This window comes from Mesocricetus auratus, unplaced genomic scaffold (assembly GCF_017639785.1).
Source record: "Mesocricetus auratus isolate SY011 unplaced genomic scaffold, BCM_Maur_2.0 Super-Scaffold_4256, whole genome shotgun sequence".
Taxonomy (NCBI): Eukaryota; Metazoa; Chordata; class Mammalia; order Rodentia; family Cricetidae; genus Mesocricetus; species Mesocricetus auratus.
Window position 1 is genome coordinate 39,106,905 of NW_024429182.1, and position 72,089 is coordinate 39,178,993.

The 72,089-nt window shown below is 40.3% G+C and overlaps 1 long non-coding RNA gene across 1 annotated transcript; it reads left to right on the plus strand.

Annotated features, from left to right (window-relative positions):
- The first annotated feature begins 5,360 nt into the window (after window positions 1-5,360).
- Window positions 5,361-22,383, plus strand: LOC121134319. The gene is made up of 2 exons (XR_005871400.1): window positions 5,361-6,055; window positions 21,721-22,383. It is a non-coding gene; the product is annotated as an uncharacterized LOC121134319 (long non-coding RNA).
- The last annotated feature ends 49,706 nt before the right edge of the window (window positions 22,384-72,089 follow it).

Sequence of the window (72,089 nt, forward strand, 5' to 3'; positions counted from 1 at the left end):
GCAGACTGAGGGAGCTTCTAACATTCTGCATAGTCATGCTTCTGTTTCACTCCCTTTGTGTACTTTTGGGAAAGGTCATTATATGTGCTTCATACTTTAGATGGGAGTTATGTTTCACCTCTTTGAAGGCAGAGAGCTCTGTAAATTATTTAAAATTCTTCTTCATGATGTGTCTTTGTCTTCTCTCTTAGTCATTTGCCCAGTTATTATCTATGGTCATATAGGCACATATTTATTTTACACTTTGTCTTTAATCAGATATGACTTTATTTTGTTCCTGGATTTCTTTCAGCTTTGATTACTTAGGACATCTTTCATTTGGCTTCTTTTTTTCCTTTGACATGCCTCCAATATTATGGGTTTGGGATTTTTCAGTAATTCTTGTGCACCTTCTTAGTGTCTGGCGTCATAACATATAGAAGACTCATTTTGAGTCTTACCTAGATTCTTCAATTAGACCCTTCTTGATGAATTTCTGAGCCTATTATTAAGAAATATTAGAGACCAAGAACTGAATTCTGTTTGTGTTTGTTGCTATTAATGCTTTTGCTTCTTAGTTCTCTCAGTGGACAGAGAGTGAGGGAATCAGGTATATAATTTATCAACCAGTATCTAGCAATGAGTTATTTATAAATGTAACATCTATGTTAGCTCAAGATGAGTTCATAATGTTATCTCCAATTCTAATCTATGATCACATGGATTATTCTAGCTGGTTCTTTTTTTTAACCTATGAACTCTCAGTCAGATAGGGAGAATTCTAGCTCACACCATCCCCCGACATTTCCTTGGTTCTTCTAGTCCAGCTGAGTTATATCATATCAAAATCATTAACTGATATCCTCATGGGAAAGGACCCTATCAGTTAGAGTTCAACTAAAGTTCAGTTCATGTCTTACAAGCTCCATTCATTTCCAGTATGGCTTAGTTAAGTGACCATCCACCTTCCAGTGAGGTTGTTTCCTACATTTATAATATAGATAGATTGTCCTGTCACCTTCTAAATTCATACTGGGACCCTCAACATCGGAATTTCTTAGTGATTTTTTTAAAACATTTTCTTTCAAAATTTCTGTTGATCTTTCTTTTCTGCTATCAGATTTCGTTAGAGTTCATTTTTCTCTGAGTTTATTTTTTTTACCATCTTACCCTTTCTAATAGATTATATTAACTGTTTACGATCTGTATCTATGGAAATTATCTTTCTCTTGCCTGTAATCCTAGAACTTGAGAAAAACAAGGGGACAGATTATGAATTCAAAGCCAGCCTGGAAAATATAATGAGAAAAAAATGGTTTAAAAGATGCAATTGGATCCCTCTGGCTAGGATCTCATAACTACTAAATGCTGCAGAATCACTTTTCTCCTCACACAATGGCAAAGGCTTGAGGAGAAGGGGGAGGCTCTGCTTTGGAGGAAGGCATGCACAGCTGCGGGTGTGGATACAGGTTGCACTTCAAGAATATGAAGACAAACCAAAGTAAAACTCAAACCAACCAATCACAAAATTCCTCTTTCTGGGGACTATACATATGCATATATATATATATATATATATATATATATATATATATTCCTTTTGTCCATCTTAGCCTCTTTTCTTCACATTTTCTTGGCTTAACACTGCTCAAAATGAGACATTCTCGCATTTCTGGTCATCTTTGTCTCCTATTCAAAAGTTAGGGACACAGAATACAACTTTAGGCTGGCAGCTCCGAGGACAAGAACAAGTCATGCTGCTGCTGAGTTTCCTTAGAGGGCAGTTTGGAACCATGGTTGGGGAAGGCCTTCTATCCTGTTAAAGCTCTTTTGGGCTGATTCCCTGTTGAAGTGTCTTCCTGTTAGATTCCTAAAGCGTAAGCAAGAATATATGTTAGCAACTTAGCAGCCATGACTTTACCTGTTTGCCCTTCTTTCAGACCAGAGACTCTTCTGCTGTTTTCCCACCAGCACAGAAGCTGCATCTGAATCTACTGTAGTGATATATTGCTTATGATTTATTAACGCTTGCCTGAGGATTCAGAAAGCAAAGTCACTCAGCCTGGACACATGGGTCCCGATGATATGACAGATTCTGGAGATCCCCCATGGAGAGCCTCACCCTCCCGGGGAGCCGAGTGGGGTTTGGGTGGGGGCCTGGGGGTGTTGGGGCGGGGGAGGAGGGGGAGGTTAAGGATCTGGGATTGATATTTGAAGCAAGCACAGCATATCAAGTTGCAGTAAGACTAAGTACCTACTGCACGATGTTGTGATAACACTACCCAAGGTAACCAGATATGAGGAATAGGGTCCCAACAACCTGAAGAAGAGTCAGAGTCAGCCCCTGCTCGCACTGTTAGTCCCACAAAGACACCAAGCTACATAACTGTAACTAGGGCAGTCCAATGCAGGCTCTCTGGTTGTCAGTGTCTGTGAGCCCCTTTGAGCCCAGGCTAGTTGATTCTGTGGGTTTTCTTGTAGTGTCCTTGACCCCTCTGACTCCTTGCCTCTTCTGCAGGATCCCCTGAGCTCTGCCTAATGTTTGGCTGTGAGTCTCTGCATCTGTTTCCATCAGTTGCTGGATGAAAGCTTCTTGGATGACAACTGGGCTAGACACCAATCATGTTTGTCTTTCTGGGTCTGGGGTTACCTCACATAGAATGATTTTTTTTCTAGTTCCATCCATTTGCCTTTAAATTTCATGATGTCAATGTTTTTAACAGCTCTATTGTGTAAATGTACTACATTTTCTTTATCCATTCTTTGGTTGAGGGGCATCTAGTTGAGCAAGTGTCCTTGTGGTATGATAGAGTATCTTTTGGGTGTACCCATGAGTGATATAGCTGTGTCTTAAAGTAGATTGATTCCCAGTTTTCTGAGAAACCCCTGTATTTACTCCCAAAGTGGCTGTACAAGTTTGCACTCCCACCAGCAATGGAGGAGTATTCTGCTTGCTCCATATCCTCTCCAGCATGAACTGTCACTTGTGTTTTTGATCTTAGCCATTCTGATAGGTATAAGATGTAATCTTAGAGTGGTTTTGATTTGAATTTCCCTGATGGAGAGGGTGTTGAACATTTCTTTAAGTGTTCTCGGCCATTTGAGATTCTTCTGTTGAGAATTCTGTGTTTATATCTGAACCCTATTTTTAAATTGGATTAGCTCATTTAATGATGTTGGTGTGAAGACAAATGAAAATAGATCCATATATATTGATCTACACAAAATTCAAGTCCAAGTGGATCAAAAACCTCAACATAAATCCAGTTACACTGAACCTGATAGAATAGAAAGAGGGAAGTAGCCTTGAACACATTGGCACAGTAGACAACTTCCTGAATAGCACAGACATTGAGATGAACAATTAATAAATGGAACCTCATGAAACTGAAACGTTTCTATAAGCAAAGGACATAGTCAATAGGACAAAATGGCAGTCGACAGAATGGGAAAAGATCTTCACCAATCCCACATCTGCCAGAGGGCTAATTTTCAAAATACATAAAAAACTCAAGAAACTAGACATTAAAAAACTAATTGCAATTTTTTTAAAGCAGTAAGTTAAGTTGGTTTTTTGCTTGTCATGTAGGTGTTTATTTACAGCAGCAATTTATCGTTAGCTGTGTTAGCGAAGGAAGTATCTTCCTCTCCTCTTTCTGTTTCATGCTGGCCAAATACTTTTTAAAAATGGTATTATCTGGCTGGAGAGGTGGCTGAGTGGCTCAAAGCACTTGTTGCTCTTGCAAATGACCCAGGATTGATTCCCAGAACCCACATGGTGGTTCACAAGCATCTGTAACTCCAGTTCCAGGGTATCCAGTACCCTCCTCTGACCTCTTTGGGCACCAAGCACACATGTGGTACATATAATATGTGCAGACAAAACACTCATATGTAAAATGAATAAATCTAATAAAATTTAAAAGATAATTCCATCATCTGTCTGTCATCTTTTTTTGTCATGATTTTTCTCAGGATCATGGTGGCAGCAAAGATAGATTATTATGTGCATTTTTACTGTTGATCTTTCCCCAAATCTATCTTAAAGCATTTTTTATGCTTTTATTGTTTTATGAGGCCTGGGATAAAGAAGGCATACATGTTAGTCTGAACTAGGGTAACACATTAATACTTTTTAATGTTTCTTGTTACCTATCACTGCAGATATTTAGTATTAGTATTAAAGTACACAGAAATTTTATAATTTCCCCCGTGCTGAGCAATGAATTTGGTAAAATGCTAACAGTTCACGGAAGGTGTTCTGTGCCAGGCCACAACTGTCACATTCTGGTTTTTCAACTTAATCAAAAACAAAGACATTGTGACTAGTCCCTCTGCTTTTACTTTTGAATAAGCCCCAAGAATAAGAAGTCAAACACATTTATTGAGCCTTGTAAATCAGTGATATTAAAAGCAACGCCATCTATTACCATTCAAGGTGTTGGGAGGATGGGATTCAGCTGAAGTTCTTGCCTCTGCCTGTATGGTTCTGGGTTAAAATCCTTGAAGTTGTTAAAAATGAACTTCCCCAATGGTGCTCATCCATGCAGCATTGCTCCTACACACTAAATGCCTTGAACCGAACATTCCTGGATTCATGTTTTTGCTATGGTATAAGATAAGCTAAAGCCGATTAAAATTTCCTGTTTGCCTCTTTACAAAATGCAGCTGTCTATGCTATTTAAATAAAATTTGCTCATATGATGACATAATGCTGGGTGAAAACTGGCTTTAGTTTTGGCACTACTGCTTCTGGGTGTGTGATACTCTGGTTTTCCCGAGGCACTGCATTTTCATATTCAGTGGGTCTCACACTTCCTCACTAACAGTGGGGATAACACCTACATGGGAGGGAGTGACAATAAGTTAATGAGGAACAAATTCTGGCATGCCTCTCTGCTTGGTACAATACTGTGCAAATTTAAACAGCACTTCTACAAATAGTGTTTCAGTTCATTAAAAAGGTGCCTACCGGGCTGAAGTATTTAGTGAGGGCAAAGCACTTCTTTGAACAAACAGCAGCCATGGAGACTCATGCTCTCTGCCTCTCACACAGATCAGAAGGAAGGCACTTAGATCTTTCGTGCACACTTCTGGCTTGGAGATGGTTAAGATTTTGGCCCAATATAGATTCTAATCTTTTCAAAGCCCCCACTGACTCGTTTCCTGATCTCCAAGTTCAGTGTAAGCGAGCTGCTGCATCTGACTGCTCATCTTGTGAGGTTACTGCATTTGGGAGGTTGTTGACATGTGTCTGCCTAAACAGTTGCGTCTCTCAAGGGTGCCGGCAATTTTTTCTTCGAAAATTTTAATTTTCTGTGACGTCAAGGGTCTCAGGCATCTTAATGGATGTTATTCCTGGCCTCTCAGAAGGCAATCCCTCCAAGCTTTCCTTGTCTGTTCTGGGTTTGGATGTCTGACACTGAAGAGATTTAACACTCAACGTCAGTGACAGCTCTTTGGAGGACAAACAGACTCAAAGCCATTCTCAAGGATTCTTCTTTTATTTCTAAAACATCTTTTGACCACTGGAAAGGCTGCTGAACTTGCCTTTTGTTTCTTTCAGTGTGTTCACAGAAGAACTGGACAGGGAAAGGGTATCACAGCCCTAGCTTTTTCTTTTCTTTCTTCTTTTCCTTCTACTTGAAAGACTCCTTTGTTCCACTTCCAGTTTCTGGTCTGGAGAAAGTTACAAAAGATCAAGGGGGAAAGAAAAGACTGGTTACTTCTGTGTTCTCAGCCTGGCAGGCTGTGGCTACACAGGCATTTACAGATTGGGAAAAGCAGATACCAGCCTTATTCCTGTAGCCTAATGGCTTTATCGTGACTACATTAGTGTTGCCAGTGAGTTCTCATGTCAACTGGGAGTGAAGGTTTCACTTGACTTGAGCTGACGCTAGAAACACACAATCCCACAGTTGGCTGGCAGCTGTGGTTGGGTTTAATTAGAGTAAGTGGAAAATGGATCAGCTGTTTTCACTTCTTTTGCTACACAATCTCCAACCTGCTTTTTTATTTATGGAATGTTTTCTCTGGGAGATAAAACTGCAAATCAAGTGAAATGAAGTGAGATGAGGTACGTAGATGCTCAGATTTTATTTATTTATTGATATTGCTTAGTTTTAGGGTTCTTAAGTCTTTTGGTCTTAATTAAAAACTACTCTTTTTCATTTTAATTAATTAACTTATTATGAGGGGGCACACATGTGCCACAGTGTGCACATGAAGACTAGGGGACAGCTTTGGGAGTCACTTTTCTCCTTCTGCCTTGATTACAAATGATTATAGCTTGACCTCCTTGGCTACTTCTGTATTATACAGTCCAGGCTCTGACTGCTTTTGTAGCTGCATGTTGATAAGTATCCCAAACGTAGAAACTAAAATACAGGATCAAGGTGTTCAGTCTGCAAATAACTCTAGTTAAGAGAAAGGACAAGGCAAGTGGGAGACTAGTAGCTAGTAGCTAGGGAAAGCTATTACTGAAGTATTTCACTAATATTCTATGTGAGGTATAATAACTTACTAATATAAATAATACTGGCTTTAATTTAACCCTACAATTCCACATTACACATAGTAAAATTACAAAGTGAGTAGTTTAGATTCATTTACGTTTTTGGTTTGTTTTTAGCTGTTTCCAGAGTGGGTGATTGGTCTTAGGTAAAAGAATGAGCACAATGAGATCAAGAGATTTAGGTCAAGAGATCAGGTGTTCAGCTTTGACAAGATGACTCTAAGTGTCCATGGTCCATTGACTAGACCTGTTCAATGAGAATCTGACATGGCTTTCATTTATTGATGATAAGCCTCTGTTAGATAGGTGAAGGAATCCGTGGGGGGATGATAATGAAGACTCTGGCAAAGAATGAAGCTAGTTAGAAGGGTGGGACTAGGATGAACAGTGAGTGATCTAGAACTCTGAAGAATCTAAACACTGCATTTAATGGTAAACTCTAGGAAAAATACCCTTAAGAAAAAGGAAAGAAGTATTAGATACATCGGCTAACACAAATGCCCAACTGACTTTAAAGACAGTGTCAGCTTGATCCTTTGAAGTGTGAGGATTTCCTGAAGGAGGGGATCATGATGCTCCCCACTTGGGACTTTTGACTCTCAGTACTTCTCAGTAAGAGAAGCCATCACACCGCACGAAGGTTAACACAGATCATTTTTACCAGGGGTGCCAAGTCCCGTGTTTAGTGTTTATAGATACTTTCCTAGAAGAAAGAGAAGTAATTTAAGAGAATGTGGGATCTGGTTCTAATTCCTCAGTTCAATTTTGAGAGTTTATCATGTTATGACCCACTTCTATAAATATGTATGAGGGCACCTCATACAAAGTTTGTACTTTCTGCAAAGTGGAAATCACAATTTCTGACCCATTTTATGGTTAATATTTTGATAGTATTGTCCTCAAACTGGGTGGTAATTATCAATTATCTTAGGCTGCAAGATTGGCTTCTCATTTATTTATTTTTAAAACATTTTTAGTATTTCATGCATCCCTTTTATCTTGCAAATATTTTCTAGTTTCTGACCATCAACCAAATCTGAGTCAACATGAACAGGCCACAAAGAGGGGAAAAGTTTGGTCCCAAAATTCCATGTTTTGCAAGATACTGAAATACCAACTTGCCATAATCTCTGGTGCATTAAAAAAAGAAAAACTAATTAATTTTCATCTGAAAGCCTTGAAGTAAAATGTCTGTTTTTACAGGTGAGAAAGGCCCTCCCCTGTAAGGCATTTATAGAAGGCCTAGAGAAAAGTAGGTGATTCAGTTTACTTTATCAGTGCAGACAAATGATTGATCTAGTGTCAGGAGATGAGAACATCGCATGTGTTCCTCTTCCTCCTAATGAAGTAATCTCGGGGCTGGGTTTTCTTTCTTTTTTTACATTTGTTTTGCTTTGTTGTCATTCCTGACAACTGCTTTGCTTTGCAATTCCAACTCATCTTCCATGACTTCATTCCTTATGCACATCATAGATGATCAGTTAACCAACACTCATTCATTACTATAGTGATGCAACTACCTCCTTCCCCTGAAAAGGATATTGATGATGCTTGTTACAGGTAATTAGCAATCAGCTTGTGTTTCATATTTACCAAGCCATTTGACAGTTTTCCATTATTATATTAACATGCCAGAGGCTAGTTCCTTTATATATAAAAAATGGAGATATATTTAGCTCACAATTTGGGAGTGCAAGGCCATGGTACTGGCCCTGGTAAAGCTTCATGGGAGATGGCATCATGCTGGCATGATGCACTTTAGAAGCAATGGTCACATGACAAAACAGGAAGACATAGTGTGACTCAGAGGTCAGCCATGTTTCTTGTAGTAAGTTCATGTTACTAATTCACTCCACAAACTCCAAATAAATCTTTCAAGGACACAATCCCAAATGCCCCAAGTTCTGCCATCATTTCTTTAGCATCATCATATTGTTGGATATGTTTTTCAAAACACGAACCTTATTGAATATGCTCAAGCTGTGTCTCGACTATAGTATTAAAGGTTAGAGGCAAATAGCTCAATGGTTAAGAAATCTTGCAGAGGTTTCGAGTTCAGTTCCCAGATACCAAGTAGCTCAGAACTGCCTCTGACTCCTCCTCTAGGGGATCTAATCCCCTCGCCCTCCAGGGCAGCTGAATACACACACACACACACACACACACACACACACACACACACACACACACACAGAGAGAGAAACAAAAATAAAGTAAGCAAACAAGAGTCAGAAAGTTTTTCCCCAAGTCTGTTTATGACTGTTGTATTTTCTATGTAATATATAGATCATTAAATAGTACGAAAGCTGAAGAAATATAAATACAAAAAGAAAAAGTCCTATTTTTATGTTAATTAATAAATTTTCGGGTAGAATCTATAAAAGAGAGTACTGTGTAATAAAGCACAAGGAAGACACCATAAAATTAGGAGATATCAAAATATACAGAGCAGTTTATCACCATGTTTCTCACAGCTGACCCTACCTTCTTGTTCCATTAAAAAAAAAAAAGAAAGGAAAAGAAAATTGGAGGCCAGTGGTGATTCTTTATGTGGGAAAGCAGCAGAGTAGAAAGACTCTGGAAGGGATGCCCTGCTACCAAGATGGACTAATGCATTCACAAGGAAGTGATGATGCAAAAATAAGTTTTCTAGATGTACGTTTATAATTTTCCTCACTTTCCCTCTTTGTGAACCGACTCATTCCCAGGCTTCATTGCATCTGCTCATGGGAATTTTGTTCTGAATTGCCAGAGAGTTCAGGACTGGACTTCTCTTAATATCAGCAGGGCTCACTATACTCATGCATACTGTGACTAAGATCCTGAGAACTTCACTTAGCCACGTGTTTGAGGCATTAATATTTGTTAAAGGACAATAGCATTAGTTTCTGGGTTTGAATCCTGTTTCTATTTCTGACTGACACCTCACTGTCACACAACTTTTAATGGTGAAACTTACAATAATAATGATGCTGGCTTCTTAGGCTAAGAAGATCAACTGTTCATTAAAAAAAAAGTGTAGCAACCAGTTATATAGCAGAAATGACAGGTAGGGTATTTTTGTTTTTCTTTTAAAGTATTTTTTAAGGAATTCTATTTCCTCAGTGACTTAATATAATGCTGGACTCTGGAAATTGTTGGATGAAAGAGGTTGAACTTTGTGCCCCTTCTGGAGGTAGCTAAGGCAAATTGGCGAGGACCCAGGAACAATAGGATCCTGTAATTAGATTACACGGTGGCCAGAGGTCAAAATGCAGAAGCAAGCAGAACTTTCAGTCAAGGGTCAATGATCAAGCACAGGCTGAGTTCAGTGCTATTCTCTGGGAAGCCTCCGAGTAATCCTAGGAGAAAAGCAGAATGCTGGAGACCACGAGCCCTGCTCCTGAATCACAGCTGGCCAGAACGGCTCTGTTATCTGCAGCTTACTCTGCACAGCTTGGAGAATGAGCCTCTAAAGCCGAAATCACATCTGTCACTCCTGTCTTCAAACCCCTAGAGAGGCTTAGGCTCCAAACTTCGAGCAAAGGGCCCAGGAATCTTTGCAGTTATCAGAGCCCTCACTGACTCTCCTCCAGTTACCACTGGCCCTCTTGGTACTCTTTTAAAAAATTATTATTATTATTATTATTATAGTTTTGCAATTATTTATTCAAGGGCATGCTACATGTGTGGAGGTTGCAGGACAACTCATGGGAATGAGTTTTCTCTTTCTCCATGTGGGTTCTGGAAGTCAAACTCAGATTGTTAGCCTTGGTTGTGGGTGCCTTTCCCCAACTTGGTCATCTCTCTAACTCCTTATTCTCTCTTCCTTTCTCTTTATGTAAAGATTTATTTTATGGGTGTGGGTGTTTTTGTCTGCATGTATGTCTGTGCACCATGTACGCAGTCCCTGTGGAGGTGGGAGGAGGTCATTGGATCCCTTGGAGCTGGAGTTACTGACGGTTGTGAGCTGCCATGTGGGTTCTGGGAACTGTATTGGGTACTGGGTCTTCTGCAAGAGTAGCAACCAGTCTTAAGGGCTGAGCCATCTTCTGCCCTCTCACTGGTATTTAAAGAAAAAGAGACTTTTACCTTCCTGTCCTGTGTTTCTAGAAGGTCATAACGCCCATAGCTACTTGCCCTTGTCTTAAACTCTTGGTGCCAATCTCACTTCCCCAGTAAAGACCACCTCAGTCCCCACCCACCTCCATTCTCTGCTCAGCTTTCTCCTCTTTTTTATGATATGTGAATTGGTAATTTAGTTTTCTTATCTGCCTATTTGCTAGACAGTAAGTTTTCCGAGGGCAAAGAACCTTAACTATTTTGTTCATTAGTGTGTCTAGGAGTCCGAGACAGTTCTTGGCACATGAATTCATTGAATGACAGAAGGAACAAATGAGCTGAAGAACCAGGATCAGCCCGGACCAAAGACAGCCCGAAGCATTTGTGGCCACTTGTTGAGCACTTGGCAACGGAGGGCAATGAACTGTTCACAACAGCACAGCTTCCGACTTCAGCTAGATTGGCAGTCTCTTCTTTTCCTAAGTTATAGTATTTTCCCAGTGCTTATTGCCTTAGACTTGGGCTTACTCAGGCAAAGAAAGCCAGGGAGCCATGGCTAAGACCTATATGATCCAGATAATAAAAATGTCTTCGCTTCAGTTTTGTGACAAATAGGCAAACACTATTGAAGCCCCTTGCTCCTCCCTCGTTGCTTGTCTCTAGATTGGTTTAATGATTACCTCATGATTCAGCAGTCATTACTTTTCTTTGATTCTTTCAACTCTTGTAATTTCTGACCTTCTACTAGGTAGATTCATTTTTGTTTTTAAATATTCACTGCCACTTCTCTCCTCATGCCCCCAACCCCCAGATTTAAATGCTTCCAGTTTTCATAAAGTGCTAGTGTTCTTTACACATAAATACTAACCATAAAATTATTTAGATTGTTTTGGGGGCCCATACGATCTACCTAGGTCTGACTTACTAGTGTCTAATATAGTTCCACTAACCTTCACTTCCACCTTGAAGCAGGATTTCAAACTCAGTAAATTTATTACAATATGTTCAGCATGCATGTAATCATTGGAGCAGCCCCTCAAAAATCATGGGAAGTAAGTGGTGATAGATTCCTGAATCACGCTTCAGGTCACCTAAAAATTATCAGTATTTTATTAACTGTTGACTCAAGTTCAGAATGCCAGCTATTAACCCCAGCATGCCTTGGAGTCTATGTAGTAGTGAACCCATGTTTCCAGGAGCATGTTGTAACCTTCGCCAGGCAGCTTTACTGCAGAAACTCATCAGTTTCTATAGCATTTGACACACGTGCTATCACCCACAAAACAAGCAAGCTCTACCTGCAGTATCTTCCATGCATAGCAGATATTTAGACACTGTTCAAGGAGACCTTTGTTCTTTTATAAGTGGTATTATTAAGTCATCTTTTGGCTCTATGCCAGAATTTTTTTTTTTGGACAGAGTTTTTCTGTGAAGCTTTGGCTGTCCCGGAACTCATGGTGTAAAGCTGGCTGGCCTTGAACTCAGAGATCCACCTGCCTGCTGGGATTAAAAGGCAAGCACCACTATGACTGTCTCAGATTAATTTTTAAAGGAATAAGAGACAACTCATTTGGTCAGTATTTCTAAGAACTAAGTATAAAAAGGGCATCTGAAAGACTAAAGGCAAATGTCTGATAATGTATCAACAACATTTTTAGCTTTCCTTTATTTTTTTTCACTTCCTTCAAGAAAAGAAAATAGTATGAAGTAAAAGTTCACAGAGTCAAGTTCTTATAGTCAAATCAAATGGAAATGTCCATTGTTTTGACGAGGGTTTGACAAACTATGGCCCTTGGACAAAACCTTTTTACTTACTACCTTTGAGTACCTCTACACAAGGACAGTGGTGAGCAATCTCAGTGGAACTAGAGATAACAATACCGAAGAATTTACTACTGGCTCTTTATGGGAAAATGCCTTGACTGCCAGCTGGATTCCCAGCAAGTTATTCTAAATTATTCTAATTAATTTTATATGAAATGAAGAAGTGATACAACCATGTGATCTTACTATCTGTGAAATACATAAGGGATATTTCTCAGTTGGACTGTTCGCAAAATAAATCCAGGAACCCAATGCTATGAGAAGCACCAAGTCATTGTTAGCCTGTAAACCTGCATGCAGAATTATTAAATGGGCCTGAATGTATAGTTACCATCTCTGTAGGGACAGAGGAGGTAGATAGCCATAGGAAGAACTCTTTTTTTTACTAATGTATTTTTATTTCTTGAGAGTATAATTTTTTTGTCTGCATATGTGTCTGTGTACCACATGAGCGCCTGTGTCCCTGGAAGCCAGAAGAGAACATTGCGCCCCTGTGGGACTTGAGTTAAAGGTGGTTGTGAGCTGCCATGTGGATGTTGGGAATCAAACCTTAATCACTGAGCAATCTCTCCAGCCCAGAGAAGTCTTCTCAAAGGATGCGTTCATCAGACAGTGGGCAAGACATCTACCAAGATGCAGAAATGATGGTATAACTTCAGGTTTTATACTAAAGTCTTAGTTAGGGTTGCTGTTGCTGTGATGAAACACCATGAACAAGAAGCAAGTTGGAAAAAAAAGGTTTATCGAGCTTATACTTCCACAATGTAGTCTATCACTGGAGGAAGCCAGGACAGGAACTCAAACAGGGCAGGACCCTGGAGGCAGGAGCTGATGCAGAGGTCATGCTGCTTACTGGCTTACCCCAAGTGGCTTGCTTAGCCTTATTTTTTGGGAACCACCTACAATGGGTTGGGCTCTCTCCCATGAATCACTAATTAAGAAAATGCTCGATCCTATGGTAGACTGATTCCCGTTGTCCTGAGGAATCTCCATACTGATTTCTAAAGTGGCTGTATGAGTTGACACTCTCACCAGCAATAGAGGAGTGTTCCCCTTTCTCCACATCCTCTCCAGCATAAACTGTCATTGGTGTTTTTGATTTTAGCCGTTCTGACAGGAGTAAGATGGTATCTCAGAGTTGTTTTGATTTGCATTTCCTGGATGGCTAAGGGAGTTGAGCACTTTCTTAAGTGTCTATCAGCCATTTTAGACTCCTTTATTGAGAATTCTCTATTTAGTCCTGTATCCCACTTTTTAATTGGATCCTTTGGTGCTTTGGAGACTTGCTTCTTGAGTTCTTTGTAAATTTTGGAGATCAGCCCTCTGTCAGATGTGGGGTTAGTGAATATCTTTTCCCATTCTGTGGGCTGTCTTTTTGTCTTGTTGACTGTGTCTTTTGCCTTACAGAAGCTTCTCAGTTTCAGAAGATCCCATTTATTAATTGTCGATCTTAGTGTCTATGCTACCAGTGTTATGTTCAGGAAGCAGTCTCCCGTACAAATTCATTCAAGAGTACCTCCCACTTTCTCTTCTAAGAGGTTCAGTGTGGCTGGATTTATGTTGAGGTCTTTGATGCATTTGAACTTAACTTTTGTACATAGAGATAGACATGGATCTATCTGCATTCTTCTACATGCCAGCATCTAGTTATGCCAGCACCATTTGTGGAATATGCTTTCAAAAAAGAAAGCATTCTATAATTTTAGCTTCTTTGTCAAAACTCAGGTGTTCGTAGGTATGTGGGTTAATATCAGGGTTTTCAATTTGATTCCCTTGATCAACCTGTCTATTTTTGTGCCAATACCAAACTGTTTTCAGGATTACAGCTCTATAAAAAAGCTTGAAGTCAGGGAAGGTGATGCTTCCAGAAGTTCCTTTATTGTACAGGGATGTTTTTGCTATCCTGGGTCTTTTTTTCATATAAAGTTGATTATTGTTCTTTCAAGGTCTTTGAAGAATTGTGGCATATATACAAAAGATGTGCATTCATACAACAGTGATATCTGTTCCACTTTGTTCATAGCAGCATTATTTGTAATAGCCAGAACCTGGAAGCAACCTAGATGCCACTCAACTGAAGAATGGATAGAGAAAATGTGGTACATTTACACAATGGAATACTGCTCAGTTAAAAAAAACAAAAAACAAAAAACAAAGGAATCTTGAAATTTGCAGGCAAATGGATGGCACTAGAAGAAATCATCCTGAGGGAGGTAACCCAGTCACAAAAAGTCACACAAAGACCATGTTTTGGTATGTAGTCACTCATAGATGCATTTTAGACTTGAAGCAGGGAGTGCCAGCCTACAATCCCACTGCCAGTGAGTCTGGGAAACAGAGAGGACTCTAAGAGAGATATGCATGCTACCCCAGAGAAGGGAAATGGGACAGGATCTCCTGAGCAGATTGGGAGCATGGGGGGAGGTGAGAGGGAGCTGGGAGAAAGACAGGGGGGGAAGGGGAGGGGAGAGGAGGACATGGGGGAGCTGGAAGATTGAGTTGGGGGAAGAATAGAGGAGAGCAGGATGAGAGGTACCATAATAGAGGGAGTCATTATAGGTTTGAGGAGAGATCTGGCATTAGTGAGATTTCCAGAGATCTACAAGGATGACACCAACTGGCAATCTAACTTACCTTATATGACGACTACCTTATATGCCATCCTAGAGCCTTCATCCAGTAGCTGATGGAAGCAGAGGCAGACACCCACAGCTAAACACTGAGCTAAACTTCTGGAACCTAGTTGCAGAGAGGGAGGAGTGATGGACAAGGGGGTCAAGACCAGGTTGGTGAAACCTACAGAAACAGCTGACCTGAACAAGGGCAGCTCATGGATCCCAGACTGATAGCTGAGAGGCCAGCATGGGACTGATTCAGACCCCCTGAACGTGCATGCCAGTGATGAAGCCTCGACAATCTGTGGGGCCTCAGATAGTAATTTATCCCTGGTTTATGGGCTTTGGAGATTCCCCCATGGAGGGCCTTACCATCCCTGGGAGCGGAGTGGGGATTGGGGGAGGGTTGGGGGGCTAGTGGGGGATAGGGACAGAGGGAAAGGAGAGGGAGCTAGGATTGACATGTGAAGTAAGCTTGTTTCTAATTTAAATAAAAAGAAACAAAAATGAACCCCCTCCCCAAAAACAAACAAACAAAAAAAGAAATGCTCTATAGGCTTGCCTGAAGCCCAACCTTTTGGAGTCATTTTCTCAATCGAGATTTCCTCCTCTCAGATGACTATAGTTTGTGTCAAGTGGTCATCAGTCTAGCCAGCACAACTATTATACAGAGGAGAAGTCAGCTTCATTAATATTTAATGTACAAATTGACACTAGTTTCTGCACAAATGTACTATCAGGCAAGTTATTTGAAAAACCTCAAAGAAAGAGCAGAAATCATATAGTTTCCAATTATCAGGTGTGGAATTCTTTTTTTTTTTTTTTTTTTTTTTTTTTTTGGTTTTTATCAAGACAGGGTTTCTCTGTGTTGTTTTTGGAGGCTGTCCTGGAATTCCCTCTGTAGACCAGCCTGGCCTCGGACTCACAGAGATCCGCCTGCCTTTGCCTCAGGAGTGCTGGGATAAAGGCGTGAGCCACCAATGCCCGGCTGGTGTGGAATTCGTACTGTCTTGATTTCAGTGTGTTGACTGTTGGAACTCCCGCATTATGCTGACCCCGCACCCCTGACGAAGGGTGAGGTATGCACAGTGGCTTGGCCGTGTCATCACTGCATCACTCTCGGGGGACTCAGTGCACATGCTCGGCTCCCCCTTTTAAACTCCGCGCCATCTTTCCTTTCTTCTCTCTGTCCTCCTGCTCTGCTCTTACCCCCCATTGTCTCTCTTGTGTCTCTTTCTCCCCCTCTCGATCTTCCGCCGCTGGAAGAAACTGTGGTTAAGATGCTCTCCGTGGCTTGTGCTCCATCCATCCCACCAGTCCCAGTTTCCATCTCTCGAGGCCTTTTTGCCTTTTCCTTGTTTTCTAATTATTCAACTTTTACAAAAGAACAACATTGACTCTCACTGAAGTTTGCATGTACTTAGTTACATGGTTTGGGGAATTCATTGTCTACTTCACTGAATGCACTACAAACACTCCCCTAAACTATCTCAGGTTAAATAGTTTATGCACTGCTTAATCATAAAAAAAAGGGTGGAGGCAGTATTTCTTATCACTCTTTGGTTCTCAGCTGTGAAGGAAGGCTAAAACATAGAGTATAAATTTTAGTGAATTGTTGAATGGTCACAATAATTATCCGTGAAATGGATTCACATCTTCTGTTATTGTAGACTTTGCCCTGGTTGGATATTTTGTTTAATTTCAGTAATTTTTGCATAATTAGAAAGATTTCAAAAGAGCACCATTGTTTGCAGATAAATCCCTTTCTGTTCACATTCCTGTATCATCAGGAACTTTTTAGCTGTGACAATTGTTAAAGTTAAGAACAGAAATAATGAGCTTAATGGCAGACTGAATCACAAGGATTTAAATATATAACTAAATATAATAAATATATAGTGTTTGCATAAGTTTTAATAATGCTAATGAACTTTGAAAGTAAAAATAGTGAATGTCTATTTTTGGGGGGCTAGTAAAGGAGCTTGCCACCAAGTCTTACTATCTGAGGGTCTCAGATGGTGAAAGAGACAACAGATCCTGTAGTTGTCATCTACCTCCATATGCACTATGACAAGCCCATGCACGCACATGTACACTATTATGCATGACTTTATTTTCTGAGGTTTTAGCCATTCACAGTGAATTCATTCTGAAAACACTAAATAAAAATGTTCCTGTGTGTTAGTTTTGTGGCCTTCTGAGTATCACAGAAGGATCTCATGCCATTCCATTTGCACTGCCAAGCTTGCCCATCACCTCCAGCCTAGCGGATTGCTGTTCGTATGCCACCAGCCTGTTTCTTCCATAGTAGCCGTCCCAGGCACCAGATCATCTGGCATCACAGTTCTCCTGCCTAAGGAGCCATTGTGCAGTAGCCAAACACGGTGGCATGTTGCCTGTGTCATTCTCCTCTTGTCATCTTGTCCCAAAGGCTCAAGCCACTCATCATTACAGGGGATGATAAAATAGTACAGTATAATAAGATGTTTTTAAGATGTGGACTACATTCGTGTGAACTTTTGAATAATCTTCCCTTATATTTGTTCTGTAAGTTGTGAATTTCTCATTGTGCCTCATTTATAAATTAAACTTTATGATAGTCATGCTATATCATCAGAAAAACATATCCTATATGTTTTGGAATTATTGTGGTCTCAGGAGCCCTTCCAACAAGGGAACCTATTGTATTTCATATTTTCAACTCTAAAAAGTCATTATTATTCAGATATTTTCTCTAATCCGGTAGCAATCATGATCTCCCACGGCACAACTGGTGACCAGTGCTTTCTTTCATCCTTCGACAGCTCGAGTTAGTACTTGACATCAGGGAATTTTTGTTTTTTTCTCTGTCGATTTTTGCCTTTTTTCCCCCCTCTGTCAATTTTTGCCTAACCACAGAGATTTTTCCCTTTGAACTGGTTTAAGAAGAAAATCTCTGAGGCAATCTTTGCTACTGGATTGTCCAGAAAGCCTGGCTTCTTATAAGCTTTCTCTTGACTCCGGGAAGCCAGTCTCAAACGCAAACTTCACAGACTTTACGGGGTTCCACAAATGTCAAAATGCCTTTCACTCCCTCTTGTCCAGCAGCAAACTGGTGCCAATGATCATTAGAGTTCATGAAGACAGGCTGCCACTTGAGACATGCTTGGGGGCAATGGGGGGGCGCAGAGGAGAAGGGCTGTACCTCTCATGCTTGCACTGTCTGTAGTCCTGTAAGGGTTCAGGGTTCGAAGGAAACTGGCTTGGAGTCCTCATACGCTGAGAATGCATATTTTATAGAGGAATTCATAAAAACTGCTTCTGATGTGGGCTGAACTCTGATGCAGTCTCATGACTAAGGACGCATTTTTCCCTTTAAGCAAAAGTTTAATCATGTCAGTTTTATACAGACAATTAATAGCTCAAGGGAATTTAGAGTAAAAAGTTTTTTAGGCTTTTTTGAGATGGCTTAGATTTGGAACAATTTTAGAAATAAGAAATCATTAATTTGTGTCATAATACATTTTGCGTGGGGATGAAGAGGATGGGAGCCTTAAATGTACAAATCTGGTACAATGTACATGGAATTTCATTATATTAGTCAGTAAATATCAGGCAGTCAAGAGTAGCTACAAAATCACACATATTCTATTTGTATTTCAGCTATGTAAAAGAGTTATTTTATTTATGCTTATAGTGTGCCAGGCATATACTAAGTCTTTGCATAATCCTCTGAATAGTTCTCAAAAAAACTTGTTTTAATCTGTACACATCTGAGGACTCTTCCAATCCTCATTAGTAGCTGTCCTTCTTGAGTTGGAAGGTGTCCCTTGAAGAAAAACCTACAAGAATCTCATGGTTTAATTTAAAATTAAACCTGATATCGCAGTTATTTTTCTCATATTGTACAAAATTGACGAGAGCAATTTATGGAGGGAATAATTGATTTTGACTCGTGGTTTGTGAGGATGCAGGCAGAGGTACACGGCAGCTGGATGATGAGTTGGCTGACAACATTGTATCTGCAGTCATAAAGCAGAGAAATGCATCCTGATGCTCAACTCACTTGTTTTCTCCTTTGTATCCAGATTGGGACCCCCACCCTTAGAGGCATGTTTCTGCGGTGATTCTAAATGAAGGTTAAATTGACAAGGTTAACCATTATACCTGGCTTCATAGCCATGCTGCAAGCCTTTATACTCATGTTTGTCATCTTTTCCTGCTCCAATTATAGGCAAATATTTTTCAATGACTATAGGTTGCTGTGGAACAATCTTTTCGTACACTATAAATACATATTACTCTCTTTGACTAATAAAGAGGTGACTGGCCTATAGTTGGGCAGGAGGAGGATAGTTGGGAAAACCAGATTAATAAGATGCTTGGAAGAAGAAGGGTGGAGTCATGGGAGTGAGAGGAGTTGCCAGCCGAATGCATGAGGAGCAGGAGATGAATGTGCCATGCTATTAAAGGTACTGCCATGTGGCAAAGGGTAAATAAGGAGTATGGGTTAATTAAAAATGTAAGAGCTAGATAGTAATAAGCCTGAGCTATTGGCCAAACATTTGTGATTAATATTAAGCCACTGAGTGGCTATTTGAAAGCTGTTGGCACGGGAAAACTCTGCCTACAATAGATTGAGTTAAATTATGACCTGTTCAGTGGTAATAAGAGATGAATGTGATAAACTGATCAGTGCTTCCTACTAGATCTCTTTCTCCACCTAGCAAGTCTTGATGTCCTGCTTTGATCAAATTACAGAGTAACACTGTCTGACAAGCTCTACAGGGGTAGCATCCCCTGGTATTGGACAGTGATAGGAAGATGAAGGGAAGTTATGGGATTGCTGTGTAAATGAGACATCCAGTACAAGCTGGAACTCTTATCTTAGAGGGACACTGAAAATAGAGTCCACTGGATGTTGGAGAGCTAGGAAGGATGAAGATGAGATACTGCTCTCTTGAATAAGGGAAAGAAGGAAGTTCACACATATTCTGGTAGGGTGACTGGAGAAAACAGGAAAATCATTCCTATGCAATAAAACCATGCCAAGTTCTTTATGGAATTCCTGGGTTAGTCCTATGGTGTTCTGTGTTCCCACAGCTCACAGTTAATATAAGCCTTTTTTTTTAACATTGCATTCCTTGGGCAGTAGAACTCAGGTAGCTTGTGAAAGTGCAGAAGTGTCAGATTTGTGGGTTTCCCTTATTAGCTAATGATTCAATAATGGATTAAGTATCAACTTATTTATGAAGCCCCTAATATGAACATAATGGCCTATGTGATGTAAAGTACCACTCTTGGTGACAGACACCATTTCATGTCCCTTTACTTTTTCCTATGGAAATAAGACTTGCATAGCATCATCAGTCACCACACTTCTGCTTTCCCACACTCTTCTTTTGGATCATCATCATTGTCTATGGGTGAATATAGCAAAACATGTCAGAATTCCAGCCTCGAGGCCCTAGTCATGGGAAATCTAGGTTTACTGCTGCCTTTCCACTTTGGATCTTCTGCAGTCACTGGTTTTCTCCTGTTGGCTCTGTCCTCTCTGCTGTTTTCTGTTGAGTAGCACAGACTTTGAAGGAAAGCATAAGAGAGGGTAAAGCAGCCTGTTCTCTGATGAGGAAGAATGCTTTGTTCAGTACTCAAAGCTACCATGACTCATCCACTCAAGCCTGCTCAGCCATGGTTCCAGAGGGCAATGGTTCTCAGCCTGTGGATCACAACCCCTTTGGAGGGCAAATGACCATTTAAGGGGAGTCACCTAAGACCATTGTAAAACACAGATATTTACATTATGATTTATAGCAGTAGCAACATAGTTAGGAAGTAGCAACAAAAATAATTTTATGGTTGGGAATCACCACAACATGAGGAACTGTATTAAAGTTCATAGCATTAGGAAAGTTGAGAACCACTGTTATAGGGCAATTGCCAAACCAGAATATATCCAGGTATTTTCCATTTTTCTGTATCATTCCCTCTTGTAAAGAAAAAGTTTGTTTTCTCCAGTAGGGTCTCATGGGTCATATTAACCACACTTCAGGGGAGGCCCCATGCCCAATAGTAGATGGCCAATATAGACAACTCTCAAGTGTATTTTTGTGTCTCACACAGTCTTTTTTGGGTATTTTTGTCTCATTAGCTTCTTGATTATATAATGTGGTTTCAGAATTTGTGTTTCTGTATATATCTGTATGAGTTTCTTCCTTCCTTTCTTTTTGTTTTCTTACCATTTTTTTAAAAGACAGAGATCAAAAAGAGCACAGAGTTGTAGAGTAGGAGAGTTGGGGAGGATCTGGGAAGAGATAAGGGAGGGGAAACATAAGAATATGTTGTATGAAAAACTTTTAATTAAAATTTAATGAACAAATAAATAAAGAAGTGAGTCTTCTTAACTTGGCTATATTTCAACAAGACCCACCTACACATGGTTAGGAGAAAGGATTTTTATTTTCTTGGGTATAAAAGACATGAAAGTCTAAAATAATGAGCGTCTTTCCACTTTTCCTTTCTTAGGGCATGGGGTAGAATGTCTTATATTCCTCCTTGATATGTTATCTACTTCACACCTAGGAGAAATTCTAATATAGGATAAAAATTTCAACACCCAAGGACTTACCAGCTCCAGGCTGGTCTGCTACATTAAAGATGCATAGAATGAGACTTGGGGTTTATTAATTGTTCTGTAACAAAGCAAAGAGTGCCCTTTTATATTATAATCTAAATATAAAATCCCATGTTTTATTATTTACTTTTCAGCTTTTAAATGTCCAGAAAGGTTGTCTAGAGGAAGCACTGCCAAGGACCTCATTAGGTGACACCGGAGGAAGCCAAACCCACTGTTCTCCATTGAAAGCAGGCAGCCTTTCGCAACTCTTTGATATCCTGTCACTGTGGTGATTTGGCAGTAATCTTGGCAGGATGAATGGAGTGGAGGTGGAAAAAAAATCTCCTTTGTGTGGTGACACTTGGCTGGAATTGCTCCACAGAATTTTATGCCTGGAACTAAATGAAATTGTCCACCATTATGCTAATAGGCATGGCCACTCAGTAAAGCATTTCTGGAGAACCTTGGGCTGATCTCACTTTTGCCCTGTGTCCAGAAGTCTTCCAGGAATAACAGGTAATGATTGCTCTGGAATGATCTGAGGCCCTTCTCTGCCTACTGGTCTCAGTTGGGAGTGTCAAATAACGGTGATGCTCATTAGTCACGATCTGAATATTCTCCTTTCAGGGACATTGCCTGTAGATGGGTAAGTTCATTTCCTCTCTGCTTCCTTTGAGTCTAGCATTACAAAGGGTGTGGTGTTCCCTGTCAAGTTCCAACACCTGCTTTGCAACAACACTCCCCATGCTATTGTCTGCTGTGATTCAAGCCTCAATGTTAACACTAATTTACTGAATAAAACTATTTCATCTCCACATTGTCAACTGAAACTCACTGAAACATGTATGTCATATAGACTACCTCAACCCAAAGTTCTTAGTCTGAAGTTGACCTTTAAAACAAGCAAGCAAGCAAACAGCATGCAGTTCTAGATCCATGCCTCAGCCTCAGAAAATTAGGACTGAAAATCTGCCAGTGCTCATGGATTGTTGTTTTTGAAGAGGCCTGGGGTTTGGTACCCAGCACTCACATGACAGACCACAGCCTTATTTAACTCTGGTTCCGGAGGATTTGATACCCTCTTTCGACCTCCACAGGGCACTGTATGCAGGTGATGTGCATACATACATGTGTTGGGACATGTCCTTCTGTAGGCTGTGAATATATGTTTTTCTTACTGGTTGATGAATAAAGCTGTTTTGGCCAATGGGCAGGCAGAATTTAGCTAGGCAGGAATTCCAAACAAAGAGTCAGGGAAAGAAAGATGAAAAAGAGACGCCATGAGGAGCTGGAGAGTCAAGAGACCCAGGCATCACTGCTAAGCAAAGACAACATGAAGATATACAGGTTAACAGAATGGGTTATAATCAAGAGAGAGCTAGCCAGTAAGAAGTCTACACCATTAACAAAACAATTGTAATTGATATTAAGTCTCAGAGTGGTTATTACATTATGTGGCTGCGGGACCCAATGGATGGAGAGAAAACTGGTTCAGTGGGACTGAGATAGATGGAGAAAATCTCTTTTTACATATGTGCAAGTAAAACACTCAACCACATAAAATAAAAATAAATAAATGAAAGAAAACTGTGTCTTCATAGTGTTCCATGTACTTTTTTTTTTGTGATGATGTTCTGACTTTTACCTGGTTATCAGGCATTAATTGTTTATACAAACAAAACAAAATAGAACACCTTCATACACACACACACACACACACACACACACACACACACTCCTGTTGGTTTTTTCCTTAACATACTTTTAAAGTAAGCTATGTTTTCATGGTGGGGGGCTGGTGTCTGAGAGATAACTTAATGAGCACTCACACACTGTTCTTCCAGACGATGTGAGTGCAGTTTCCAGTATTCTCTGCCTGCGGCTTTCAACCTGCCATGACTACAGCACCAGGGAAACTGATGGATCCTTCTGGCTTCTGTGGGTATTCCCACACATGTGGCAGACTCTTAAACACACACACACACATACACAAACACACACACACACATGCCACATACATACGTGCACCTGTACACATACACATGAATAAGCAAAATAATAAACCATAGAAACAAAACAACAACAACAACAACAATGAAACCCTTTGTGTTAGAAGGAACCTAATGCGAAAAACAGGATGGGTGTGAGTCGACACATACGATACATGCTCTGCCCTAAAGGAATTCATTTACAACACATTTAAGGTTCATTGATGTTTCTGGATTCCACAGAGCACAGGTGCTAGTGCGTGCTGAGTACACATGGCTGGAGCTGAACAGGAAGCAGTTCAATCTCAGGTGGGAGGGGGAAGCAGGAGGCGGGGGGGAGCAGGAAAGCACATAAGCAACCTAGGAGCTTGGTTAGATCATGACAGGTGGCTGTTGATTAGGACAGGCGTATAACTCACCTGGGTGCCATAGTGGAAATGTCATGCCTTATTTTAGAAGGAAATTAGATTCAGGCTGGCAGACATACTTTCAGGACAAAATGATATTCTAGTAACATATTTCAATTGTGCCCCTTACTAACCAGAGCAATTTTTCCGGTTTTCTTTTGACAAAGATTAAGATAAAAATAAAATGATACCAAAACAAAGAAGGTTAGTGAAAAATTGTATAAACCATGGGACATGTGTCCTCCCATAAATTTTGTAAAATGCTATTTAAGAAAATAAGTTAAAATTTTAATTAGGGATAGACAAACCTATAAATCCCCGATGGTGGCAGTGAGGACTCAGTAAAGTCACAGAGAGATGTATCTGGATCTTAGTGATAGTTGCATAACTGCATAAGCTAATGAAGATCATGGACTGAACACTCACAATGTGTGAGCTTTATAATATAAGCTTTACCTCACAAAGTTCATTTTGAAAATTAGTCAGCTACAGCTTCATGCCATTGAATTTATAAATAAGTGCTTAGAAATGGCTCAGAAGCATAGCCAAAAACAATAGATCATCATTGGACTACATTAGGAATAAGAATTTCTTATTTCTTAAAACACGATTGACACAGTGAAACCCATAGAGTGGGAAAATTTATGAAAATCATGTATCCAATAAGGTTTTATTACACACACACACACACACACACACACACTTTGGTAGTGAGCCTAGCCTTTCCATCTTTCCATTTCAATATAAACATATATAAAGAACATCTATGAGTCAATAACAACAGAAAATCCAATTGAAAGTTGAACAAAGGATGTAAATAGGTATTTCTTCAATTATAACTACAGAAATGTTCCAAGTCTAAAAACTGTAGCAGTTTTCATTTGTAAATTGAATTTTCCCTCCCTCTAGTAGGAGTAATATGTAGTGTTCAAAGGGTATTTCCAGTTGACTCAAAGAAAGAGTAATTTCCAACTGAGTGAAGCAGAAGAACGGGAGAAATGACTTCTTTCTTGCTCGACTGTAACTTAAGTTGTTGTGGTCCTTGGTTTCTTCATCTGTGACATTAAAGACTTGTAACTTCAAATTCTTAAAATATGATTAAGCTCCAAAACTCTTTAAAATCACATATATTGAGAAAGTTGCTTTTACAAGGTGGAATTTGATGTACTTTTTAGAGTCATAATTATGAAAGAAAATAGAGTCCTAAGACAAGGCTATTTCCACTTACAAGTGTTGTCCTTTGGCTGTATCTGTATTGTAATTGGCATGACTTTACATTATGATCTATAGTCATATGCTGATAAGTTTTACCTCCTTGTTAATTACTACAGCTTCAATTTGGGGGAATACTGGGGACACTTTACCATAGGGCCATACTACTGGCCCTAAAGTTTAAATTCTTTAAGGAAATGATTCCATTTTCCAAATGCCTCCTCTCTTAGTTCCTTTTCTTCTGTCCTTCCTTGCTCAGTGGTTTTCTCCTTGAAACAAGGCAGTTGGAAACAACTTCGCAGGTGAATGGAAGTCACCAACTCTAAGGACCCACACTTGCCCCCTGACTTCACTTCTTATATAGACTTCTCTCAAGAGCTGTTTTGGTGATTTGCATTTCCTACAGTCGTAAAATATTACACTTCTGCTACTGTGCTTGACTTATAAGTACTTTCTCAACTCTCATAGCAATTTTTTAAATGTCAGTATTAATGTTATTTTCAAGACTGAGAGATGAAGAGGGATTGAGAGATTGACCCAAGGCCACTCATCTCCTAAGGAGGCAATGAGAGTCCATCCCAAAGTCCAATTCCACATGGTAGAGATGTTTAGTTAGAAACAACTAAGAACCGCTTCATCATCAAGTAAACTGATTTATGGTTTGCATAGAACATAACAGCAATAATTTGGAAATAAAACCACATTTCCCATAGCCAGTTTGAATGGACCCTGGCTTTTAGCAACCGTTTTGTGATAGCACACAACAATGAGGTCTAGCCTTGAGTTCATCATCTTGGTGCCCACGTGGAGTCATAAGCAGTTGTAGATGTGATTACTCTGTTCTTAAGCAACAGATAGTTTCAGTGAGAAAAAAGGAAGCTGTCTTTAGTATGAGGATCTAGCAGAAAAGCTGATTGACCTGGTCCCAGTAGGATGATTCTAATAGAAATAACAGCCCTTGGCTTTCAGCTTATTCTGAATGAGCAGCTATTTTCAATGTGCATCCCATAATGACTCCCAATTCTCAGAACACGGAAAAACCTTTCAACAGGCTACATGGCAAACTTAAGTGTGTTGCTTGGGAGACAGAAAAGTGACACAGGCATAGCACACTGTCTTATTTGTGCCTGTGGAGTGTCTCTGCTATATCCTGCACATTCTGAACCCACAGTAACCATGCATTTGAACATTATATGTATCTTGTTCTTTGAAGACCAATTTTCTGTTGCCCTTTGCATCTCATTACAGGTCAGAACAGAAGCTGTGGGACTGATCTAGGAAGCTCCTGTCTACACATATGTTCTCCCCATGTTCAAGTTTATAGTGATTTTAGTAGAATGCTCAATTTACTCTGCCATGAGTGCTGATATTGTGGAATAAGGAAGTATGCTATACAGTATCAGAATCAATCCATTTACTCTTCTCCCATGTAAATGTAGTGGGCTGGGTGAGGGAGAGAAGAATTGTAAAAAATACACATTAGGAGGTTGTTATTGTAGACATACCCTGCTTACCCCTTGCTACAGAGTGACTGCTTGCCCCACACAGGTGAGGGAACTCACCTCTCTCTGAGCTATTTTATTTCTGCCCCTATGACTCAAATCTCTGATTCTAGTATTTATGGAGAACGAACTTTCGCATTATAGAACATTAATTCCTTACTTATCAGTAAATATATGTAAGCTTTTGGTTTAGAGAAAGTTTTTAGTGTTTAAAAATTTCCCTTGTAGACTTCATATTTGATAAGTTCATAAAAATTTTATTTAAAAATCCTTATCATGTACAGTGAGTTTCTTTCTAATGTCATTCCATTTTTTTTCTGAGACATAGTATCACCTGTAGCCCAGGCTGACCTGGAGATCACTATGTAGCCATCCCAGCGTCTGTTTGAACTTTTGGTGATTCCTTTGCCAAATGCTATGGTTCATCATACCATCAATCATTACAGTGAATGATATTGAAATTATTATAGTCTAAACATGCAAAATAATAAATAGCTAGAGGATCCAAGTCAAGAATTTTTCATGTTATTTCCAAGGGAAATTGGACCAATTCCATTTCCAGACCTCTCACTGTGGAGAATGAGGACAGCCAATGTACTAATCAGTTTGCAGCAGCACGTGTGTGTCTGCATGTCCACAGATAAAACTGTAGAGCCCAGATCCTGAGTGGCTGGTTATTTTCATATCTGTGATTTCATTTCTTAGCATGGTGTTTTATAAAAGTTAACTTGCTGCAAATATTTGTAAGTTGGCAAATGACATTTCCCTGTGGAATTTTTATAATCTCTTAAAATGAGAAAATGTTAGCACTAGGCTTGTAAACTCAATGTGAAAAATGACGGGAGTTAAGGAGAGAGGGCAGAAGCGAGAGGCGCCCAGACTTCCCAGTTGCCCTGCTTTCCTGTATACGACTTGCCTGCTCCATGTAGATAATTAGGTTTGAAGAAAACTCTCTGGGAGGAGCTTTTAATGTGGTTGATTATGGTTTGTGGATGGTGGCTCCTTGTAAAGAAATATTGATGATCTCATGCAGGTTCTACATACTAATATATAGAAGATGGGTGATTTGAGGGCTCCAGTAGTCTGGATCTTTGAGGAACAGGTTCTCAAGTCCTGACAGTGATGAAAACATCGGGTGTGGGGGGTGGAGGGGGGAGGGGGCATTTCATGAACACACAGGAAGGAACTTGTAAGAGTTCTATTTTCCTGGAAAGCAGCTTGAAATCATCCATTCTTAATTTTCATTTGTTTTATCTACTCATTTTTAATTGATGTTCATAAGTAATGAAGCTCTGTTGTTTTGATTATAATTTAGGGGAACTGTAAAAATGGGCACAATGGGTTCATAGATATTAGCTAAAGTTTTCATTCATTTTACATAAAATTTACTCCTTGGACGCAGAATATAGCCTTTGTTTGCCTTCTTTCCCGTCTTTACCTCTGAGAACAAAATTTATGAATATAAATGTCCTCAGATGACATTTGTTTATTCACAAGGCTATATATATATACATAAAAGTGCATGTCAGTCAGCAGGCTCAGATACTTTGCTTGGCTTTCATGAAAAACAAACAAACAAAAAACAACTAAGAGAATGTCTAGCAACTACCCTGGCCTTGACTGACTGGCAGACCTGCTTTCATTTAGCAATGAGTATTGAGTTTTCAAATATTCCTTCAGTTATTACAATGCCTGAATCAACTAATCAAGCAATCTTGAATGTTGGAAAAGCGTCTTCTTCGAGATGTGACTATCCGAGCCTGTACTTCCATTGCTATGGAGCTGTGAGACAGATTCATTTCAGAAAGTTGAGCTTTCTGGCTCTTCTTGCCCTATTGACCTTCTGAAAAACTTGACTTCAGATGTGTAAAGGATGCTACCACTTCAAAGAAGTATAATCCTGTCTTTGATCCCCTCCTCCAGCCTCTAGGAGGAAGTGTGTAAGAGAGTAGGGGCATCGGGCATGGAGAAATTAGCATTTGGGAAGGTGAACTGGCCCAAGGGAGGGCTTGTCTCTTTAATTAAATTCTCAGCTTTCCCTCGACTCCTCCACCTTTGGTTTGTAAGTTTCAGGGTATGGAGAGGGCAAATGTGGGTGACTCAGGATTTAAGGGAGCCAACCCCACGAACTGATAGTGTTTTCTGACTCTGCCAAAGCCATTCTGATCTTGGGTCATGACCTCAAACGAGAAGTGCCTCTAAGTTCCTCCAAATATGGTATGTGAATGAGGGGGTGGAGTTTAGCACACACCAGCCCAGCTGCCAGTCTTTCATGTTTACAAGGGATCAAGAATTGGTCACTTAAGGTCAGGAATATATCCTTTCTTCTGCCCCCAAGGTGCACACAGTATAGTATTACAGACCAGGAGAAATGTCCACTGCAACTCCAGAGTTCTAGTTTTGCTTTAATGATGCCCAAATCTACTCTGTAACTTACGAGTTTCAAAGAACTCCATAGAGTGCCTTGCACTCAGCTCTGATGTCTTACACTCAACTCAGTGTCTGATGAGCATTTTAGACGGAAATTTAAAGCTGCTTCAAACATACCGTTTGTTTCTGAGATATCATTAATATTTGAGAAGAAATAGGTGTTTGAACAGAGTAGGAGGAAAATCCTGGGAAAAGGCAGGGGCAGGGTGTTTACGAGAGCACATCTGGCCTTCCTTCTACAGGTACCAGCTTGCCCTGAGTCCTTCTTTCTGACCTGATTAATTTCTCTCCTTCGGAGGTTTTTCTGCTTCAGGAAACCACATGTATGGCCAGTATCTCCTTACCAGAGCTGGTTTCCTTGGTTGTCAGTGGTCACAGTATCTGGTATAAAAGTCGCCTCACATTGTCAGGAAACGCTGTCCCCAGCTCACTGTCGGGGACATGTACAACAGTGCTGCTGTCTATCGTGTCCCAGTTGGCATCCATCAGCCTAGCTCTCTGCACATCTAGGGATGCTGATGATGTTTCTTTAGCAAGGAGACTCGGAGAAGGAACGCAGGGGGATGCTCTCTCCATCCTCCTTTCCATCAATTTCAGCAAGTGTTGATTCCGTAAATCATTTATGTGAGCAGTGGGCGCTGCCTCCCCAGGTGCACCTGTTTGAGGTTTGCTATCAAACTGCTATCACACTGCTAAATGGGGGAGGAGTCAACACATAATAGGAGTTATATATGATGTTTAGAAATAGGAGTCTTATGTTTATGTATGGAAATGAGCTCTTGCTGAAATATACTGGAAACAGAAAGAGGAAACCTGGTTTCACAATCATATAATTCAAGTAGAAAAGAATAAAAGAAACTGGTGGTCAGACTAGAGATTTGAAGTGGACCGTTGAGGTTGAGACGGGCTCCAATTGTCTATTTGCCACAGTCTTCTGAGTGGGCAGAGGAGGGTAAGGAAGGGAAAGGAAAGATATACTTTGCTGTGGTAATGTACAGGCGGAGTGTAGCTTCCAGGGACAGGCAGGTATGCCAATAAATATGTTTCCCACATAAATTCAATGCTCACATCAAATTCATAAGAGAAGAACCATCATTTGCCTTATTCTACAGTGAAGAAAACTGAGAAAGAATCAGCCTAAGTGATGTGGTAAAGTTGTGGAGCTTGCCAGAGAGAAGAGCTAAGACTTGTACCCAGGTGATATCGTTGGCTATAGACGGTGTTCTCTTGGCACACACCGACTTCTGAAAGATTGAGTTCTGCGTTTCACAGCCTAATATTCAGTTCGCCTGCATCACACCTGCCTGGGATGCTTCTTACCATGAAGTTGGCAGCTGGTGTCTCAGGATCTCTAGGAATGTGCCCTGAAAATTCATGTCCAGCAACTCTGTTTTACAAACTGAGGTTGGAGAATTGCTGACCTAGAGAGTGGGAAGAAAGATGGACAGAAATGCCTTTTGTTTTCAGGGCACAGTTAAGCTCTCTCTCTCTCTCTCTCTCTCTCTCTCTCTCTCTCCCTCCTCTCTCTCTCACACACACACACACACACACACAGGATTATGTCATTTACAGTCATACTTTTGCTTCTTCATTTCCACATGGGTGATGTCTTTTATTTATTTTCATATGTAGTTGCCTTAGCTGGAACATTTAGGTCAATGTTGAAATGGAATGAAACTGAACATTCCCGCCCTGTTTCTGGTCTTCTGTCTTTTGAAGAGAAAATCTGAGATGACCATGGTTAACATGCTGGAGATTCTCTTTTGAAAGCCACAGTTTGGCATCTTCTTTTGCTAACCTAGATTCTATTGAGAAAGATTTATATACTAGAAACAGGAGATTCACTTCTAATTCTTTTAGATTGTACATTTGGTCTTCCCAATACCACGTATAAGGGGTTCCTTTGAACCCCAAATGAATGAAGGTGAGTCTTCATCTATTGAAACTGAATGTGAGGACTAGTAAGTCAGTGTTCTTCTCCCCATGGAGGCCTAATGAAATTACATGAGGAACATTTCCTAATTATACATCATAATGAGTACTGAGTCAGGATATGGATATTTTTAAAAATTCCCTGGCCATAGCAATCTACTGCCTGGCTAAGAAGAGCTGTAGTATAGAAGCCCAGATCAAGAGATAATGGTGATTCCCGAGTTTTGTCAAGATCCCCACAAATAGCAACTCATCCTGATGAAAAAAAAAGGCTACAATTGCTTAAACTACTCCTAAACTAGTTGCTGAAAACCAAACATCAACAATGCTCACAGAGTCTGAGGTTAGGAGTTTAAGCATAGCTTGGGGTGGTAACTTTCTCTGCACCATGATGATGGAAGCTGAAGTTGGGGATTACCTGACATTTCACTCAGTGATAGATTGAGTTGATTCTGGTCATCAGCTAGAATACTGGCTAAAGCTGCTAGTTCAGCCACCTCTATGGAGTCTCTGTATGTGTTCCAGATAGTATTTTGGTTCTAAGGTAAAGAATCTCAACAAATCAGAAGACATATTACCCTCTGGTATTTACTTTTGAGATTCAGTTATGTGGCACTTTTTTTTGGTATTATACTCATTAGAAGCAAGTAGGAAATGTGGGGAATACTCAGGTGAGAGTTATTTGTGTGGACATGCTGGAATTGTACAACCTCATCTAAAGTGCTGTATGACAGTAGTAATTGAGTACTTATCTGCCTAAGTCCCTTTTAAATGCTTCAAGTGAACTACTTCAGATCCTCTCACACCTGTGTCAGCTGCTATGATCAATTCTATGTCATAGACAAGGAATTTTTAAACTTATATCTTTTCTAGAGCACAATTTACTAGAAAATACTGGTCATGGATTAAAACTTAGGCTTCCTAGTCTCAGAATGATATTCTCACTCACTAATATACTAGGATGTGGAGACGTGGATTCCAATTCAGAGTACTAATGTGGAAGGCAACGCACCATGCTCCAAGTAGTTTCCTTGTCTAAGGCCCCATTAGACAGTGATAATTGCTCATTTCATCCCACCTCTCCTCCTGGTTGCTAGGATGGATACCTCCTGGAATAGCCCCAGCCTCTGAAATAACCCTCAGGTCATGTCCCAGAGCTCTGAAACCCACTGCAGGCTTGCTGTGTGAACATCAGACCTCCAGTTCCAGACAAGACTCCAAAGACAGAAGGGCAGAATAAAAGAGAAAATAAAGTAGGAACCTGATTCTGCAAAGAGAAGCCCAGTTAAGAGTTGGTTTTTTTTAACTGAGAGAGATAAGAGTTTATATAAATAGGAGTGAAGGCAGCGAGGATGGAGGTCTAGAGAAGAGAGATCAGAGGAGTTTGGGTCAGCTTCGAGCAGGCTGACTAGATGTGCTTTTTAGGGACCACAGTGTTTATTTAGTTCTTGGTGGGGTTTATCTCTGCTGCCACTGAAATGCTCAATTCATGTGCCCTTTAATGTCTCATTCTGTGAAGCACTATAGCTTCCTTTCTGCTCCTTATGACATTGCTACCAATTTTGCTATCTGTTGAGTCCTGTGGTCTTTGATGGGTCACCCTCCTCATCTGCCTTATTTCCTTATGATGAATTTTGGATCTTTTGATGTCCAAGGTCACTTCCTGCTCCACTGTTTATTATTTTAAACCTTAGCATGAGGGAATCACAGGAAATTTCCTTACATTCTTTATTATCAATCCGCCTCTCCAACCACAGTTGGCTGGCTGATTTGCTTCTCTGATCTACAGTTTGAAGCTTGAGCCCCAATATCTGTCTCTGGGTCTTTTATTTTTCATGCTACAGAGAGATGGAAATAAGTCATGGGAAGCTACAAACCCTGTGGGGAGCTGAGGTAAACAGGGAAAAATCGGTTTGGATGTGGTCAGGAGTGACCGAAGTTCACTGTTCAGGAAGGAAGACAGGAAGTGAGAGATTTACAGATGCTGCATAGAGTTCTGTTTCATCCGAGCAGGAATTACAGTAGAACAGATCACCACTTACATTTCAGTGACATGAGAGGGATGCAGACATATATTGTCTGTGTGTTCAGGACCTCTGCCCACCGAAATCCATCTTCCCATTCTCTATGAAATCCTATGAGATTTGTTTCTTTTCTTTTCTTTTGTTTCTCAAGTCGGGGTTTCTCCATGTATTCTTGGCTGTCCTAGAACTCTCTTTGTAGATCAGGCCAATCCTGAATTATAGGGATTCAACTGCCTTTGCCTCCTCAGTGCTGGAATTAAAGCAGTGGACAACTACCACCAGGCTATGAGTTTGGTTTTTTAAGGAAGCCATAGGCAGAACTTCAGGTAAAACATTTGGAGACATGAGAGCACTTCTGCCTCTAGACTAGCTTGTTTTATGACTATGAGCCAAACCTTACAGGTCTGCTTATGTCACTAAAGTTCTGTGTCAGTTAATGGAGACCCTGGACTCTACCATCTCAGTTTCTCAGCCCATCCCCTGCCCTAAGCCAGAAATTTAGAGAGGTATCCAGGTTAACTCTTTTAGGTCTCCAGGGAACAGTCTCATGTGTCACAAATGTATTAAACTAAGTAACATCCTTGAATTATGCTTAGAGTGCAGTACCAGAAAGGCTTTGAATGGTATGAATGGTACCCTGGAGACCTGAAAGAGTTAATGGACCTGCTTGGGGTAGGGTTGACTGGATGCTAAGATATAAGATAAGACTTGAAAAGAGAGGGCTGCAATGGCTTTACCTTGGGAATTCTCTAAGTGATCCATTAGTGTATACACAGACACACAGAGACACATATACACTTAGACACATACAGACACATATACACATAGAGATTCACAGTACCCCCCTCTCCCCTGACACACACACAGGTATACCTTGGTATTATGCTACTTTCTGGACTGGGAGAAACAAATTGCATGGAGAAGGAGTTTTGAGGTACCAAGTATAGAAATAAACACACCTTCACTCCTCACCCCATCCCTTCCTCCTTCCTCTAATCTCTTTTTTGGTCTCTCTGATGATGGAGATGGACTTAGGGCTTTGTACAATCTACTCTACAACTGAGCTCAACCCACCACCCTGCCTGGGTCTGTTGTGTTCTAGGTCTAGGAATTCATTGGATGTTAGAATCATATCATTCCCCACACCCTTCCTAGAAGTTCCCTTACTAACCTGTTTGGGAATGAATAATCTGAAACCCAAGATCCAATGAAGAAACATCCTCTATGAATGTATTAAGAAACCTAGAACAATCCAGATTGCCCACTAATCAGCAGATAGGGTCAAGGTTTCTAGCTTGAGAGTCAAGGAGCTGTCCTATCTGATTTTAACCAGTTTTTCCCTCTAGAATGGGATCTTTCCAGGAGCGGCTATGGCATTATGGCATTTTGTGCTGTCAGTTTGACCCTGTGGATGTGGTGAGCCCAAGGACAATCTGATGTCCTGGTAAATTTGAGGACTTTTCAGTTAAAGAGGTAGAACAGCTGCAGCCACTTGTTATAGCCTACAGGGTTTTCATGTCCTCATTCTTTGTGCTCCCTTCCATTGCCCCATCCTCTGAGACTCACTCAGTGAGGACTGTTGTGTAAAATATTTTTCAGATAAAACATAATGGTGATATATAATGATTTACATGACTGCATTAAAATCCTTTCGAGATAAAGCATGTACTATCCACGAGAAACTGAATAGCACTGAACATGTTGCCACATGCCTGCAATCCCAGCATGTGGGAGGCTGAAGCAGGGGGATTGTGAGTTCAAAAATCCAGCCTGGGGCTGGAGAGATAGCTCAGCTGTTAAAGGCTAGGCTCACAACCAAGCTACTTGATGAGATCCTGTCTTAAAACAAAACAAAACAAACAAACAAAAAACTGGAGAGTATACTTTTGTCTGCCAACATGTAACAAAGTCCATGATAGATTATTAAGATTCAATAAAGATGAATATTTACAGAATGAGTAAAGAAATATTATTCCTCATTTCTTTCTATCTAGCTCTCCCGTCAGTCCCTTCTCTCTTATCTCTCTTTGGCAACAGTTACTTGTCCAGAAGAGAAGGAGAGGTAAAGTCACAATCCAAAAAGTCCTGAATCTTATACTGTGTGTCCCAATTTGCTTTTTGCCACTGTGGTTTACCATGACTAGAAGCAACATGAGGAGAAAAGGGATTGTTTATTTGGTTCACAGTTTACAGTCTATCATCAAGGGAGGCTGTTGTGGGATATTTGTACATTGTGTGAAGATATATCACTGTGATCAGTTTCATAAAGAGTTAAATAGCCAATAACTAGGCAGGAAGAGGCTAGGTGGGATTTCTGAGGACAGAGAGGACTCTGGGAAGAGGAAAGGAAGAGTTGCCAGCCAGACATAGAGAGGAAACAGGAGGTACAAGAAGGAAGAGAGGTAACACCACGTGGCAGAATGCAAATTAATATAAATGAGGTAATTTAAGTCATAAGAACTAGTTGAGACAAGACTAAGCTAAAGGCTGAGCTTTCATAATTGATAGGAAGTCTCCACGTCAGTATTTGGGAGCTGGCAGTACAAAGAAAGACTTGATATAGGGAGCCAAAGCAGGAACTGAAGCAGAGACCTTGGCGGAACTTCGTTGACTGTCTTGCTCATTCATTGTAGCTCCTCCATCCTGTTTTCTTATTGCACCCGGGGCCACCTGGCCAGTGGTGGCATCATCCACAGTGTTCTGTGCCCACCCACCCTACCCCAATTACTAATAAAGAAAATGACCACAGGCAATGTGATGGAGGCAATTCCTCAGTTGGGGCTCCCTTTTCCAAGTTGGTTGTTGTGGTAGAGATGGTGATGTTGACGATCAGTGCCATAGGAGTGGTGGGGAGCTTCTACCCTCTGACGTCCTGTTGTGGGGGTGGTGGGACACATCATTCATTGCTCTCCTGGGTGGTGGGTGGTGGGAAGTTTCCATCTATTGCTGTCCTTCCACAGGGGTGGTGGGAAGCTCTAGTGTAGTTATGTTTTGCAGAGGTATGGGTACAGTTCATGCCATCTGTCCTGGCTCCCAGTGAGCCGATGTGGAGTCATCACTATTTTCACACCCTAGGCTTTTGCCCATGCTCTTTATCTGCATTTCTTCCTTTCCCCTCCACCATTCCACCATACAAAGCACTGTAAGCCTGGCCCCTGCGCTCTTAGCAGTTTTAATCTGTGTTGCTCATTTGGATTTCACCTTGGGATTATGTTTTAGTTTGGTTTTATTATGCACCTCATATCACCTCAGAGTAGTTCCCTGATCCCTATATTCTAGTCTAGTCCAGGGACAGTGTCAAACATGGTAAGTGCCGCTTGTAAACATGATGCTAGACGCAGAGTGTTTAATAGTCCACTATCCCATAGTCAGTTGATTCTTCTTTTCTCCTTTAGTATTAAGATGAAGCACTCCTTCTCCAAATGAATGGTATAGTGGCCAAGGGTTTAAGGAACCTCAATTGCTCGTGTGCACATGTCATACATAGTGTTGCTGAAGTCACTGATTCCTGTGGACCTCAGTCTGCTTTTCTGGAATGCAGCATTAACTAGAGAGCTGACAGCAGTATATGTGTGTGTAAAACAACATCAGAGTGTACTGGAAATTCTAACTGAAATAGACAATGTATTTAGAACCGTGACTGACATGTAGAATGCAGGCATGTAGAATACTGTCTAGTGAAACAAAGGGGGATGCTAACATCTGTATTTTGCCAGTGCCTCTCATGCCCATCCTCCAGAGAGACTGTTAGTCCATGAACTATGATAGACCCAGGTCCCGTTAGCTAGCTTGACTGTGTGATTTGTGAGGGCTTGGCCCATGCTTCCTGATTCTCCAAAGCATATCTCATGAGTAGCTATGAGCTGTATTCATAAGTACTTATTTGTGTCTAAGCCCCGATCTGTTGGTACTTCATTTAAATGTATAACCAATTTATACATCTATATTTCACAAAAAGAAAAGTGCCATGTTTTGTAAATATTAAATATTAGGCTTCTCAAATTTTGAAACTTCACCATAAATTTTATCTTTTTTGCAAGATACCGTCTTCAGCAAATTATTCAGTCCTGCTATAACAATAATAACCAAAGAACAAACTGGGCAAAATCCCCCCTGAGGCTCAGACAATCTGCCGTCTTTTGGTATAATTGACTTAGGGCTAAGAAGATCTTAGGAAAATGCACAATTCAGAATAGACATTAAACACTCAGAAAACAGGGAATTAGACCAGCTGCAACCTTCCTAGCACTGAAGTGATGGCTGTTGAAACATCTCTGTCACTGACAACCAGCTGGGGAGAGGAGGCAGCAGCGACCATCTGTGGGGTAAGTATCTAAATTTCAAGCCAACAGAGTGGAAGCTGAGAAGGATGCCCTGTCCCTTTCCACACAGTTCTAGAGAAAATTCAGGGCGTGGGAGATGGAGGGAAAGGAATTCAGGTTGTAGATTTAAGATATTTTTGGAGTAAATGAAGACATTCCCTTCTCATCGTTATTGTTAAGATCCCCAGTTTTGTTTTTATTTTGTTAATGCTTGCTTTCTATGTTCAACTATATATAAGACGCCCCTGGGTTATACTGTTTCAGGAAAACTGATTTTTCTGACAGACTTTTGCTTCAGCCACCATTATTCGTCGTATTGACTTAATGTGAAGATGCTGAATTTCCTAGGACCAATCACATGGCAGAATCTTAAGCGTGGCTTATACAAAATTTACATTGTGTAAGGTGGTGAGAAGAAGTGTGGGGGAAATGGGGATGGTCTTGAATTTTATTAGACTGGCAGAGGCACAGGTGCATAGCGTAATCACTGTAGCCACATTCAGTTTCATTGCCAAGTGGGGCCAGTTGGTGTTTCTAAGGACTCCATGTGATTGACAGCTTACAGAAACTTATGCACTGAGGCATGAGGCATCACACAGGGGGGCTGCTCATGCTTCCAGTGTGCGAAGAAATCCCTCAAAATTCAAGGGGGCAGGAGGACTGGCGACACCAGGTTCAAATACTCCCCTAACATTGTTCTTCAGACTCTTCAATGAGTTGCCGAGCTCAGCGTCTGCACCAAGTCCTGTCGCCCTGCCATTTGTCGATAGGCGGAACCTACATTTTGTCTTTAAAATAACAACTTTCAGCAGTTGCTGGCTATTAAAAGCCTTTCAGAAAGAGAAAATAGCACCGCTCCACACTGCAAGTGCCCCTGTGTTTGTGGCACACATAAGGGGCTCAGTGTGTGCACTTGGCCAGGTGTGGCTTTGTTCATGGTTCCTACCCATCTTTTTATTCTGGGATGTCATCCCTTCAACCTGGGTGGGTAAGCATCTGAGATAGTTCATGACTCGATTGTTTTTTGTTTTTGTTTTTGTTTTTAGTAAAATGGAAGTTACTTAGTCACAGGCAGTCTCGATTGAGTCTTGACAGTCTCCCGTGCTTTGCCAGTCTCAAACGCCAAACAGTGTCTGCTACCAACTTTCTTCTCGCCAGTCCGGTCCTGTTTCAGTCTGAAGCCTACAGAGGGAAAGGAGGCTAGTGGGTCTCTTCCTCCGCCTGCTCCGTTTCTGCTCACCTACCCTCTGATTAAATGCAAAGGAAGGGGGGGTGTAAAAGGATAGGATTATTGTTATTTGGCCAGGAGCTGTTGGCTCCCTGAGCTGGCAGATGGTTACTGGTGGCTACCCTGAGAAATTCTAGCTGTAGGGACAAGTGACAAAAAAAAGGGACTCATTTCAAGGGCTCTTTTCTTACTCCTTTATTCCACAAGGGATGCTTATTTTGTCTCTATTAAGTGAACTTTGTACATTAACTAGCAGTTCCTCCTCAGTCCTTGGTTATTTGAGGCGAGCATTCAGCCTGGTTCTGCTAAGGTCACTTCAGACATGCTATATGTTTTTTTCCTCGGGCAAACCTGGAGAGGGTAATACAATCCCAGATAACCTTAGGTTGGCTGTCCAGTCTGCCTTAGATGCATCTAATGGGAATCCTGCAGAAAACTCATTTGTTATTCCTAACCAAAGAAACATATTTTTAATTATTTTCTCCTCTGCAGGCTTCAGGCGAGAATGAGATGGAGAAGATTGACAGGCAATGGGTGGAGACTGAACGAATGAATGTCAGCACCTCTTTCTCTAAGCACCCCTGGCCTTTAAGATTTGGTTTTGTATTATTCAGCTGCTCAGGAGGCTCAATTGTCATACAAAAAGTTCCTTGGGGGCATTTCTTTGTGAAGACTTCACAGTGATTTTTTTTCCTATGTGTGGCTTTTCTTTTTTGCTGTTAATTTTTTAAAACTACACATTGTTTTTGCTTGTATTATGTGAATGTGTGTGCATAGGTGTGGCGCACATGCGCCATTGGCATATGCGTGGAGGTCAGAAGACAGTTATGGGAGTTGAATCATCCTTTCCACCCTGTGGATCCCAGGGACTGAAGTCAGGTTGGCAGGCTTGGCAGCAGTACCTATACCCACTGAGCCATGTTGCTGGCTCAACAATAATTTCTTTGCAGTCCTTTTCTTTGTGTTTGGAGAAGAATGCCTCTGTTTTGAATGCAATCTGGTTTGGAAGCATATTAATCAACAGCTAATTCCTTCTGTCATCTTGCTACTGCTCTTTCACAGTTTGCAGTGCACAGACCTATTGTTTTAGTTTACTATATCTGGATCTGGAATGTCCTCCAACGTCTCAAGTGTTAAAGGCTGGGTCCTCAGCTTGGCCCTATTTGGAAGATGGCATGCAGCTTTGAGAGATGGACATGTGCCCGACGGCGGTGGTGGAGTTGTTAGGCCATTGAGGGAATTAAATGGATGTGTGGTGGTGAGGAGGGGTTCTTAGACCATTGAGGAAACGCTGTAGAAGGGATTGTGAGACACCAGTCACTGTGATTCAGCCACCCATCGGAGATTAGATTCCTCTGCCATGTGCTCCTAAACATGGTGTGCTGACTTGCCACAGGTCCTGAAGCAACCCAGTCAACCAGCCATGAACCAAAGCTTCCAAAACTGTGAGCCAAAGTGAAGCCCTCCTCTCCAGTTTTCTCTAGTATCTTGCTATAATAATGTAATGTGGTACAGTCTGTGCAACATAGTTATTTCTCTGTGGAGCAAGAATCCCCTCCAAACAGATGCTCCCCCTCAGCTTGTAATAAAAGACTATATAAAGGCTGACTGAGGTGCCCAAGTCCAGGTGGCTTTCCTTGAAATTATTTATTCCAATCTTTTCTTTTAAAGATTTCAGTAGTCTTTTTAACAGTAATTAAAGCTAGTGCTGAGCAAAGTTTAGAAACCTTGTCAGATAATGTCATTATCTGTCTCATCTCAATATTTGGTAATAATTTTCCCTTGCATGTTGTATTATAAGCTATGTGATTTTTTTATTGTACCCTACACATTTTGAATATTCTATTAGGAGTCTTTCCACACCGTGTAGACCCATAGAGATTGGAGTACTTTGTTTTACACTGTCTTAGCTACCTTTTGGTTTCTGTGATAAAATACTGTGACCAACGAAATTTGTTTTATTTCCTTATGTGCCTACGTGAGTTTATGCTTACCACATGCGCCAGAAGCAGACTTGGAACCCCTTAAACTGGAGTTACAGGAGGTTGTGAGCTGCTTCAGTGAGTGCTAGGAATAGAACCCAGATCCTCTGCAAGAGGAGTGAGTACTCCTAACTGCCAATTCATCTCTGTAGCCCTCACTTGCTTTCATCTTGAAGTCATTAGAAGACTTTTCTGTATTTTTGATCATAGTCTTAGCACAAATGAATTAACATTTATTTATGGAATCAGTCGGGACTCCTAATGCATTAGCTTGCCCTTAGTGCACACCAATTGGTTCTATAAGACAACTTTTAACTTTCATAGCAATACTACCTCTGAGAGCTCCTAACATTCTAGGACTATTTCAAAAGAAGGTCAATCCTGGGGCTATGGATTTGGATTGTAGTAAACCTGTGATGTCGAAACAGATGAACTCTAGGAGACATGTTATTGACTCTTCTATTATTAGTTTCTGACCACCAGCATCTACAGTGGGCTTGGGATATAGTTCAGCTATAGATTACCTTCCATACAAAAGACCCTAAATTTGATCTCAGCACTACAAAACAAAAACACAAACAAACACAAAGAACCCATTTACTGAGTAGTGACAGGCATTTTTGTTTTTGTAGACTATAAGAGAATTACAGATAAATAAAGCAAAGTTTCATGCCTTGCCATCAACTCCTTTATAAACCTGAAACCTAAGGAGTTTTCTTGTGAAGTCATGGGACTACAGATCCTGTTGCTTGGAGGTCTTAGGAGAAGTATCAGTCGAGGCTGAACCTGAATGTCATGCCTACAGAGCCAGGCAGCTAACACACCAGAGTAAAGTGGGCCGTGTGAGAGGAGAGGAGAGATGAAGAGTCCAAGAGGGAACAGTTGCCCTAAAGTTTGCCATAGCTACTGGATGAGAGCAGAGCAGCTGGGAGATTCCGATCTTCAGGAAAATCTGTTTCTTTTCTTTTTCAGTGTAAGTTTTCTGTTTTGAAATCAGAGAGTGGGGTCAAAGAACTCACTGTCTATTGCTAAACTACCTTCTCTCTAGGTTGTTTCTTTACTCCTTACTTTCTCCTTTTTCTACTTCTTCCTTCATTTTGTGTTGCTGTAACAACATGCTGAAGACCGGGTAACTCATTAAGCAGCGATTTATTGTCTCACAGTTCTAGAGATTGAGAAGTTCAGCATTGCGGGGCGTTAGTGCCTGCCAGTGTCTAGGGAGGGCCTTGTTGATGCTTCATAACACACTGGTAGACACTGCATGACAGAAAGGAACATAAAGAGAAAAAAAAGATAAAGGGGACCCTGCATTATCCTTTCGTAAGCAGCTCACTCTGCCGTGATATTAATCTTTTAAGAGCAATCTTTATGGTCTCAACTCTCCAATATGATTACAGTGGCAATTACATTCCCATACTGGTTTGGGAGGGGCAAGCATTAAGTGATGATGCCATCTCTGTCTTCTCTTTCCTTGGTGTGTGGTTCGGGACCAAAATGGCCTTGGGATGTTGGTTTCATTTCCTTCCATTGATCTTATAGAAAGAAGAGAGCTGGTCCTCCTTCAGAACACCCTGTGAACAGGGGGACTCCTTTTAGCTTTGTTTGGTTGAAGGATGCCTTTTTTTCTTTTAAAAGAGCCCACACCCAGCTCCTAGTATATATCTATCATGTATGCAAGGCCATACGTTGTTTTTGTGCCTACAGATCTGAAAGATGTTCATTTTCTGAGTGAGAAATAGTTGCCTGGTTGTCATTTTCCTGGTTGCTAATAACAATAAGCTACCAGGCACGCAGGCAATCGGTTTACAGCACAGAACCTTATTTTTGACGTAGATCCCTGTTCTCATGTGGATCCTATGGATGGCAAGAGTTCTGGCTTCATCTCAGATGTGTGATTCTTCTACTTAATCACTTGCTTTGGAGAAACCTTGTGTCTGCAGTATTCAGCACCTTTGATCACTACACTGTTAATAGTTTAGTCTGCTGAGTTTTAATTTTGTACTTGATAATAGAACTGAAGGCGTGGGTTTTTTTTTTTTTCTGGGGCCAGGAGCAATCAATAGTTGTGTTTGTACTTTGTGGGTTAAAATTATTTAGGCTATAGCTTTGAGGCTGCAGAAACTCTTGATGTCTGATATTAACAAGAAACAAACTGCAAGCCTGCTTTTTCTGGTGGCACCATGGTTATTACAGACTTAAATTAATGTGATAAATGTGACAGATTAAGTCACTTTATGGTATGGATATATACATGCACATCTTTTTATTATAAGTAAAACATGTGGCACTATAAAGCATCAACATTAAGCAGCTAATATGCACTATAGCTTGTAAAGAAATTAAGTTCTTGCTAACTACTTCTGTTTATGATTCATCTGGTGCAGGGAGATTTTAATTTCTGACCTACATACTTCAAGTAGCTCGCTTCTTGGGGAAAAATAATAGGTAGACAGACAACAACAAAAACTCATGTCCAAATTAAAACCCCTAAAATGTTTCATTTTCATATCCACTGCCTTAAAATTGTATTATTGGGTTAAGAAAATAGTTTTCTGGGTTAAATTTGAATTTAATTGCATAATTAGGACATGTCAGGTGTAAAGGCTTTGCCTTTCGCTTCAACCAAAATACACTTGGTCCCATTTCTACCCTAATAAATTTGGAACAGAACAGCATAGTATTGGAGAAGAATCGCTCCATAGTCAATCTTGTCTTTCCACCTTAACCCAAAAAGAAATTCGTGGTTTTTGTTTTATTTCCTCCTTAATCTCTTTGGCTCTTTTGAGGGCCCAGCTCCCAGCTCCTAAATAAATCACACACAGAGTCTTATTCTTTCCTATAAATGCCCAGTCTTAGCTTGTCTTGTTTTTTGCCAGTTTTCCTTAACTTATCTTAAATTATTCCAACAACTTTTTGCCTCTGGGCTTTTTTTTCTTTTCTTCTGTAATCTTACTTTCACTCTTACTTTGTCGTTGACTGTTACTGGTTGACTGGCTCCTGTTATTGTCTTCTCCTAGCCCTCTCTTTCCTTCCTTTCTTCCCAGATTTCTCCTCCTATTTATTCTCTCTGCCTGCCAGGCCCACCTACCCTTTTTCCTGCATTGCTATTGGTCATTCAGCTCTTTATTGGACCACCAGGTGTTTTAGACAAAGAATCATAGCTTCACAGAGTTAAAGAAATGCCATGTGAAAGAATGCAACACATTTTTACATCATTAAACAAATGTTCCGCAGTGTAAACAAATGTAACACACCTTAAAATGATGTTCCACAACAGAAATCTGTGTCTCACATGTATCTCCACGGTGCATCATTAGACCAAACTATTCCTATTATATCCTTTTGCCTCTTTTCCAAAGTCTTTCATATCTAACTATTCAAAAGCAACCATCAATCTACTGTGTACCCATCCCCCACTACCCTAAACTTTCCCCACCAAGTTGACATGAGTAACTTTTGATAGTTTTCCCCCTTGTGTCTTCCAGCACTTTCTAAGTTGCCTTTCCCAATTTCATTATACTTTTCTCCACCTCCTTTCTTATCAGTCTGAGATAGAGAGAGATGAATGGACCTTATAATTACAGAATGGTGATGGCTTGGTTTCAGTGAGATATCCCCTATAAGTCGCAGGCATTTGAGACACTTAGTGGCTGTTTGGGGAGGGTTAGGAGGTATGGACTTGCTGGAGGAACTATGTCACTGGGGGCCAGATTTGAGGTTTCGAAAGACTCACCATTTCCAGATAGCTATCTCTGCCTCCTATTTGTGCTTCAAGATGTGAGCGAACAGCTGCTGCTTCAGCTGCCTGCCACCTGCTACTCAACTCCGCAATCAAGGACTATTACCAGCCTTAAGCCTGAAAGAAACCCTTTCTTCTATAAGTTGTCTCGGTCATGGTGGTTTATCACAGCAATGGAAAAATAACGAAGACAGGTTGCCTTGGGGGAATTATGTAAATATTTCTACCTAATTTCATTTCACATGACATTAAAGAATTTTAGGTGTGTCTTGTTTCAAAGACTTTGATGAAACACAAGGTGCTTGCTTTAGAATTGCTCATAGCTCAATGTTGGGTGTTGTTGTCGTCATCCCAGTCTTTTTTGGGGGGGTGTTCAAGACAAGGTTTCTCAGTAGCTATGAAGCCTGACTGGAACTCACTTTGGGGATCAGGCTGGCCTTGAACTCACAGAGATCCCCTCCTTCTGTCTCTTGAGTGCTGGGATTAGTGTTCATCACCATTGCCCAGCACCAACAAGTCTTATTCCTAGGAGCAAGGAGGATCAGTATCCTCATACTGCCTTATCTTGTACACATTACAGTACTTCGTGGTTCATTCTGTGTCTCCAGAGCCCACCTACCTTTAAGAATGGCAACAGCATGATTTACTCATGGCATTTAGGGCAGTACTCAGCTTGAAACTATGCTACAGTATGGGAGTGGCTTCAGCTCCTTGTTTTTCCCCACCATATTTCACATCTTAAGTGGTACATTATTTTATCTCTATTAATTGTAAAGGTTGCCTTGAATTATAGATACTCATATGCCCACAGTCTGACTTAATGGATGAAAGTGGTTCTATAATGCTTTGCATATGTCTTGGGCAGGATACCTGACTACTGTGTTGACACAAATTTCTTGCTGATTTACAGACTCAAAGTTCAGTTGATTTGAGTCATAGCATGGCTGAATTTAACATGTGGTCTTGAATGACAGAACATCAGAGCTTGGAGAAGCTTCTCTCCTCTAAACACAATATTTACTGGAAAATATGGTGTCAAAAGAAACATTGTACCTGAGGGTCATGAATCATAGCAAAAGAGGGGATAGAAAGATTGTAAGGGACAAAAAGTTTGTTGAGACTGTGTCTCCTAGAAATGTTAGGAAAGATACGCTTACGAGGTTTTACCAAACACGACCTGAATAAGAACTGTCAATAGCCATGGTAACATGAAAGGGGGAAATCTCATGAGACCTTAACCACATACAAAAGTACAGGCAATTAAGGAATGTTGAGAGAAGGAGAAATAGTCTTCCCCAGAGAAGAGCCCCCAAATTATTGATCACCCTGAAATGATATACATACCAGTAACATTATACAGACTAGTCAGGATGTATTTATATATTGAGGTGTACATATATATCATTATAGTATATCATATTTAGGTATGAACACATTAAATATGTATGTATGTAATCACATATATATTTAGATATATATGTTTAGATACACAGATATACACACATATGTACATGTGTATATATATTGCAACAATTAAGAAAATAAAGGAGACCAGGAATTTGAGAGAAAGCAAGGAGTTACAAGGTAGGGATTGGAGGGAGGAAAGAGAAGGGAGATGATGCAATTATGTTTTAATTAAAATATATTTTAAAAAATCACTAAGTGGAGCACAATAGGAAGCAGAAATTTAAGAATGACACAGATTTCATCTTTGCAGATCTTATTGTCTTTGTACAATTTAATGGATTCTCAAATATAACTGAGACAATTCAATATTTGCTTTCCCATGAACAACTGTTAATCAGAATGTATATGAACATGCTCCATTCTGATTGACCATTTACTCAGTCACTAGCAAGACTTTTACACTTACTTTCTAATGATTCCCATAAAGTTGTAAAATAAAAGTACAAAAGAAGTGCTTGGAAAAGGCATAAGAAGTGAACATTCCTCAAATTCCTCCTGTTGAGAAACTGGAGCAGCTGATCAAGTGGGTAAATCCCAGGACATCTAGCCAAAACACCTGCAGAGCTCAGATCAGTGTCCTGGCTCGCTAAGCAGAATGAGTGTCCAGCTGGTAACCAGGGACAGACGAAAACCCCTTTGGGTTGGGGTGTTGAGTTTTCCATCCACCTAGCTCATCTTAATTTGTCATTTTCCCTTTGACCAAAATTCCTATCTTCTGAAATACTCTCAGGTCACTGTCTACACTGTATTTAATGGACTCCTACTTGGTGAACTTGCATGCAAACCTGTTCGGAACCCAGAGCTTTGTGGTGACGTCTGTAAACAATCTATTATAGAACCAGAGGCAAGCAGAGATTTCGGGGTTTGTTAGTACAAGAAGACTGGTTGTAGGAGTGAACCCCACAAAGCTATCCGCCCATGAGGGCGGGGACATGTAAACTGACACAGGTAGATATAAAAGGAAGTGAAAGGAAAAGGAACCTCCCTTTTCTCCTGGAAGCCAGCCACACTTCTAACTCCTGGTTTGTGTGACTCTCTCTCTCTCAGGTAAATAAATATATTGTTTTCCTATAGCATTGACTATCATTAATATCTGGTGTCAGGAGTGGGATGGAATTACAGCCCACGCCTCTGTGGCAGGTGACCACCTGACTCGGCATCCCGAGGTGAGTGCTAATCAGCATTCCAGCCGCCCGGCTGCAGCCTGTTTAACATAACTTGAGGTAGTACCTTCCACTGGAATCTCTGTACCGAACAGGAATTATTATAGGTAGGTACCGTGAAGGCGAAATTTTCTCTGTCATTTTCTTGTAATGGTATGGTGAAGAAGCAATCTTTAGAAGTTTCAAAAGACATCGCGACTTTAGATGTTTTAATTGTGGTAAAATAGGACATCTGAGTAGGATCTGTAGACAACACATTTCTAGAAATAATGTTTCTACCAGGAATGCATCAAACAGAAGGCCTCAGCCTCCTGGTCTCTGCAGGAGGTGTGGGAAGGGCATACATTGGACTGATGAATGCTTGTCCACAAGAGATAGACAAGGTAGATCTTTACAGCCGGGAAACAGGAATCGGGGCCTCAAGCAGGCCCCAGAAAGAAAGATTATCCGGTCATTCCCAGTGACAGTGGAGGACAGTCTCTCCCAGGACAATTAGAAGATCAACTGCCCATTGTAAATAATACGGCACTGGGTAATACATTAGCTCCAGAGGATGAATCAATTATATCAGGAGGAAATACAAAACATATATTTTGGCAAACTTCTATACAATATCATAGACCCAAGTTACCAGTTAAAGTAAATAATATGGTGATTAATGGCATTTTAGACACAGGAAGTGACGTCCCCATCATTAATCAGAAGTTCTGGCTCCCAAGTTGGGCTTTAAAAGAGGTTAACATTCAATTCTTAGGGATTGGAACACTATCTGAAGTTAAACAGAGTGTTAGATGGATTGACTTTATTGGGCCGGAAGGACAGAGAGGAAGGTTAAAGCCGTATGTTGCAGATATTGCTGTAAACCTCTGGGGTCGTGATCTATTACAGCAATAGAATACGCAGATTAACATTCCTCCTGTATCAGCTAGGAATTATGGACAAGCTCTTAGTGGTAGAAAGAATATAGTAAGGCAGTACAGTACAGAAAACAGATGCCAAATGTACAGGCTGTACAGAAGCAGGATGCTAGTGTCAAACCTACAGAGCAACCAAAAGCTCTACCCTTAAAAAGGCTGACAGATGAACCTGTCTGGGTAGGTCAATGGCCTATGACATCTGAGAAGTTAGAGGCTTCGGAGAAGTTAGTTCAGGAACAGCTAGATGCTGGACATATTGAGGAATCAACTAGTGCATGGAATTCACCTGTTTTTGTTTTCAAGAAGAAGTCTGGTAAGTGGAGAATGGTTACTGATCTTAGAGCCATCAACAAGGTAATTCAGCCTATGGGGTCTCTACAACCTAGGATGCCGTTACCTTCTCTAATTCCTAAGGATTGGCCAATCATAGTTATAGACTTAAAAGATTGCTTCTTCACCACACCGTTACAAGAAAATGACAGAGAAAAGTTTGCCTTCACGGTACCTACCTATAATAATTCCCATTCGGTACAGAGATTCCAGTGGAAGGTACTACCTCAAGGTATGTTAAACAGCCCAACTTTGTGTCAATATTTTGTGAATAAACCTCTAGAAATAATTCGTAAAAAATTTCCACATTCGTTAATATATCATTATATGGATGACATATTATTGTCTGATTCAAATAAGGATACTTTGGAAAAGATGTTTGAAGCAGTAAAGGAAACTTTGTCTCGCTGGGGATTACAAATTGCCCCAGAAAAAATACAAAGAGGAGATTCTATTAACTATTTAGGTTATAAAATAGATGCTCAGAAAATTAGACCGCAGAAAGTACAGATCAGAAGAGATCGCTACCAGACTCTTAATGATCTTCAAAAACTATTAGGAGAAATCTCTCAATTACAGACAATTATCGATGTAGAAGGGCATGATTTTAAACACCTGAAAATGGCTTTAAAAGGAGATAAAGACCTAAACAGCCCACGAGTACTATCAGCTGAGGCTGAAAAAGAATTAGAATGGGTAGAAAAGAGAATATTAGAAGCACATGTAGACCATGTGGATCCAAAACTGGACTGTATTCTGGTTATTTTACCATCTAGAGAATACCCCTCAGGAATATTAATGCAGAGGGAAGACATCATACTAGAATGGGTATTTCTGCCACATAAACAGAATAAAAAATTGAAAACATATATAGAAAAGATCTCTGATTTAATATTAAAAGGTAAGTTAAGGCTTCATCAACTGACTGGGAAAGATCCAGCTGAAATTATTGTACCTTTTACAAATAATGAAATTTCCTCCTTATGGAAGAATAATGAGTATTGGAAAATAGCTTGCAGTGACTTTTTGGGAACTATTAGTAATAACTATCCCAAAACAGAGAGAATCAATTTCATAAAGAAAACAATTTGGATTCTTCCATGTATCGTGAGACAAACACCCATTTCTGGAGTTCTCACCTTCTACACAGATGCAAACAAATCAGGTAAGGCAGGGTATAAATCAGGAAATATAAGTAAAGTAGTTCAAAGCCCTTACAACTCCGTACAAAAGGCAGAGTTATATGCCATTCTCATGGTACTTAAAGACTTTACAGAGCCTCTCAATATAGTCACAGATTCTCAGTATGCAGAAAGAGTTGTCTTGCACATTGAGACTGCAGAATTTGTTCCTGATAGTATAGAATTAACCTCATTGTTTTTACAATTACAGGAAACCATCAGAAACAGGACTCATCCTACATATATATATATATATCACACATCAGACCCCATACAGGTCTGCCAGGTCCTCTGGCACAAGGCAATGATGAAATTGATTGTTTATTAGTAGGTAATGTGTTGGAAGCTTCAGAATTTCATAAGAAACACCATGTTAACAGCAAAGGCTTAAAGAAGGATTTTTCTATCACCTGGTAACAAGCCAAAGAAATAGTAAGAATTTGCCCCAGTTGCTCATTCTACAATCAAACTCCATTACCAGCAGGTTGTAATCCTAAAGGTATTCACAGAAATGAACTTTTGCAAATGGATGTATTTCACTTCCCAGAATTTGGCAGTTTGAAATATGTACACCATACCATAGACACGTTCTCAGGATTCCAATGGGCTACTGCCCTCAGCTCTGAAAAAGCTGACTCTGTTATTACACACCTCTTAGAGGTGATGGCTGTTATGGGTATACCTAAAACAATAAAAACTGACAATGCTCTGGCATATGTCTCCAGTAAATTGTAACAATTTTTCAAATATTATAATATAAAACATGTAACTGGTATACCTTACAATCCCACAGGACAAGCAGTGATTGAAAGATCTAACCGAACATTAAAAGAGATGCTTCATAAACAGCCAGGGAGAACAAAGACCCCTAAACACAGGTTGCATAATGCTTTACTAACATTGAATTTTCTTAATGCTGATGAAAAAGGACAAACTGCAACAGAAAGACACTGGACTGCAGAAAAGACTTCTGAACTGAACCAATAGGTGTATTTTAAGGATGTTATGACCTCAGTCTGGAAACCAGGATATGTGTTACATTGGGGAAGGGGTTTGCTTTTGTTTCCATAGGAGAAGAAAAGCTTTGGGTCCCATCTAAATTAATTAAGATTCGATCAGAACAGAATATGCCTCAGGACGAGGAAAGATGACGGCTCATCTACAAGGTCTGCTATATATAAGGAAACCTCATCAAAGGAAAGAGAAGTATTCTGTTTGTGTCTTTACAGGAGAAATTAGTTCTGAACAGTGAAAAATACTAGGTATATGGATACCTAAAGAAGAAACGATGGCTACCTAGAGGACCACCAAATATACAATAATATGATGTGTTATCAATGTCTAAATCTTTCTATTTTGTCATTGTAATTTCTATTTCCTCCACTTCTTAATATGCCTGAGTCCCAATTCACCTAATTAATGCTGGCTTTGGAGTTGGATTGGCTCTCCTGCTTTAAACCCAAGCATATTGTTAAAATGTAATTCAGACTTTCTGTATTATATCAAAGAGCCATTAATAGAAGACAGAAACAAAAAATATATATATAGGGACTGTCATCTGTGTATATTTGATTCTTTTCTAAAACTCTAATCTCCTTCATGTGTATTATCTTCCTTAGGGTCGCCTTTCCCAGTATTCATACACATAAAAGTTAAAAAATTTCTGTGCTAACATGAATATTTCAGTTTTCCAGAGAAAAAGGGATTTCTTGATAGCGATCTTCAACTGCTTCAGAAAGAAAATGTGGATTCACTTCCCTGACTCCGCCTGATTCGACTGGATACATCTAAACTACCCCACATCATCGACCCCACCTGACAAGCACCATCCTGAAACCAGCTTGGAACTATATCACTCGACACATCGTCAGGCCAAGGAACTGATACAGTGCATCTTCTACAATCTGATCAGAGCTTCAGACAAGAGCTTCAATCTAAATTAGAACTCTAATCCAGAACTTCAGTCAAGCCTCTCCTGCAAAACAGAGACTAATTGACCTACTTAAGACTCTTGTTACTCTAACAATTTCTTCCCATGGGTCCACATGATTGTCATCGTCCCACTTCAGCAGGAAGTAAATTTGAGAATTCCACGTCCCTTCTCCCTACTATTGACATTAGAGGATAGTTTACACCTGTTAGTGTTAATTTACAATTGTTTTAGGGTTGGCATTGGGAGGAGGTGTTCAGACTTAGGCATCCTTTTCAGATAAGTTTAGAATTTAGGTGGAATGGATATGTTTAGCTTAGGATAAGTAGATTATAACTTAATTATCACCCTCTATGTATATATGTTGTATATGTTTGAGTTTGTATCAAATTTAAATCTTCTATTTAGACTAAAAGGGGAATTGTAGGAGTGAACCCCACAAAGCTATCTGCCCATGAGGGCAGGGACATGTAACTGACACAGGTAGATATAAAAGGAAGTGAAAGGAAAAGGAACCTCCCTTTTCTCCTGGAAGCCAGCCACGCTTCTAACTCCTGGTTTGTGTGACTCTCTCTCTCTCTGGTAAATAAATATATTGTTTTCCTATAGCATTGACTATCATTAATAACTGGTGGTCACAGTTACAGTGATTGGGAAACTTAGTGAGAGAATGGTAGAAATCACAATGTTATGAGGAGCAATGTGTCTTTCTAAAGTCTGCATGTTGAAGCTCTTGCCCCATCATATCAGACTGTGATTGTATTTGAAAGAAAAAAAACTTTAAAAAGACAATTGAGTTAAAAGGAGCCTGGTTGCGGGGGCCCTGATGTAATCTGGCTGGTGTCCTAGTAAAGAGGATAGTTAAACAGAGAGAGACACCAGCGATGCAGGTACACAGAGGACAGACCTGTGTGATGACTGGCTCTCAGTGTCACTTTCTGTATGCCCTTGTACCTAGCTATATTGTCATACAGTAATGAGGTGGGGGCGTTCTGTGAGGGTGTTTTAGAGGTTATGGATTTTGAGTAAGGCTGATTGCCTTCCATAATGCAGGCAGGCCTTATGTAGATCATTGAAGGCTTGACTGGAACAAAAGTCTGACTTCTCCAAGCCAGATGGAATTCTTCCAGCTAACTGATTTGGATTTCATCGGAGAGACAGGCTCTTCCTGATTCAACAGATGACTCAGGAGGCAACTTCCTGGTTCTACAGCAGTCACAAATAGCAACTTCCTGTCAGCTGCCCACTGGAGCTGCAGGTCTAATCTGTGACTGACTTAAGTGACAACTTCCTGTCTATAACCAACTGGAGCCACAATATGCTCTGGACAGTGGACTTCAGTGGCTTATAACTCTGTTTCCAGTTTCAAGCCTACTGGCCCTTCCTATGAGGCTTTTGGATTTGTCAGCTTCTGCAGTCACATATGTCGGCTCTTTGTCTTCCCACACGTATGCTCATTTGTTTTGTTTCTCAAGAGAGGTTCGACTACTCAAACATATGTGGACACCATGAGAAGGTAGTCGTGATCTCAGACTCCTAGTCCCCACAACTGTGAGAAGACAAATTTCTGCTGAGCAATCAAGCCTGTGGTATTTTGTCATGGCAACCCTAGGAAGCTAATCCTCATATTGTGAATCACTGTAGAACAACAGTTACAGGCAATAAAATGTGGCAACCTGGGGGATAGTAGTACTTTTATAGGGGCAGTAGATATCTAATGAGATGATGGCGATAAGGTCATAAGTTAAGAAGAGGAGCACGGCCCACTCATAGTAATGATACTCAACACAGCTGAAATTTGTTAAGGACATAGGGCTATAGGCAAGTGCTGTGGTGTGGTGTAGTAGGAGACTGAGTGAAAATTAGTGTTCTGCTGCTGACTCGGGGTCTGGCATCACTGTTAGCACTCTATCCAGTTTTCAGTCATAACTCTCATATAATATTCTTGTGTCTTTCTCAGTGGAAGCTGTTCTGGCAAGGGTGCTTTTATTTCCTGTTTTAAACAGTCGGGAACTAAGTCTAAGGGTGGATAATTAGTCCAAGATTGTCTAGCTAGCAAATGGAGGGACCAGGGCTAGAATCTAATTTGTTGACTCCATAGCTAGAAATCTGTACCATTTTGTTAGTTCAATTATTTCTTACAGGGAGGAGGAAAGCAATGGGATTAGAATTTATTGACACTCACATTGCACGCATCAGATTTCACATCCAGCAAGTATCACGTGACTTTTTTCAGACTTTTTTTTTTTTACAAATGATACATTTTATATTTATGCAGAAAATAAGTATCAACAGTTAACGCAGATCCAAAACCAACCATCAGCCCTGGGACTGAGAAACAGCTGATGACTTCCCTAGGGTGTTCATCAGGTAGGGCATGGTGACACATGTGCAACACACATGGCAGTGGCCAGCGGTTTCATGATCAGTGCAATGGGTAACAGAGACATGTGCTGGACAACCTGCGGGAGGAGGGAACCGGTGGCTATTGGGGTGGGGCCTCAGTCAAAAGGGCTCTGGTCTTCTGCAGCAGAGTCACTGGTGTGTGTCATGTGACTTTATCTCAGGATCTTTGCATAAGTTTACATTCTTTTTTTATATCTTATTTTATTATTTTTTCTTCTTCCTTTTTTAAAATTTAAGTTAGAAACAAGCTTGTGTCACATGTCAATTCCATCTCCCTCTCCCTGCCCTTCTCCCCATCCCTCTCCCCACCAGGCCTCCTGGTCCCCCACCTAATCTCCACTCTGATTCCCAGGGAGGGTGAGGCCCTCCTTGGTGGATCTCCAGAGTCTGTCATTTCATCCAGGGCAGGGTCTAGGTCCTCGTTCAAGAGTCCAGGCTGAGAGAATGTCCCTCATTGTGGGATTGGCACTCAAAGTCTATTTGTACACCAGGAATAATAAATACTACCCAAGGCCCCATAGATTATCTAGGCCTCCTCACTGACCCACATTCAGGGGGTCTGGGAAAGTCCTATGCTTTCTACACAGCCATCAATCTGGTGTCCAAGAGCTCCCCCTTGTTAAGGTCAACTGTTCCTGTGGGTTAAACCAGCCCAGACTTAACTCCTTAGCTCATCAGTTCTCCCTTTATGTCACTGGATTCCTGGAGTTCGGTTCAGTGTTTACCTGTGGGTATCTGCCTGTGCTTTCATCAGTCGCTGGATGAAGGTTCTGTTTCCCAGACTCTCTGGCTGTGGGATTGTATGCTGGCGCTCCCCTGATTCATGTCTAAAATCCATAAATGAGTGAATACATACCATGTTTCTCTTTTTGTGACTAGGTTACCTCACTCAGGATGGTTTCTTCTAGTGCCATCCATTTGCCTGCAAATTTCAATATTCCATTGTTTTTTCCCGCTGAGTAGTACTCCATTGTATAAATGTACCACATTTCTCTATCCAGTCTTCAGTTTAGGGGCATCTAGGTTGTTTCCAGGTTCTGGCTATTACAAATAATGCTGCTATAAACATAGTGGAACAGACGTCATTGTATGAATACAAGTTTACCTTCTTGAAGCAGAATTTGAGATATCTAAACAGTTTTGTCTCTGAGTGGAACATTAAAAAGCTGGGAATGGAAATGCTGGGATAAGCAGTTTCCTTAATGGCAAGCACACGGTTGAGTCTATCTCCAGACCAGGAACTGGGACATGTGACTCAGGGATATCTGCTACATTTAATTTGGTGACTTCTGTTGCTGATGCCAAAGGAAAAGTAAGTCTTTTTTGTCCTTGCCAGACTTTGTCTTGTCCATCTTCTCATCATCTTGGAGACATAACATCCCAGCCTTTACAGCCATTCCTACCTCCCATAATTTCCACAGATTGAGTAAACCTTTAATTTTTGTCACACTATACGTAGTGTGTGCACCATAGTGTGCATGTGTCCTGGAGATGCAACTTTATTAAAGAATTCAGGGATAGGGAAAGGGGATATAGCTCAGAATTAGAGTCTTGCCTAGCATGTACAAGATATTGGGTTTGTTTCCTCAGTAACACACACACACACACACACACACACACACATACACACACTCATACATACAGAGATACACAAATATACACATACACAAATACACACATTACTGACACACACAAACATACACATTTACAAATACACACATAGATATACATACACAAATGCACATACACAGATACATGCACATATGCAAATACCCACAGACACTCACACATAGACACACACACAGACACACAGACACAGACACAGATACACACAGACACACAGACACACACACACACAATTTTACATCTCTTAACAATGGAGAGTTTAGCATTCCTGCTGAGTTGAAATTGTGAATCCAAGAGAAACACCAATCTTGTCACTTCTTAGTCTTGGTTTTGTTTCTATAATGCCAGTCATCAATGTGATTAATATTTTTTAAAATTTAGCTCTGATTTTACATGACAGTTTCTAGAAACTGTGTGATTAAGCGTGTGTATATTAACCATAGTTCTGTAATTAGCTTCCTTCGTTCTCTGACTTTACTTAGGGTTTCTTTTCATCTCTTTCTTTCTTTCTTTCTTTCTTTCTTTCTTTCTTTCTTTCTTTCTTTCTTTCTCTCTCTCTCTCTTTCTTTCTTCCTTTTCTTGAACTTAGAAATAATGAATCATCCTCATATATACCTTTAATGTTTTGAAGAGCACAATAAATAAATGAATGAGTATATGAAAGTTCCCGGAAACATGTTTTGCTTTTTGACAAACATACAGATTTCTGTTCTTGAGTAGCTAAGGGTCAAATATTCTCATTTTATGTTTCTGTGTGTAACCCTTAAGAGAAGCAAAGAAATGATTCCTGCAGACAGTTGTTCTAGGTGATACTTTTCTCCTTAGCAATTTTGTAAGGATCATCCTTCCTTTGATGCCTTTTATACTGTATTTACTTACATACAAAACAGAAAAAAATAGCTAGTAGTCAAAATTATGTTGCTTAGAACCAAATCAGGGTGGCATTTGTCTAAACAAGTCAAGAGCAAACTGTTTATAGGAGCTGCTATAGCTGAGCTTGGGGTCAAGGCCAGGGAGTTACAACTAGGCATGTTTTAATATTTCTTCCTTTGAAATATTGTGGTAGACACCATCTTATCTCCTGTAGGTTATTGCATTCTCCACACAGATATGTCATCTGCCTACAACTCAGATATCAAAATACATTTTTTTCTCAAGTTCCTTATACAACTGATATAGTATTTGTGTATGCCCCAATGACAGCCTCTTATGAATTTTAAGTCATCTCTAGGTCACTTTTAAAATTCAAAACAATGGAAATACCTCAGAAACAATAGTGAAGATTATTGATCAGGGAATAATGACAAGAAAACAAATTTTGGGGTCTAGATAGCTGGTTCAGAAGTTAAGCACTTGCTGTTCTTGCAAAGGACCAGAATTCAGTTGCCAGAACCCATGCCACGTGTCTCACAACCACCTGTAGCTCCAGCCTCAGTTGGTCTGATGCCCTTTACTGGACTCATCGGGCACATATTCATATGTAAACATAAAGGTAGAAGGAGAGAAGTTACTCCACAGAATTGTCCTCTGACCACCTTATACGCACTTCCGCATGCATGCCTGCACATACAAATCATATACACACATATTCACAAATAAATAAATAAATAGCTGTTTAGAAAGATATTGCTATATCCAAAGCTCATGGGAAAATAGTAAATATCAAAAGAGCTATCCCCTTGAGGTATCCCTGAAGTAGAGATTAGAAAACATGAGCAATGAAGCTTTTACTTTCCCGACTTCTTGCTGTATTATCCTTTGTAGTATTTTTATGTGTTTGCATATTTATAACATTGAATGATTTTTCTTCCTCTTCTTCCCAGTATTACGCAAAAGTTTGCTGGAACTTCCATTGTCAAGCATGGCCAATAAGTGACTTAAAAGGTAGACATTACACGAGGAAGTGGTGGGTGGGTTGGCTCTATCTAATGACTCACGCAAGTTTCATTGAGGTCTCTTTCCTTGGCTCCTGCAGAAACTGATTCTTGCAACGTCTTTCACATGCCTTTACCTCATCTGTGAAAACGCCAGCCATGATTAGGATAGGCTGCAGCTTATGGCTGACCTTTTAACTTAAGTACCTCTGGAAAGTCCCTTTCTTTAAATAAGACCAATTTGGAATTGCTAGACACTAAGGCTTCACTTTTGAGTCTGAGGGGCTAGGGTGTAATTCAGTTCACAATAGATGGTGATTGGATTTCCTAATCTCATACATAATTTACCATACCGTGAAGCAGAATCACGGTGAACCTGAAGGAGCAGTGAATGCATCACAAGAAGCCCAAGAAACAAGGAGGTCCTAAGAATTTAGATGATCTGTGGGGATGGAAGTGGGGGTAATGATGAGTGCATATTCAACAAAAGAATGACATTATATTTTTCCAGGGTTTTATTTTATTTATTTATATTTTGAGATAGGGCTTGTCTTAGGGTTTCTATTGCTGTGAAGAGATACCATGATCATGGCAACTCTTATAAAGGAAAACATTTAATTGGGTGGCTTACAGTTTCAGAGGTTTAATCCATTACTATCATGGTGGAACATGGTGTCATGCAGGCAGACATGGTGGTTGGAGAAGGAGCTGAGGATTGATACATCTTGATCCATAGGCAACAGGAAGTGAACTATGACACTGGGCATAGCTTGAACACAGGAGACCTCAAAACCCACCCCCACAGTGACACACTTCCTCCAACAAGGCCATATGTACTCCAACAAAGATACACGTCTTAATAGCACCATTCTCTATGGACTTATGGGGCCACAGAGTCTCCGTATGTGACCTGGCTGACTAGATTATATTATATAGATCAGGATTCCTGAGTGCTGGGATTACAAGCATCTGCCATCAACACTTTGCCTTATATTTTATTTTGTTACAGAGTCTTATATTTATGGTTCAGGCTCACCTTGAACTCTCCTGCCTCATACCCCAAGCACTGGGATTCCACAAGTGGGCCACTACACCTAAGTTCCTGGAGGTATTTTAGAAGAATATACATGCACGGAAGAACAGGATGATGGCATCAAGGAAGAAGGGCTGTTGATGTATGACTTCTTCTAGAATCAATATCTATTTCCCTCAGAGAGGGCAATTACAGATGGTAGAGGGGGAGATTTCATGAAAATCTACCTTTTGTGAACCAATGAACTAGGTGATAAGTTACTCACAACATTGTAGGCAATTTATGGGCAGTCATTCAACTAAAGAAATGTCTTTTTTCCCCAACAGTTGCTAACTACCTACATATCTTCAGGGAGGAGATGGCTCTGTATGCCTTGTGAGCCTCTCCAGCTTTCATGAGAAAACGCTAGTGGCCCCAGTCTTGGGAGAGTCACATATGGGTACTCGCATTCTCTTTTTTTGGCAGTGGGCTTGTCATTCCTCGAGGACAGAGTTCCCCAGTAGCTATAGTGGCTATGTTATGTTGTGGTTGCTGAGAATACACAGTCCAAGTCCAGGTGAACTCCTCATTTCCATTCTGACTTTATCATTCCTTCAATGAACGGAAGGTGAGAACTTATGCCTAAAGCTAATTGAATTTTATTTCTTAGGAATTTGAACACTAAATGAAGTAATTTGTGAACAAAACAGCAACAGTAGTTGATGGTCATTTGTGGTAGCCTGAATAGAAGCTCTAGTAACTCCAGTAGTCTTAGTTTCCACTCTGTCCTTATTGTGACTTGCACTCACCACTTTCTTGTGGAGTTTGTATATTATCTGCCATAAAAGACCACTTTTGCTCTTTTAGGATAATGGTCACTAATTTTGGTTGAGTCAAGTTACTGTATAGCATTTAATATGGGATAATTCTTATTATTTTCTTCTTGTTTTACATATATTAAATATGTCTGTACATTTTTTTTATTTTAAGACAGGGTTTCACCGTGAAGTTTTGACTGTCCTGGAACTAATAGATGAAGATGGTGTCAACATTACTCAGATCTGCTTGCCTCTCCCTTTTAAGTGGTTTGATTAATGGCATATGCTACCACACCTGGATATTTATGAACCTTGAGTCAAAAATAGTAGTAAGTAGATTAATTAAATAGAACATTTTCTGCATTTCTTCTGGAAAATAAATATATATACACAACCATATGCATTCATATAGACATATATGTATGTGGTATACAAAATGTAATTTAAATATATTAAGTATTGGGGGCTCAGCAGTTAGGAGCACTTAATGGTATTCCAGAGGATCTGATTTCAGCCTCTGGAACCCAAATTGGATGGCTCACAACCCCCTGAAACTTCAGACTCAGTAACTACAACACCCTGTGTCTGGCCTCTGTGGGGACCTGTATAGATGTGCCATACATTCACACTCACACACACACACACACACACACACACACACGAAATAATGAGAATAAATCTTTAAAATTTTATGTTTATGAATGTTTCCTGCTTGTATGTGTATGTGCCACATGTTTGCCTGATTGCCAAGGAGGCCAGAAGAGTGTGGTCAGTTCCCCAAAACTGGAGTTACAGATGGCTGTGAGTTGTCATGTGAGTGTTGGGAGCAGAACCCAGGTCTTCCACTAGAGCGGAGTGGCAAGTGCTTTCAATCACTAAGCCATTATCTACCTATTATCTGTCTATCTATCAATCTATCAATCTATCTATCTATCTATCTATCTATGCATCATCTATCACTGCATATTCTACATGTTACAAGTTTTTGAATTTTTGTATGTTTTCTTTCCTTTTATAATTTGTTAAAATGTTTTATGAAGAACTTTTTTGTGCAATAAATAACGATACAATGGAAGCCATGACATGCTGTCTGGGGGATAATACAGGAATGCACACATACTGGTTATTAGTTCTCTTCACCCCTTCACACATATGTACACACACACACACACATGTACACATGAAGGGGGATTCTTCATTGAGTTCTAATGATTGGTAAGAGTCAGCTTGAAGATATAGCTAGAAAAAGGTTTGCAAGCACAACTTTATTACAGTCTTCTAAGGAGTAAATGGTGTTGTCTCTGTGGGTAGTCAAGCAACAATGAGACTCTGTTTAGAGTGCTGCTGAGGGTAGACTTCTCATACAATAGACACTCTTGTAACTTGCAGGGCTCCTTGGAGTGGTGAAAAGGCAATGAGGCTAGTTCCCAGGCCTCAAACAACCTACAAACCAAAACACAATCCTCTTGGAGGAGTGCTATGCTCTTAGTGACAAGAATAGGAAGAGCTTTAGCAAAAAGAAGGTGTAGGATAGACCATGTCACTCACCAGAAACTTTCTACAAGCTTTCCTGCTAAGTGCTTGACAACAGACCCAATATTTACTAGATGCTTACTGTGCTCAAAGCGTGGAGCTTATTTGGATATAAAATTAGCTAAGATTAGGCCCTAGGATCTAGGGCATCTATGCAATGCACAGCAAAGGAAATCTAAAAATGATTTGTGGAATTACAAGCATATTTTCAACTCCTCTTAGGCACTACTGCCAACGATGAAGGTAAAAGCCTTTATCTTGGCACAAAGTGGGAGGCATGCACTGTAGACGATAATAGCAGTTTCTTGGGGTACCCCTCATCCTGTTTGGAGTGGCCACTCTTCCCTGAGTTGAAGCTGTGCAGTTTGAGTGAGGCTTATGTGCCCTCCTCACAGAGGCATATATGGGGCTGCATATGTGAAGCAACCTGTCCAGAGAATCTGTGTTCTCCCATTCTGTTCACGTATCTCTCCCATGTTCCATGAGAAAAATGTGGATACAGAGCATGCTGGAAACACTGCAGGTGAAAAGTCACTTAAGAAGACACTAGAAAGAGACAGGGAGGTACAGTCCAAGCAGACAAACTGGCCCGTCTACTCTCTGGCCACCTGGCTTCAGACAACACATGCTCTGTGTGAGGCACAATTTTCTCAACTGTATGAAGGGAACAGTTGCAACTCTCCTTTTATCTGTCTCACTGGGCTTTGGAAACCTCAAACAAACAAACAAAAATACTGTAAGCCCGAAGTACTATACAGTATGAGTCACAGCCATCAGGGATGTCACGGGTTAAATGAATTATACTGGGAGATCATTCAAAGCTGTTGCTATTAACTCTCAAGGCTAAGTAGACAAAGATAGCATTCATGTATTTTTATCTTTCAGATGGATGTGTGGGAGTGAGGTGGGACAGAGGAACAGGAAGAGAGACTACAAGTTGAGTATGTGAAAATTATAACAGTAAGTGCAGTGGACAGCTTGGTTTGGAAGTGACCAGTTGTGTTTTCTTTATTCTGTCACTTCTGACTTCTTTGCGGTGGGTTTCTCCAAGTTCTTCTAAAGGCAAGCAGGCACCAAATGACCCAGGCAGATCTGAGAAGTAATCCACAAGGAAATAAGGAATGGGTTAATGACTGGTCCTTGAAAGGAAATTTAATATTATACAAAACATGTCTTCTATTGCCTGTAAAATCTGAACCACGAAAATGACTCAACCCCTCTCCTTTCTCACCCTGTAGTAACCTCTGTTGGTAAGTGGGTTTGGAGTGAAGCAGAGAGAACTGACATGGTACTCTTCTCCTGGTCTCTGAACAAGAGTGGAAAGTCTGAATCATAAACAGGCCTTCCCCACTAATCTGAAGTTTAGACTTGTCATTTCTACTGAGCCAGTTCTTAAACTGGCATGTTTTTAAAATGCAGAATTTAATGACTCATTAATTTTTTTTAATGTTCTGTGGAGACAGAACCTTATTCTAGCTCAGGTTAACCTGGAGTTTACTTTGCTGGTTACTGTGGTCTCAGACTAGCAGAGCTCTTCTGACCTTAGCACCCCAAGTTCTGGGATAGCAGGTGTGGATCAGCACTCCTGGCTCAATACTATTTCTGAGAAATAGTGTGTGTGTGTGTGTGTGTGTGTGTGTGTGTGTGTCCGCGCTTGTATTCTTACATGTATAAGTCCCTTTTTGCCTAAAACAAATTCACCTGCTCTACCATATTTTGGTCCTGTTAACAAGAACAAAACCATCAGATAAGTTCCTCTAGTTTTTGATGTTTTGTCCCAGGGTCCAAGTTTTTAGGTTTTCTTTTTTATGTACATTTGATTTTGTGGCTTCATTTCACTAACCTGTCAAGGAGAAGTTAAGCATTAAGCACCATAGGTCCAACTGAAAATTTACTTGAACTGACATGCATATTACAATACAAATGCTCCTTTCCTAATGGCTATTTGAGTATTTGATCTTCTGTGTGAAATGCTTAAGTTTCACTGTATAATACTTGATTTATATCTACCTGAAGAGACTGAGAAAATTTTCCAGTATATTTGAAAAAAATAGTAAAGGTTAACCTTCATCTCCATTAAAAATTTTGTAGTCTTTCTTTGAATAAAAGAGATTTTTTCATCAAAATATATTTCATTGAGGTAGGTTTCTTTGTAAAATGATTGCTGTCAATTCACAATTATCTTTATAAGAAACACCAAAAAGTTGAGAGTAGAGTTGAAGGTGTACATACATAATATGAGAGAGCCAAGTAAAGTCATTGGAATAAACTGCCTAGGATGTGGGTACTTCCAACATAAGTCATCTGTTCAAACAAGATGTCCCCCATAAAGATATAGCCACAGGTATTAGCACTGTGTCACCAACCCTTAAAAACTTCCCCATTCAAAAAGCCTTTTTGCATGATTGATGTTTTTCATTTTGACTATTGTGTGTGAATATAACAGTTCAGGACTTGAATCTTTGTGTTGACTTCATTCTCACCTCAGTCCCCTCGGTCCCCCTGTCCCCTCCACCTCCTCTGTTCCAATAAAAATCTCTGGCACTCATCAGTGCCTTAGGAAGCTTGCTTAGAATTCTGACACAACCAAAGGCTTTGAGGTCCCCTCCCAGGCCATCTGTGATTCCAGGCTGATTAAGTACCTTGTGATGTGGTTAGATGATACTTCTGTAGAGGTATAACTGTGTAAGTACTGATTCTGGAAGGACAATAAGAAGCTTATGTATATGTTGCAGACAGATGTGTGGAGGCCAAATGCTGGAAGATCTAGGAGAGTGAAAGAGGGCTTAAAGTAAGACAGCTGATACCCAAATCAACCATGTGCACTCCAACTCATGTGTAGGTTCACAGAGAAAGAAAAACATTGAGCCATGGGCAGTGGTGAATGCCTTTAATCTCATCTCAATAGTTGGAAGGCAGAAGGATTTTTATGAGTTCTAGACTAGTCGAGGCTACATGGGGAGGCTTTGTCTAAAAAGCAACAAAGACAAACGAAAGTGTCTCATTATCTTTGCAACTCTGAGTACCAAGTCCTGTTGCTTTTAGCATTCTTCCCCATTGCTCATTATTATATGAGTTCTTAAAGAGGGCATAACAAAATTGGTACATTGTGGGTAGAAGCTCATTCCTCCCTATGAGCATTCTTGGTTTGAAACAATATCAAACAAAAATCAGTGGGAGGAGAATGTGTTTTGATGTGGCTGAGAATATAAGTAATGGGGGCATCAATGTGTGACATCCAGGAATGATTTGTAAGAACCTCATTAGAGATTCTGGTTGATGTACTTTGAATATGAACCATTTTCCCAAAGGTTCATGATGTGAAGGAATGGTGTCCAGCTGATGGTGCTGTCTGGGAAAGAATGAAAACTTTCATATATGGGGCCAACTGAAGGATGTAGGCAGTGGAGGTGGGTCATCGACAGTATATTGTCACTCAGCGTCTCCTGCCTCAGTCTGTTGTCTGTTCCCAGTGATGGGAGCAGCTCTCTTCTACTACACACTCTGGCTGACTGTGTGGCTCTGCCCAAGAGCATGGAGCCAAACAAACACACATTGGACCCTTCGAAATCCCGAGCCCAATATAAATATTTCCTCATATAAGTTGTTTCTGTCAGGCCTTTTGTCATAGCAACATATATGCTGCCATTCAGAGAGGAAGGAAACGGAACTGGAGTTCCTTCAAGGACAAGTTCCACTGAAAAGCAGACATTGTTTATCAATAGACACGTGAGTGAACATCAAAAATCATAATTTTATATCATTAGTTTTTTATGATTGTGAAATAGATAACGACTTTATTCCGAAACAACTTCAGTTCATGCCTCAGGCTAGGTGGTTATGAAACAATATTTTCTTGCAGTTACATACACAGATTTACCTATTATGTAACTTTAGAACAACTTTGCCTTTTTACTTTCTGTACTGTAGATTTAACCCAGGATCTCACACATATTAGACCAGTGCTCTATAGCAACCTTGCTTTGTCTTTTAGGAAGATGGGCTGTGTCAATGAATGACTTTCTAATGCTAGTCATATGGTATGGCAGGGGCCGGGGGGGGGGACTAGGCATGTATCCTCATTAGTAAACCAAGGTGTTTGGGGACCAGCATGAAATAGCTTAGTTGGTAAAGCCATATTTGTCAAGCCTGAGAATCTTAGTACAATTTCCAGGAGCCACTTGGTAGAAGGAAAGAAGCAGCTCTTGTAGCCTGTCCTCTGTCCTCCATGCACATGTGCATCGAGAGCACATGTACACACACACACACACACACACACACACACACACACACACACACACAATTTTATTTTGAAAAACAGAAAAATTCGATGTGAGAAAATATTCAATATAAAAATAGAATTTTAGGGTGATCATTTTACAAATAAAATTGAAAGTTATGGAGAGAGATATGGGGATGATTTCTATATGCATTTTATGATTCCATAGGGTTCAACAAGATCAATACAGTACTTCATATCTGCTCTGTTTTATATGACAGAGACTACATTAGAGATCAAGGCAGAGAGAAGACGAAGACAAACTCAGTCACAAAGGATTCTTCATTGTAAAGAAAGTGTCAACTTATGAAAAGTAAAATAACAATATTTTGTAACTGAAAAGAAGCATTTGGCAGTTTTGTGAGAGTGTTTCAGGACCATTTCAGAGTGACGGCTCTCTTGGCTTGGGTTTTGATGGCAGGTGAGGCAAGTGTGGCTTTTTTCTTTTTTGAGAGTATAGTTAAGTATTTATTGTAGAAATTACTCACAAGAGAAAAACAAGCAACCCATATGAGCCGAGTATTTTTCCACCGCCGAACTGGAAGCCGAAAAGAGGGCGAGAGGTTCTGCTGCTCAGTCTTTTATTCCTTCCTCTGTACACGCCCCTAGCCATGCCCAAAGTGGGCCTGGCTAGTGACGTAGTTCATCCCCTAAGTCTGTATACATCTTTAGTCACCCCTAAAGTGGGTGTGGTTAGCGGTGCGGTAAACCACCCTTTTATTACCTCATCTGTATGTGCCTCTAATATGCCACATGGCTAATGGCGGAGTACCAAATTTCCCCCTACAATTCCCCTTTTAGTCTAAAAGGGATATTTAAACTTAAAACAAAACTAGCTGTGTCAATGAACAAAATGTCTCAAACATCTATTCCATCTAAACCTAAGCTTATCTGAAAGAAACATCCAAGTTTGAATACCTCCTTCCAGTGTCAACTCTGAAATAATTGAAAACTAACACCAACAGGTGTAAACTATCCTATAATATCAATAGTAGGGAGAGGGGGTGTGGAATTCTCAAAACTATGTCCTGCTGAGATGGGACAATGACAATCTCATGGGGACCTGTGAGAAGTAAAACGTTAGTGTAACAAAATCTTCAGTAGATTAGACAGTCTCTGTTTGGCAGGAGATGCTTGATTGAAGTTCCTGACTGGAGTTCTAGTGTTGATTGAAGCTCTTGTCTGAAGCTTTGGCCAGATTGTAGAAGGTGCGCTGTATCAGTTCCTTGGTCTGGAGTTGTGTCGAGTGATGTTGTTCCAAGCCAGTTTCAGGATGGTGCTTGTCACGTGGAGAGAATGATATGGGGCAGTTCAGATGCATCGAGTCGAATCAGGTGGAGTCGAGGAAGTGGATCCTCATTCTCTTTCTGAAGCAGTTGAAGATTGCAGTCAGGAAATCCCTTGTTCTCTGGAAAACTTTTAATTTAGGAAAAGCACTACCCAAAACCTCAAAAAACATAAAGCAGAATTTTATACACTGAACAAAAGTCCCTACAGTTTCTGCAAGGGCTATCTAATCACTCACAGGAAAGTTGGCAATGTCATTCATGGGTCATTTTGGAGAACACTGGGGGTGAAATTGGAGACGTGAACTTCTGTCAGGTCATTGGAAGTCATGGGAGGGGTGTGGGTGTTATAAGTTGAGGTTTTTAAAATGGTGCCATGGAGATACCTATATTGAAGAGTTCCTTTTTCCATTTCTTTCCAAGTCAATTTTTTTTTTGAGCAGAGGAAGTATAGCTTGTCAGCTGAATCCAGGGTTTCAGTGTTTAAACTTATAATGGTTAAACCCTTGGTCTCCCAAGACATGGTAAGATTATTCTTTTTGTTTTCCAGGCAGTTTGAAGAGTTATATTGCATATTTTGTAGTTATTATGAACATATTAAAGCTTCAAAATGTCTGTTGTGCAGTGCCTGCTATTGTAGGTGCTAATTAGACATTGGATCATACCCCTTCTTATTCAAATAATTTCCTTTCTATGCTAGAAATGTTTTTATTTGCGATTAAAAATCCTATCTCTGTGTGTGCATGATGTGTATATGTGTATGTATGTGTGGGGTATTTACATACCAACATGTGTATGTAGATGTCAAGGAATAGCTTGCTGCAATTGATTTTCTCCTGCCATTCATTCCAGGTATCACAAACTCAGGTTGCCAGGTGTGCACATCAAGTGAGCTAGGCTGCCTTGAAAGATAAATATTGCAATTTTAAAATGATCTTTGCAAATGTCAGACAGTTGAACATAGTACAAGTAGTTGCTGTTCACTCCTATAAGAAAGGTCTCCATATTTCCTTGTATTATAATGTACATGTTTATGTGTGGGGCTATATATGTCTGTGGGGTTGCACAGTAAATGGAAGCCAGAGGTTAACATTGAGTGCTCAGACTTTTAGTATCCATATAAAATGTGATAAGGATGCTGAAGTATACATAATAGATGTCTACTGGCAGATTTGGGATGGTGATAGACTCACTTTTCTTCAAGGGACTAGCCACTGGGAGTTTGACCATGCTCCAGTGGCTATATGGACAATATAAATTAGACTTTTTCTTTTCTTTTTGAACTTTTATTTGTGGGGGGAGACAAGGGTTGGGGGACAGATCTGAGAGGACTGGGAAGCAAGGGTGATCAGGGTGCATTATGTAAAATTCCTAAATAATCAATAAAGTGTTAGGTCAAACAACAACAACAACAAAACTGGTCATGCCTATATTCCTGGGGTGCAAAAACAACAGGGCCTCTAGTTCATAGCCAGTCAGATAGCTCCAGATTCAGTGCAGACACTATCTCAAAAAAAAAAGAGGAAAAAAATGAGTAAGATACCCAATGTAGACTTCTAGACTCCACATACATATGTATATTGGCAAGGACACAGACTCCACCCACAAATGTACACACACACACACACACACACACACACACACAAACACACATGCAAACACATACTCATACGAAAGTTTATTATTGTGGGCATTAATAAGAAGTAAAAAGAACCAGGCATTGGTGGCATATGCCTTCAATCCCAGTACTCAGGAGGCAGAGGCAGGCGGATATCTGTGAGTTTGAGTGAGTTTCAGGGCAACCTCCAAAGCCACAGAGAAACCCTCCCTCGAAAAAAACAAAACAAAACAAAAACAAACAAAAAAGAATTAAAAAGAAGCTGTGTAAAAAAATGTATGCAGTTACATGTATTTCATTTAACCTCTTAGAAGTTAAGCTTTGCTTGTCTATAAATTACAGCATTAAGTACCAGGCAACAGGAATTCAACATTGCACATAAGATTTTAATAGGAACTCAAATATTTAGCATTTATCTTCAAAGATTAAAAGTTTTGAGATGCACACTGTGGATCACCTGCTAGAGCTCCAAGAAATCATTGAAGAGCTAGAGATTGGATGAGAAAATGAGAACATAAAAGGCCATAAATATGGAATTCAAAGATTGCAAACAGAAAACATACACACACACACACACACACACACACACAAAGAAAGAAAAGAAAAAAAGAATACATGAATAAAAGGAACAGAACGTACTATTGGAATACTTAGAAACACTGAATTCTCATAGCCGAATACTATCATCAAAATAAAAGCATTTTGAATACATTATCCCTACACGAAGGGCAAGTCTAGATAATAAGATTGTACATTTAACACACCAATAAATAGAACATTTTATTTCCAGTGATAAAGATCTTCAAGAATGTTATTCATTATTTCCAATGAGCAACTGTGTTCCCAAGAGCACTGAGTATAATGAAGTGAATCTAACAATAAGCTTGCTTTTGAAAACTGAGGTCTTTTGATTATAAGAATAAATTAGAAGGGGCTCTCCTCTCCTGTTGAGAGAAACTTAAGCACTCAGCTATTTGTTGAAGAAGCACTGGGAAATTATTTGCTGGTCAAGCAACGAGTTAGCTAGTTGCATATATTACAGTGGTGGTTCTCAGTACCATATGAAGATACAATAGAATCAGCATCAACATCAGCAGCAGGAGCAGTACCATCCACACCAACACCATCATCATCATTATGAACAGCAGCAGCAGAAATAGCAGCAGTAGCATCAGCATCAACACCATCATCATCATCATCATCATAATCAACAGCAGCAGAAGCAGCATCAGCATCAGCAGCACAGAAAGGATGTCAGATATGTGAATGATTTGGTTCCATGCAGGACCTATGAGGAACTAGAAACTGAGGAGGGATGTCTATAATCTGTGCTTTCCTAAGAGACTGAGAGGTTAAGCTAAAGCTTCAGTCCTAGTGGATAGAAGCTATTAACAAGCTGGCAAGATTCCAGACATGGAAAGAACATATAGTATACTTTTTCAAACTCTTTAATCAATGTACTTGAAGACACAAAGCAAAGGCTTTCCCTCTGAAACATGCTAAAGAAGACAGAACCGTGCTCTCCCCACTCCCGCCCCCGCCTTCTGCTGTTCCCCAAGCACTTCCAGGCAGGACTCATCTTAGTCATATTTTTATTCTTGCAACATTCTGCACAGTGCTTAGTAATTGAGATGTTTGTTAAAATGAAATGGAATGAAGGTCAAGAATAAACAGAGGGGGCTATGATTTATCATGCCAAGGTTTAGGGTGGACTTAAAACAAACAGTGCACATAGGTACCAGACAAGCAGCAGAGAAGAGAAGTAGCAGGGAGAGAGCTGGACAGTGTTAGGGAAATTTGTGTGAGTTGTTACCTCTGAATCTTGACTTTGGTTTGGATGAAGTGAAATCACTTATTACCTGTGTCGTAGCAATGTAGCAGGTATTTTCAGGTTGGATTTCTAGTTTGGGGTTGAATTTCTACTGAGAACTAAGTAGAACTAAGCTTAGCGCTGGTTGAATGGAGCCCTGCTTCAAAGACTCGGGGTGTTTCCTCAATCTTAGCAATCTTAGTATCGGTGTTATTTTGAAGCCAGATGACCCTTAGCATTAAGGAATGTCCTGTGATTTTTCTTACTTGCACTTCTGCCTTTGGCTTCTACTTAACAGAGGTCAGTAGGTTCTCAAACTTCTAGTAGGAATGAACAAAAATGTCTTCAGACATTGTCAAATGTCCTCCAAGGGACAACATTTTCTACAGTTGAGAATCTCCAAACTAATGTAAGATGAAGGCAGGGGTGGCGTGGGGGGTGAGTGTGATTAGAAGTCTTTCATGTGCCATGATAATGCCACAAGACTGGCAGGAACACAGCGGGGCTCACGGAATTGGAGTAGGGAAAGCTAGAGGGAAATTTGGGTAGCTTTAGGGAGGCACTGAGACAGCTAGATCTTGGTACCTGAGCAGCAGATAACCAGAGGGAGACTTGAAGGCCATGAAGGTGAGGAGAAAGGACAGAGGGAGAATGAGGTATAGGGAGCTAGTGACTTGTTTCAGGGTAAGGACAGGGATGAGAAAATGCAGAGGTCTGAAACAGTTTAGGATACTAAAGACACTCAAGGCAGGGAAGGATAGTCAGTTCTTCTGAAGACATTGGTTTTAGCAGCCTCAAGCAGGAACCGCCAGTTGGAAGACCACATTCTTCACAGCCCAAGGTCAGGCTCTCGACAGTGAAGTTGTCACATTCATTTCCCCTTCCTTGGGGTCACTGAATCCCCCCCACTGTCCTTGACCTTGTTGATTTGTATATGTGCCACCTTTTACTTCTTCACCGATTGTGGAAACTAGCGGAGACTTCAGCAAACCATCAGACATTTTTCTCTCGAGGTTTGGGGCACCAGCACTTAAAAAGAAGCACAGAACTTGAACATAAAGGAAACAAAAAGTCTCAGCAATGTATTTAGTCTGAAATCATTGGGGGGGGGAGGGGAAGGGAGAGGAAAGAAAAGAAAAAAAAAAAGAAAAGCAAGCAGGTTTAAGGGTAAATATTGTCATTTTCTGTCTGACCTCTTTTGACTTCAGTGTCTGTTTAATGTTTAGCTCTTCCTGCATAGGTAGGAGGGGCTTGGCCAGTGTTTATTGGATCACTATGTTTACCTTATTAGTGATGGTAACAACACTACTGTAGGGCATAATAATCCACCGTCAACTGCCTAAGGAGGTGACCTCATGTGATCACTACAGCAACCAGAGCTAAAACAGGCAACTATTTGGAAGCCTGTTGTATGTTGTATCTTACCCTTAGTCCATTATTCTCACAGCTTTGCCTCCTGTCCCTTCCATGAGGGACAAAATTGGTAACAAAATTATTTTCTATCTCAGGTATTTATTTTTACTATAGGTGAAATTTTTTAAAAAAAGCTTTTCAGGTGATAGAAAGTGTGGTTAGATATTTTCAATTTTTTAATTCCACAATTACAAACCAACAATGGAAGGAATGGCCGTCCAGGTCCAAGCTCTTGGTTTTGCAAGTAAGGAAGTAAATGTGACCCCTTGCCTGTTCAGTGCAGATCCAAAGTCAAACCTAGGACACTACATCCATACACTGGGTGATAACATAAGGATTTAGTATTGAATGTTTATGCCTGTTAATTCCGGGCCTCTTCACAGCCACAGCTTGAACTATGGCACATTCTCTCCTCTAGCTTGTCTTCTGCAGAAAGATGTGTCAGCTGAAGGCTGACTTCAAGGACATAAGAAACAGCACAGTCAAACAAAACAGCTTGTGTGCCTGCCTATTCTTCCAAAGCCCTGCCTGACAATACTATCCAGGTGTCCAAATAGAATACCTTCTCTCCTCCTCCCACTCCCAAAGAGGAAACAAGATCCTACCAGGGTCAATTTTGCATGGGATTTCGTTAGGCAATTCAACATCTGTTTGCATCTTTAAAAAATGACTCACATCTATTCCTTATAAGTAGGGCAGGAGGGCAGCTGGAATTTCCCAGCTCACTCTGTGTCAGCTTCCTGCCTCCTCTGCTCTTTGTCCTCCCAGGCATATTTTATTGGCAAAAAAGAGAAACAAACACTGTACTACCCCAGGGCAGCTGACTGCACTGACTCATGCTTCTTATGTTTTGTGTTGGAAAAGCTGAGGGCAATGCCAGTGCCTTACTTTAATCACAGGGTGAATAACTAAATGTCTTCTGAAACTGTGTTACCCAATATCCCACCCTGAAGGAACTCAGACACAGCCAGCCAATCAAAGGCCATCTGCCATCTCCAATCAGAGCTTGTCACTGATGACAAGGCCTGGTGGGTGGATCATCACCAGAAGGAGGAAAAACACACAAACAAAAACCACCCCAAACCGACCAAC